We start from the raw sequence: 72,089 nt of genomic DNA, 5'->3' as shown, positions 1-72,089 counted from the left end.
AATTGCGCATTAAGATGAACCAAGACCTGCGTGTAGATTATAGATATATCAAAGCTATGCATTTAAAAATCGGTGATGTTTGATCATCGAAGCTTGACTCCCAGAGCATAACACGAGTGCCATATCGTTCGAGACTCCCAACTTCGAACTGAAATCAGATAAAATACCGAACTAGGTTCACGAGAGCGTGAAATTGAATTACGAACGGGGAGTGCGTGTGTGCTGCTCACGGGTCTCTTCAAACAAACTAAAGACCCTACAATCTTACGGATGAAATGGTGAAGCATTTGGACGAAACTTATTATTCTAAGCAGGTTCATTGTCGATCATATCTAAAATGCATCTGTCGTCTAAATGATCGTTGCTCAATATTACATAGTGCCACAGTGGTATATTACGAGATACAAAAAAGTATGCATAAAGTAACGCATCGACTTTCCTCTTTGAATTCTTGTGGCCTAGTTCGAGGAGAGATCATCTTGCACCCGTGCAGCCTCCGTCAACTATGTATCGCCGTCAAAGGTGCCCAGTCATTTTGAGTAGCTGATAACGACTATTAGTGGACTGCTGGTCCGATGATTGGATATCAAGCAGCCTCAACCGTGACGCACCATTCAGTAGCGGAGATCGGTGTTATGAAATATCCAGTGGATTTCGTTGCTATGATTCTCGTATTTTAAATCGAATTGGTTATAAACTTTGAGAGCAATCAGTGATTGTGAATTTCAAATTAACCAAGCTTATGGACATCTCCGTAGATTGCGAACTCTATCATCTCGATAACCATGTGGAAACACAAACGTATTTAGGGAGAATAGTGTTGGTACAGCTGTATGATTAATACCACGTGTTTAGTTACGCGATGCGTGACTGATTTCATAATTTCTCTATGAAGCGTATAAATCACAGATGTGAGACACGTACAGTGCTCACATACAAACGCGATTATTACAAATATATTTATACTTAGCTGTAACGTTCAATGTAGAAGAAAGACATATATTACACTCAACGACTCGTGTTTTCTTTATTTTCTGCTAAAGTTCCAGGCGGCTATTATTGTACGATTCATCTGCACGCCGAACCTTATACTGCCTACAGTTGAACAAGGAGGAAGCACGCAGCATGGAACGGTAGTAGTGGTTTTAACCAGCAAACGTGATTTTAACATTTTTTCATTAAAAAAAAAAAAAGGAAAGTAATTGACCGCTGTAAAAAGCGTGTAATAGAGTTTTATATATTTCTTGTGTTATACAGAGTGACGCACGTCGTACCCACGTGACCCACGCCGTACTCGATTGGCCAAATCAGACTCCGCCCACAACGGGGATCGGAGGTGACTCGTCCTGTACATCTTGTGCGAAATTACGCTATAATACGATCACGCGAAAGTTTTTGAACCGCAGGTTACAGTTATATTGTCGGTTCTTGTTTGAATGTAATAAAGAAAGAAAGGTATTCATCTCAGCGAACGCGAATCTTTCCGTCGCTTTACTGAACTTTGTGAGGTGTGAATGGCCTCGGGATTAGCTGCTGCATGCGTGACAATATAATGGAGATGAAAAGCAAGACTAATGGTGATAGTACGGTGACCGACTCCGTGGTCTTCGGGTCTCAACGTGACATTAATCAACGTCTCCGTTCGTTGCACGGCTACGTTTAAGTCTCCACCTATAATAGATATATCTTCAACTTTCAGAAGTATGTACGTTCAACGTACGAACGTCCGTCAAACGATCTGCTTCGATTTCCGGTTTTCAAACTAAATCTACGTAACCCTACCTTATACCTACGTCTCGACCATCGAATCGATTCGATGAGTATACTTAACTCAACGACACCCTTTTAATTATACCTTCTTGAAAGTATCTGACGACAAATCCAATCAATCTCTGCGATACGAATGCTCCGATGATCCCATTCGACGAGCTTGTTTACTTTTAACTTTTTTTTTCACTTCATAAGTGAATATGTTTTATTTTTCCTTGAAAAAGTAGTTTACTCCACTTCGTTTTAATTTGTAGATTAAATCTCGATATCGTGAATGACCTGCAGGGATATTGAACAAAATATGAAAGATGTATAAAAAGAAAAATATTGACACAGACACTCGAATGTTATATAAATTAAAATTGAGTGGAAAAAAAATACTAATAGGCTATAGCTGTCGCAGCTCATTGCTCATATACCAGTTGTCGAAGATCTTATAAGAGGCGGCAATTGGTTACTATGCTCGGGGAGGACGACAAATAAGAAAGGAAAAGAAGATTTAATATTGAAATGTTGTCGCATGATAACATAATGGATATAGCTATATTTTGCTCATGTTATGGAAATCGCCCGGACTCTTTTCTTGCATCTTTTTTTCTTGGCCCTATAATTACCACCTATTTCTTTATCATATCTGATTACAGACTAGTCGGAGATCTACACTTTTGCACCACAGAAACTTCGATGTTTGTTGAAGCTATACGGCGCCAGTCTCAAGTCGATTCGATCGAGTCACCGCTCTATCTTGACTAAACGCTGTCCGTTCGACTTTTGGAGTTAATTTAAAACGCGGTAGACCAGTTGAAACGGAAAAAATACCTTTCAGATCATTCGAATTGCAATATTCCTGCGGTATTCAATTTCCGGAGTATTGATAAATAATGTTTACTCGCACGACGGTCTCATATGCCTTTCGACGGATTCGTCATAGTCTAGCTCGTATTAAACGGTGTTCACTTTTCTAAAGCAGGTTATTAATAATCCTCCCTTCGTTTTCAAGTGGCGACAGTCAGCTTTGCTTTGACGTGGACTGGAATCATAGTTACGTAGGTTGAATATATCTCGTGCGAGACACACGTGTGAAGAAAGTTGTAATTCGGAAGTTTTTGTTCGGTGGAACAAAAAAATCGAATACTCGAATGAAAGTGAATGAATGCACGGGCGAATGTGGGCGAAAATAATTTCAACTAAATGACTTAGCGGAAGCTTTGGGAAAAATATCGGAGAATTTTTCACCGACGAGAAAAAAAAGTTCGTTGTAGTCGACTGTAAGATTAAGATTAGAACTACTGCACCGGACGACGCGATAAAGTTTCATGCAAATCGAGCGTACGTACCTAATCGACCAATTTATGACAGTGTTCAAGTTTTCAGGCAACTATAAACGTTAAGCCTTATTAAGAAACCAGTTTTTAGACGCCTAACGCTCCGCGTATATTATATTAAATTATTCATTTTCTACCTAACCACCCTTTGAATACCCTTTAATTGTTGGGTAAATAATTATAAACTTCGTAATTGACGAACATTTTATACGAAGATATGGCGCAGCCGTACAAAGAGAAAATACGACGTTTCCGTCTCTTCATTTCAATTCACAGATCAACGACAGGTGAAATCGAGTCTCATTCGACTACGTTAAGCTATGCGTATAACGCACATACACAATGTATGCACAAGTCTTCGGATATTCCGTTCGTCATTAATTTTCGGAAAGACCTATAGAGAATACTTGCACAGTCCATTATTTGACTATCGAACACGAATTCCGAAGTCTTAGTTACTGGATCCGAGTTATTTGTTATTTCAAGAAATCTGCTGAACACGAAATTTCTGATTATGGTAAAAAGAATTGGCTGGACTCCCTGCGGATGCCCAGCGGCTACTGTTTCAGGTCATCAGCTCACGAGCGTTGACTGCGGTGGTTATTTTTTTTGCTCGCAACTCCCGAAGTTGAGAGAGGTCCATCACAGCTGGCCAGAAAAAATAAATTGTTAAAAGTGTGCGCTCGGCAAGCGGGACTTCATATCGCAAATGTCATCTTCCGCCAGCATGACCGCGCACGACCAGACGATGAGCGGAGAGTCAATCATCTACGTGTTACTATTATCAGATTTTTCGGTATAAGGTAAGTACTACAGTACTTGAAACAAGGTTATCAAAAACTTGAAATGAGTTTTATGAAACTTTTAACGGAACAGTGAAAAATCGCATTCATCTCAACGGTGTAGGTATTATTCCACCGATCCGTTTCCACGATAACATCTTTAGTTTATGATTAACACTCGGACACTCTTAGATCCCACGGCTAGTTAAAGCTGTACAGTGTGAGTTCAAATACTGACTCTGAATTAGGTATGAAATTTTGAGAATTCATTCGAGGTTGTTGACTTTTCCTAAAAAAAATCGGAGATAAGATACGTAGGTATGTAGATTGCTTTACAGGTTTACACTGCGGCACGGTCATCCGAACGGTTTAACGGTCGGAGATGTAATTCACAATAAAAATCAAGGATCATGGATCGGATTTTGGACAATGCGACCGGTATCTGATCTTTGCAGATATGATCCGATGATGGCAATACAGACCAAGAGGTCACAACGGTTATCTATTGTTTTTTGACAAATATCTATGACCTAATCGCAACTCATAAGTGTCAGCCGTTATATTCGATCGCCGATCTTGTATCGTTCGTATGATGTTGTTAATCCTGAATCCAGTTCTGCTTAATAACAGACCACGAGTGAAATTCTCAACAATTTTTTTTTTGAGCTACGCAAATTATGCTCCCAATAATTTGAGTTCGAGATCAGTAACCTCTAACTGTGCCCAAACTTTGCGTGCGGTACGAAGCTCCGTGATCGGCAAATACCAGACCGATAATCAATTTATTAATTGGTTCATCAGCAACGTCATGACGAACGGCAAGTCTAAGATCAAGGTTATCGAACTGCGTATAGTAAGGTTAAAAAAGTACATGTTTTTCCTCATCTGATACCGGTTATCTTCAAATTTCCCCACGTTTGAAGCTATTTTTTCATTCTCTGGTTTAAGTGTCGAGCTTTTTTCCGCAAACGACACGCTTCGACGGGGTATTCAAAACTTTACAAGAGAAAGCCCATAAGACGAAACATGTTCCATGGATGTGTACCGGTCTGAGTCTGAAACAGAATGAAAGTATCGAAGTGTATTGGAAACTTTATAGCTGCACGGTGCGCTCGGTACAGGTAAGAAAGGATTACGAAACTGAATGTATGACGTGTAGTTACTAACGTGATGGCAATAAGCGGCGGTTAGGTACATGCTCGGAAGGTATTTTTGAATCACGCTGCGAAGTCATGTTTTCCTACGCAAAACAGATGCCCCTGCACGACATTCCTTTGTTTTTGCTCCCGAGGTAGAGATGCTATCTCACGATATATCTATCGCTTTATACGCGCCATGGCGAATATGCCATCGGTTATTTTAATTAGCTGTTCATACTTCGTTAGCGAGTTAATTAAAATGTCATTAACCTCGTAACACCTGGATGATTATTCAGAGATTTATTATACACACGCTACCGTATATTATGCACCTAAGTATGCCTGTTCGTCGTAATCTAATGCCCGCAATAATATCGAGTCACGATCATTCAGGCGATTACATTCGGTAACTGAGTTTAAAATGAAACTCGAAAGAAAACACTTTCATCGTCCACTACTTTCGATGGCTACTTTTATGAATCAAACCAAAGCCTCGTGCGCTTGTTCGTTCGTTGAAAAGTAAATCGTGCCCACTTGTAGAAAAAAAAAAAAAAAACAAGGAAAAACAAAATGAAAACGAAAATAAAACTCTGGCGATGACACGATACTTTCGCTGAATTACCTCTCAACACTTACATCACAGGTACAATTTCACTCGTCTTCACGACGTTCTTACACGACTAGGTTTCAAGGAACGCATTCATTCGGGACTTACGCCACTACAGAAACGGAACCCTCATCCCTTGTCCGTATAGCTCTCTTGAGCTACGATTTAACGACCTAAAAGTACACATCTGCGAACAATACCGGTGATATATTATGCAGCAAAGCTTTGTCGTTGGTTTGCCATGAGCTCTCTGACATTCTTAGTGATAGCCTTACGCCAAAGTTCAAGATGAGAATAGCCGAGGGATCAAAAAAGGTGAATTCTCGAGGTCACATAGCCACGAGGCTACAACATCTGCACGGTATAACCAGTCCGGCAATGAAATTGCATGGCTTCAATCATTTCCTAGCTGGGTATGTACTTTCTGCGACACTGAATAATTCTTTGATTCATTTCAGCCAGCTTGATGTCTCTTAATTGTTCGTATAATTTGTCGATTGTGATACCGCTGTGGTTTCCGCTGAATAAATCCCTTCGTGGTTCGCGACAATGATATTTGTAACTGGTATTTGGCCACGATATTTTCTTTTTATTCAAGTCCGTGATGGATTAACCCCGATATTTTTCACCACTGCGACGGCGGTTCTTTATAATCCGTCGATGACGCCCCGGCACCGGTTGAAACGACGATAAGAACTCGAGGACCTAAATAAGCATGAAAAGAAAAGAAAAGAAAATAAAAGAAAAGAGAGCCTAATCCACTCTAGAAGCCGAAAGAAGCGCAGGTATTCTTAGGGGGCTAAAAGTGCCACTCTATCGAGATCTACATAGTTGCATAACTTGCATAGGTATCGATGGTTACAAGAAGCAGCAACAGCGTCGAAGCGGTCGCGGGGACTGGACTGCTGCAGGATGAGGACGGTGCTCCCTGAGATGCCCGATAACAGTCGTCGACGCGACCGACCATGTGACTACCGGACCAGCCCGATACTCGTCGCCGCTTTAGCTTTTGCTGCCGTTGATGCTGATGCTGCAGCTTCTTCTGTACCTACCGCTACTGCCTACGACTATCTCTATACTCCGGTACATCCACTACCGGCTGTTATACGCTCTACTACTGTTACTGACTGCTCCATGGCTACCCACTTGGTTTCGTACCAAGGTGAACCTCGTCGTAAGCGTTGTGCTTGTGCCACGCCAAGCTACGCAGCCTCGCGCTTATGTGGCTGCCCGCGATGTACTCGGAATCGAATGACTACTTCCGAGTATCGATCACTCCTTCCCCGCAACTCGGTTATCGGCTTATACTCATACCTGCATTGCTTTGCCCATCGAAACTGTTCACAATTGCGGTAATTGTGGACAATGTTGATCGGGGGTGATGTCCACTAGGTTTATGGGAGGACGAAATACGGTCGAATTTATAAATAACCGTGCCTACCAGTGTCGTCGTGCTCGTAATCGATGCTGAGATGCACCTGCCCGAAAGTTGAGATGAAAAAGCTGTCTCGACTTGTTAGAAACGAGATTTCACGATCCGTCGTTTATTTTAGGTAGATAAAATGACAACTGTCGGGTGAACTAATGGGGAGTTTTGAAGCACGGAGGAGCCACGTCGCGGAGGTTCGACACGTTGCGTGATACCTGCAATTACATAAAAGATATCATTGCTTTGGTAGATTGTGCTGAATAAGGTTTCGCAGCTGACGATGGGTTCGGTTCAGAGAACTCTCGGAGGTAATATTTGACGAGTGTGCGGAGCCATTTCAAATGACCCAGTTCCGAGTTCTCTTTTGGTAAGTGGCTGTTATTGGCGCTTCTGGCCAGCGATCCATCAACAACGATTGTTCGGCGATATTGAGAACGCGGAAGTTGTGCGGGGTACAGGAATCAGGGAAGTATGCCGCCGGGGCGTGCTTTTCGGCGTCTGCTTTGATGGCCTTCGCCCATCTCCGCGAAACGACCCTTCAAAGTTCAAAAATATCTGATGGACTGCTGGCCATTTGTTATATAACAGATCCGCGGGAGGTCAATGCTCTCGGAGAAGCGGTTCCATTACCTTTTTCTTGTCCGAGAAATAATATCCTTAGGCCGTAACAACGCGCGGAAAATTTTTCCGAAAATTCAAGTTTCCCGAACGAATATTGCTAATGACAATCAATTTGTCCATCGATTTTTCAACCCTTCACTCTTTTTGTCGTACCTTTATTTTTCTGTCCGCGATTGGAGTTCATTCTCAGAGAACTTTGCGTAGGATCGAACCCTTTTAATTTCCGCTCGATGACTTGTGTCCCCGAGTGGTGCGTGGGCAATTCGGTAAAATAAGTTCCAAAGTATTTTATGTGCTATATATACAGACCTTTGGAGAGCACGGACCAGTGTTCTTGGGTCACTCCCGGACTTGTATACCTATAGGTATCCTGCCAGCGTTATAGAGTGTGGACTTATTTGTGTATTGAAGTCGCCGACCGTTTTCTCGACGCGTTTATACATACGTGTACGTACGTCGTACGTATAACGAACTCAGTGAACTCGTCGTTTCGTTCGGAGAAGAATCGTTTTGGTGGCGTCACCTTTAATGACCTTGAGATAAACGTTTTCGACGAGACCTCTCGTTAAAGCGAATGACCGCAAAATACTCAACGACACTGTGTTATACGTCGGAGTCGCTGGTGTGGAATTGAATGCAATTTCGAACGCTTCGTCTGCGCGGAATATTACTGCATCGTTTAAAAATTTAACTATTTCGCCTCGACATGACCCGACTTAACCGCTTGCTATATTGGTAAAAATATATCACAGTCCAGGTACGACAGTTGTCAATCGTGAAAAATCCATGACCGACGGAGTAATTACGCTGCGATATCTCGAGGCTCGTGCGGTGAATTCGTTGCGCAAAGTAAGGAAAGAAGAACAAGAGAGAATCAATGGCCAATAGATCGACTACACGCTCATTACAACGAATAATAGAGTTGTTAATTAGGCAATGGGAGATAAATGGAAATTCATCTGTTCCTCTGAATCGTGCTTCGGCTGCCATATGCATTTTGACGCGTCATAAAATACGATGCGGGGTACGTTATACTCGGGTATAATATAAGGTCGTACAACGATCAGTGTGCAGACTAGACCTTAGGCCTAGGGGAGGTGACTTGGGTTACGTTGTTCCCGTTGTTAAATATAACCAACGCTTTGATAAATCACACGAATATCTCAATGGCAGAGGGGCGGTGGCGCGCGTAGGCCGTCAATGCGTTCACCAGGCGTAAAAACTTGGTAATAACATACTCGCGGCATCGCGGCCGCATCGCTGCACAGCATCTTTACCAGAGGTACATGGCTCGGGTGATCCTTCTTTACCATCCTACGTGCACTTCATTTTTTATTTATAGATTTACGAAAAATTCGACTCCGGTATTGATGCGGTATCGGAATTCGGTATGTTTTTTTTATTTTCAAACGCATTCTGATCTCGATTTTTTCAATTGTCTCAGACAAGAGCGTGGGGTTGAGAGCATGCCGAGTTCGGAGGAGTAAAAAAGATACTCGTTGAATCCCATGAAGAAAATTTCACGCTCCGACTTCCGGGATACGAGCAGTCGAGCGACCGTTGATTATGGGATTGAAATTTGTTTTTTATCCCCCCCCCCCCCCCCCCCCCCCCAGGATTAATGAAAATACTGAAAGCGGAAAAAACGATTTATACTGTTAATAAAAAGACGTTTGAAAGGAAGATTTATGCTGTTATTTGGACAGACGCCACCTCGGGAATATTGTACTCACAACGGTTCCCGTGTTAAAAAAAGACCCGCAAGTCGGGTGTCGGAAAAAGTACATAACCGAGGAGGTACGAGGGCACGGCTTAACCTGACACAATTTGTAGTTATTCAGAAGTTTGCCGAACACAATAATATACAATGCAACGTTACGATCCTTTGATGAACGCCCTACGCAGTAGTATGAAAGCCGGAGGAGTCAAAAGTATATTAATATTTTCTTACCCACTTCTCCCCATCTTCGTGCCACCGTGATTTGTGATCACGGTGCGCAATAACGGAATACAAAAAAATTTCTTTCCGAACAAAAAATATCCCGGGTAATATTCCAATTCCAAGAACGATCGAATGTGATCGCTGAAATCTTGATAAATTTATAGGATACAACATCCACCGATACGGTGTATGATCGGTATAAATTTCCACCATAAATAGCTTCCAACAATGGATGTTATTAGATCGATTACCAGACATAATAGGTTCGGCTAGATTACGTCAGGGTGGCCTGTGATAGGTTAGCTATAATGCGACGGCTTCACTTTTACCCGAGGTCCAGACCCTTCCGGTCGTCTACGATCACTTCTCATCAGTATTCTCCTACTTTGGAGTGGGGGATAATTACAAGTTCAATACCTACATCCTTGCCTTCTCGTCGTCATACGTTGGCAAAATACGTAGTACATTTCAACGTACGCGATTCGATCGTACAAACTGACACCGAGTATCCCGAAGCCCGGTGATCGGCAAACGCCGTAGACAAATACTGTTACTCTCATCGTGTCTATCGTATTACAGTATTTGCATCGATATAGAAACCCGATGTGGGGAGATAGCCGGATGAATAATTAATGAATAATCGATGGCGTATCCGAGGTACAATGCCGGTATGATAATCGCTAGATCGAAGCCTTTTTTTTTCATCTCCCTTCCCCCGTTTTACTTCACCATCTTAAGCGCCGCGACCGATGCCATCGTTGCCCATGGCTGCTGCGCCGAGCGTGTCTTATTGCCTCGGTGAGTCCCGTGTCCGAGTCGAGTCTACCCGTTTCTTTACCAACAACAAGAATAAAACTTTCAAATAAATTGACAAAAATAAAGGACCCGATAGGCCGTCCGTGCGGTGGTTTGGTGCCCCCTGCAATCACGCTGAGCAGCTATATTTACCTGCTTCATTCCCTTCCCCGGCACCTCGCCCTCCGTTTTTTTCCTCTTCGCAATTTCCCTCCTTCTTCATCTGCGATCTGCCCCTTGTATTGCCGCGCTTCAACCCTTCTGCGCTACGTTACGCTATCTCCTCGTTTTTTACGTTCTTTAGCTTTCGCCGTCCGTCCGCTGGTATGAGTGATGCGTTCATTCCTGGTAGCCTTTATACTGATTTATGAATCAGTCTCGCAACCATCGTTCAAAGATACAAAAAATGTTGATAAACGACGGATTAAAAAGAAAAAAACTAAACGGAAAGTTTCATCTTCGAATCCTTTCCCAATCCGTTGAGGCTGAAGAATTTTGAATGCTTGATCTTCTTTGATTTTTTCCTAGCATGTGTTTTCGCTCATGAAAAAGTACAGTGGGTATCATTGTTTCAAATGTCACCTCATTTTCCGAAACCAAAACAGAGTCAAGGTCGATTTGAAATATTGACAAATAAGTAAGAATCGCAAGCACGCGAATGGTTAACGAACATCTCGTGAAAAAAGTTGTAACAAATTGGTAAATCCCACCAGGTTGGTTTTTATGTTACGTTGACGAGATACGGAGTACATCTGAGCATCCTCTGAACTATACCGGTGAAATGGAGAATAAATGAAATAATTTAGCAACAGGTATTCAGGTGCTATGAGATAAATGTGCCAGAAAGAAGATTGAACGAATAAATTTTCGGTCCGATATACTAAATGGTTATATTATTATCGAAGGTACAGAGTAAAAGAGAGATTTCAATTTAGGGTTCATTAAGATCTAGTCGTTACAAGTTTGAAACGCAAACGACGTTGTGTATAACCGGTTTTTAACATCGGACAAACATTTTCCGATACGATCGAGGAACATAGTCATTAACGTCTTGTAAAATGAATCAAGGTGCAACAGATCTAATTAATAACTTCAGTGGATCGGGCTGAGCTCAATGTCTGAACAATTCATAATTCTGCCACTCGAATCGCTTATATTCCGCAAGGCTGACATGTTTACGAGTCATGTTTCTCTTATTATTACCATCATTATTATTTTCATGAGTTTTTTTATTGCACCACGGCGACGATCTTGTTTGTCAGATGGGTATACGAATTCCTGAAGAGTCGGAATGTTCTGAAAATTGAACTTTCACACACGAAACAGAAATTGCTTATTTTCCATTTCTTCGCCAAGATTCGATGATGAAGTTATTCATAAGTTATTCGTTATCTATTATTTAATAATCGTGTAACATGAACCTGGTGACGCTTGGTGATAAATGCGCAAAGATTCTTCAAACCCACGTGAGTTACTAGATTCAATAAGATATATTTGGACACAATTCACAATTTAAATCTTTTGGAATACTGTAGTAAGGCTTATTTTCTCCTTGTGACCAGAGGGATTTTCATAAATTATCTGCAGCGGTCAACCTGTTGACGCAAACCACCCAGATATCGCCACTTTCAGTCGACTTACTTACGAACTGATCCAAGCCAAATCACTCTTAAATCTTGATTCTTATTTTTCCGAATACGAAATGACGTGACACACGGAGACCACCGGAATTTTCGCATTTGGCAAGGTTTTGTTTCGCGTACGGTTCAACGGGAGAAACAACGGAGCAATTTTCTATCTGGCAAGAATGCGGCCAAATATTTTGGACGGATGAATATTTTTTCAACACGCGGGAATCGCATTGCGTGTACCTACACCATGGGCGATGCCGACGAACGATGCAGCTGCACGTAAGCATCGAATCGTGGGTGGAAGTCACAGCGATGACGTTGAAAATAATCTATTATTGTTTTCAATGTCAGTGGCGTGTATTTCGTTCGCCGGTCTTATATCGCCGCTTTATTTGGCTGCGAATTCCCGGATGAAAAATCTATATAGATAGCGAAAGAATGCGGTTGAAGAGACCTGAACGGTGAAAGTTGGAGGTACAGAGTCAACGATAATAAATTTGACAAATACCTTCGAGAAGATATTCAACTGAAGTGGTACGCGATTATAGGCGATTTAGGTCAGGAACGACTTTAAATTATCTTCAGGACATTCCGCGGATTATGACGAATTATCCACCGTATACAAAAAAATCTCCTGGCTCATGGCCCGGTACGAAATAAAATAATAACAAAGAGAAAAAAAATTAAATAACCGTTACAATTCCACTTTTTTCCGTCTAATGAATTTGGAACAGAAATATGAGGAGTTGATTTGTTTCGAATTCCGCCAGTTTGTCAATTAGACAATTGGAATTTGCTCATTGGACCTCTGGTCCATGGAGATTCTCACACCATGATTGGAGTACAGGTAAACGGGCACAAAAAAACAGCAGAACGAGACATTCCTTTTATTTTTACTCCTTTATGGTCGCAGCAATATTCAAAAAGTAAAAGAAGGTGGAACTTGATTGAATAAAAATTTCGTCCGAAGGCGTTCAGCGTCGTTAAGCAACATAATAAAATCAGTCCTCGGAGTGATGATATCTGTGCGCGAGACCGGTAGCTGAGAGGTAGACATACGACGCTCGCAGACATGGTGGGGCTCCTTGATATCTTCGCATAGCTATAATCGGGTTCATATACACATGTATGTACACATATATCAATGGGAAGGTACAAGTTGCATCCGTAGGTGGACCGAAAGTGCGCTTGTATGCACCCGAGAAACGCGTTCGGGAATGGTTAATGGGCTGCCAGAACCGACCAACCCCCAAACCACCATGCCTCACGTAACTCATACAACGACTTACGGAAATCGCGATGCTTCGGAAACGCGGCCGTACAAAAATGAAGAGTAAAAGAAAAGATTCAAAGAATCAAAAGTCTCCCTTGCCTGGGAGAGTCGCGTGTACAGGGTGATTTACTCCAAGTGTCGAAAATGGGCGGGACTTGATATACGTACGAGGCCACGCCCCGTCAGCCAATCGACGACTAGAAGAATTTGGTACCCAATGAAAGCGATTCAAATTGTTGAGCTTCTCTGTCAATGCGAACATCAAGTGCTTATGAGCGTCAAACTAAATGGATACCTAACAGCCTGGTTGAGTAGTTCATATTCCTTGCCCATATCAAGGAATTGTATCAGGTACCGAATTCTTCTGGTTGCCGATTGGCTGAAGGGGCGGAGCCTCGTGCCTATCGAGTCCCGCCCATTCACGACACTTGGATTGACTCACCCTGTATAAGTTTTACCTATGAATATTCGTACGAACACGAGAATTTCGGACTCTTCGGGTGTACCGAGGCTAATCGTCTGCCCTAAAATTGTGTCATTGGAATATGTTTACGATTTTGCAAATCACTCAAGCCAAGCGAAATGCGACATACCAATTGTGTGGATTACTCGAAATCCCTCCAAGTATGCGTAAAATTTTTGCCCCGTTCATGTTCATGGTTAGTTACTAACTCTTTACGTAAAAGAATGTGCTCACCGGGGTCTCTCTGCCTCATAAAATCCGATTGCAATTAAGGAATACTCGTTATATACATCGTAAATTCACGCTGAGACGGGTATATCTCAGCATTCCGAATCCATCGCGTCGCCCAGAGGCCCAGCCGGAATATGGCAATAATTGAGATTAAACATAGAGGAGATAAGGTTGAAAATAGTCCGAGCGTATCGAGCATCTCCAAAATTTTCTTTACAAGCATAAAAAGATTCCGAGGCTTCTCACGCCGTAAAAATTTCTCTGTCGATCTGATCTTGAAATTCATTCCGATGCAGAGCATTATTACAACGAAAAACAAACGTTCGGCGATGCAGATACGTGAGAGGGGAAGGAAGATCGGCATCGCGCATACCTGTATTACGTGGTATGACCAACGTATGCACCTATTCACCGTATAATATTCCTGGAGCAGACTCGATACCAGGCGCGGGGTTATTTGAAGCTTATCTTAGGAAGCTCGTCGAGAGCACATTCTACTCGAATGCTCCATCGAGCTTCTCGTGCCCGGTATCGCTAAAGCGGTTTCGTTCAAGGCCTAAATCCGATCAGTCGACGACCAGTTTCGATAGACGCTCACCCACGCGGTTGGTTTCAACTGATACCTACGGATTAGGGGGCTCGACGTATGCGCCGACCACCTCGTTAGATTTCATTAATTTGCGACAGCGAATGTCGAGGTGGGTAGCTCACTTTATGACCCTTAAATAACAGTGTTGCACCGTACATCGCACGCTACAATCAGCTCACCGACGCTCCGGCGTCGAATGCCTTTGTGTCCGTTATGTATAGGTGTGATGCATGTAAAGCGAAATGTGTGTATGGAAGTAGTGAATCTGATTTTCGGCGCTGACACTTTTGATTTGGTTAAAATATTTTCAAAGATAATTTTGATACCTTCTGGAGTGATCAATCACTCGTCCGAATATCCCCAGTCTCGGAATGACGAGGTATTAATAATCCCAGTAAAAATAGACAAGAAAATATCGTTACGGGTAATAATAATCCGGGGGGATCCGTTTTAGATGATATTTATTTGATCTCTATCCTCGCAGCCGAAACCGACGTCACGAAAAGTCTATAATAATATACTCGAGGGTTATTCCGGTATGAAAGATACTTTAAATAGAAAAGCATAATATCATTTATTTCGAGACTATCGTACGTTTTGGCAAGTTGAACCCCCGCAGGACGAATAACAAACAATTTTAGACGCGAAGCAATAAATAAATAGCGTCCGATCGATACCTTTGAAATGAAATCAACGAAACATTATCGGACTTGGAAGTACCCGAGTCGAAGGAGTTGAAAAATACTTTGATTTTCTCGTTACTCGAATGAGATTTATGATTAGTCCCGCACGTGCTACAGAAAATAACACATTCGCAATTCCCTTACCTGCGGACTGCGTGATTCGATAAAACTTTTACTTTAATCATTTTGCACCGCGTATAGTTCACCTGCAGTGAATCGACGGAATATAGGTAACCTATTCCCTGCAGAGATTCGTCGGAATCCCTCACAACTTATAAAACAATGCCGGCTGTTCTTTACGAACAACCCGCCATTGTCGATCGGAAAGATTCGAGAAAGCATGTCCGGGTAAGTCGAGTACAGGAACAGAATGTATATCTTGAAATGAATCGCCAGAATTTGTCGATGAACCGAAGAAGGTTTCGCTTTTAACATCGACGATCGAAAGTTCGTGTACCGTACAGCTACATCTCATAGTGAAAAGACACGAAATTTTTAAAAGAACTCGAGAACGCTCGCTCGGGGGATAAACTTTCCACTTACATGTACGCGAGCTGGACTAAAGTAGTCTTTACACTTTTGCTACGAGTCGTACAGAGATGTAAAATGCTTCAAATTTCCGAAAAAGTTGAGTGCTCAATCAGCCACTGTTCGCCAGAACTAGGTAAAATAGTTTTGCTTTCCAAGAGTTTCGTACGGAACGTAAGTGTCGTTTCGAAGAACATTCCTCACAAATCACGTCTCCGAAGCGGCAGCGAAGCATCTCCAATGACCCGTTAAGGTATTTGAGTTATAGCAGGAGCGGGTAACAATTAAAACGGTGTTGCGGAAATGAAGGGTACTTAAAAATCGAACTATCGGGCGGTAACACCATATGGTCGTGTGGGTAGATTATTGTACTCTCGGTAAGGATCTAGTAAGTCCCTCGGGGTATACCTATTGTAGTACATGGACCGCAATATATTTTATATCGGAGCAAGTGCCCGATGCGATACCGCAGCTACGCGTATCCGTACGTTCGTGGCATCGGAATTGATTTTTGATAATAATTAAGCTTCGGAGGATCGTTAACGGTGCATCTTCCCACCGGGTAATAAAACGGGGTTGCAATAATCGATATGTGTGTGCATACGCGTTATTAATGTAATTGACCATTGATTCTTGATTGGGTCTCGACTGACGAAAAAATCTAATTATTTTTTTCACATTCGTTTCGCTTCGTCTATAAATTTATGAACGATCAAAGCAATTTCGCGAGGATACAAATTTATATGCTAATAAACAAACGCCAGATTACAGGAGCCGAGATATCGATGCAGCACTTAGATCGCCTCAGTCGAGTTAATCGCGTCGGATTCAATTATGACAGAGCACAATACGGTGTTGTGAAACTTGGGATCTATAGCTGGGCGTGTCAATAATTGTCACATCGGTAAGTCGAGGTGCGGAATACATCACGATAAGATTATGTAGTTTCTAGGTCACTTACCGATCGTGAGCTTGACGTAAAAGGTAACGATATTAAATTTGCTTGGATTTTCTTCGTGACGCCCGACTGCATTCCGCTCTATTAAGTTTTTTAAGACCTTGAAACCCATAGGGGATCGCATGCATGGTGCACACAGCTCACAATGAGAATCGAGTAGTTTTATTTTTTACTCTTTCCGAGCGATCCAACCGAAGTTTTTCGATCGCGGGAACATGAAATCGTGTAGTTATATCAGAGTAGTTATAACAAAGTCTCTTTAGGATATGGAATAAATTTTCTATATGTACGAGAACTTTGCTATTTTCTTGGCTGTTGTATTAGCTGAGGCTTATTTATGACATGGATTTACCGAGCAGTAATAGACCGCTTGTGGTTACGAAGTATATAAGTATATGGCGTTCCAATGTAGATTATCTTGATAAGAGTGGATCACTTTTTATGCTTTATTATTACTCGATAAAATCGGGCACCGTAATAAATTGCGGGCTAGTGAGTATAACACACAACACGATTCGCCTTTCTACTTTAACAGCGAAAATACAACAAACTTGTTTATTCAAGTATATTGCTCAGCTGCTGCTACCTTCTTCGCGTTTGGGATCGCCGAAGAAACGGGTTGCTTGAACCAAAAACGTTTTCATTAGTTAAATCGGTTGAGTAACGGCTGCTTCAATATGTCCGCGGAACAGAAGTGATCTCTCGTACGATTGGAAAAATGGTTAGCGGAAAAAAAAAACGAATTCATTCATTATCCAGCTTTTGTAGTCGAGCTAATTAGTTCTGTGATAAAGAATCGCACAAAGCATCGAATTCATGGATCTCAAGACCCACATCCTCGGTGACAATGGTCCTCTTTTTATCGGAATGAGAAACGGGATATCTCGTGATAAAAGCGCGCTCTATTGTAAATCCGAAAGAACTATGATACGTGAGTGATGATGAGAAATTCATCATTTCCTGCCTCCATTTGTGAGAAGATGGACCCTTAATTACTCTATCACTTTTGAGAATTTTCGAGTTGTAGTAAAAAGATTTGCGAGCGATAGATATGCGTGTAAATATGTACGTACAGATATATCAGAATTCACGTTTCCTGGATAAATCGACTAGCGAGCCTATACCCAGTTGTTACGAAGTAATAAATGGCGGTGTACCTCCTGGGCATACAACTTCCCGTGTAAAGACAATACATCTCTATTTTATTTACCGGATAATGGATAGAGCGGGTTAAACTTCTATCGGTAACAATATAGTCGTGATTCAAGCAGCCGAGCTGCGGTTCGGTCCGTTTAACAATTCTTTTGCATTCGTCAAGAAACAATATGCGGAAACGTTTGAAACTGCGCCGCCACTCCGCCCCTTGCAATGAATATGACGTCACGGTTGAAGGATTTTATGTCTCCATGTGTAACGATCGGCGTCTATCGTTTTCGATACCCTATCGAACAATTCAAAGCAGTCACAATGGTTCGAGAAAATTCTCAACATTCATTTTTTCGTACCGACTTTCATATTCTAGAAATTCGACCTTTGATCAGAAGTCATAATCTTCATCTTCATCCCCAAAACCGCCGATAACTTTACGACGTGGAGATTATTTTGTAGGACAGTTGGCGATAAAATAACGAGCTACGAAGCTTATTCATCCGATTCACTTTATTCGAGACACTTACCGTGATGAATGAAAATTAAGTTTAGGTGAAAGTTTGCCCCGCAGGAGGTACTGCAGGAGGTGGGTACCTCTTCACCTTGTGTTAACACACGCATCCAGCCGTGAACGAACAATGCGAGCCAATTACCAATGCGATACAGTTGACGATGTCAAGTTAGTTTCCCTTTTATTGCACAAGTTGACGCCCCCGCGAACTCGGTACACGCGTTACACTATCGCAGGGTATATCGATAAGGCGACTGCAGATCTTCTCTTACAGCGAACTTTCTACACTTTATCTCCTATATTATACTAATGTTGACAAAATTATACACATATCAGATATACCAACGATTAGATTCTCCGTCTTATATGCCCCTGTATCACGCCTACACCCCTACTATATTATCATGAACTGTTACACAGAAATTCAAGGTAAATGTACAATGAGATTTGGTATACTACATTAGTATCGGAGTCTCGAGAAGTATGTAGTTCTTCTTTATAAATGTATTTATCGTCCTGCGCACGACGCCTGAAAGAATTTGCGCCATTGTACCGCAGCAACGTTCCTTAGCAGCATCGCATACTGTGGGTAAGTACCGAGGAGATGAATCTTGAAGAATGAAATAAAAAGAACAAAATAAAACCAACGGGATACGAGGTCCTGCAGGTGCTAATTAAGTTAACCAACGACTGTACACGCACGTGTTCTATGTTCACGATATGCGACTTTGAACCTTCTTCTTTTTCTTTTGCTTCTGTTTTGTGCTTTTCTACCGATAGCCTCTACCATTACCGCAACGAAACTGTCCGTATAAGCACGTTTTCGAGCAAAGGCAATAAGACGGTGTGAGTGACTCCATGGCATCATCCTAGGAGTACCTTATTCTCATGGCAACCGACAGTTTGCGTCACTGTCATCGGAGACTCTGTTCATCTTTCATCGTTCAAGTTTATCTTTTACACGTGGACGGGTTCGGATTTTTCGTGGATCGATCGATGAAAATTTTTTTCTCGCAATTCATGGTGCGAGCTGAGAGTGTCTAATGAAAATTAATTCCGGGGAAAGAAGAACGCAGTTTTAACTAAACACGAGACACGAGAATAGTTCAATTCTCCGCATTGTACGAGCGGTTATTCGTATAACTGATTTCTAACAATAAATTCCCAGAATCGTTCCACGGTTCAACATACCCACTGACGTATGTTACGTAGTTCAACGAATGTGTGGAAATTTCGAAAGGCACGTGTATCATTGAAGATCCGAAATATTACGTGAATCGAAAATCCGGAACACGAATACTCCTGCTATTTTTATTCGCATCGACTCACGAAGTGCAATATTTGTAAGAAATTCAAACAAAGAGCTCGGACGTTGCGAATATCTTGACATATGTTGAAACGATGACGTATCGAGAAAGATTTGTTTCTCGCGAGAGCTGGTACGACGCTACATGTGTATTCGGCTATTTATGCAGCGTTGGCAAAAAAATGTTCCAAGAATCATGGCGGAATTTCATTTCGTGCATCGAAGAGTTCGCGTCAGTGCAAGGTATAATATGGCTAAACTTCATAACATGGCAAATACGGAGAAGTCGGACTTTTACCGGTAACCATCACTATAGTAGACCCCCGTTAAACGGGAGCGAATTGTGTTTGAAAACAAGTCCATGACTTTATTATCGCGCGCCCATTAGAAATGCTTTATCTGTGCGGACCGGAGTCGCGGGGTATATCGCACCACCGTAGCTGATACGTGATATAGATTGCGTATGTACTACGTATACATGCATTTATGTATCGAGTTCGCGCATATTCACGTACCTATATGCCGTGTACCTCGGAACGTCTCGAACCCACCGGTGTCATCCGTGATAAATTTCCTTTTCCTTTCGACTCATTCCGTACGGCGTAGCTACTTATATCGGTGCATGAGTGTACTTCGAAGCATATTGAAATATTGACATTAGCTCGTGATTAATTAAGAATTGCAAAGCAGGTGTCGCAACTTTTAGCATATCGAACTACTTTTACCTTACCTATACGTACGTAAGCAACCGTCGCATCCATCACGCCACGAACATCCATCTTCTACACGGAGTATCGATTTCCTGAGATTCGCCAGTCGATTAAAATAAACGTCGATAATACCTGATACAAGTATTTCGGAGGGCGAGTAAAAAATCTTATTTCCCAAACTCCGTCTTAATTATTCTTTGTCCTTTCGAACGATAAGTGGCAAGTAGAAATTTTAGGGGCGATTAACTCGTAAGAGTACTATTTTGGTGAAACGCTGGTTCGTCGTGGCGTCTTTGATCTTTCCACACACATCGGAGTAATAATCGGTGTTGGTGAACGTCGAAGATCCTTGCGGCTGCGTTTCACATGCGTACGTGAGACATGATTGCCCGCGGATTTGGTGCGATTGTTTTTATCTGGGTATGAAAGAAACTCTGAATGGACGATGTGAGATAATAATTATAAATTATTGACTAAACAAGAATATAAAGCTGAAAATAGACGTCCTTCTGGAAAAACCCCCTGTGTCAAAATAAGAAACAGATGGTGAATAAATGCCGTAAACGCGGTTTGTGTCCATTGGCAATGCGCGTGTTTTTCTTTCATATCTCGTTAATGACCGGCTTTCCGAACGCCGGTATATTTCAACCGTGGAAATTCAGTTCGCAAAGAAAGCAACACCCCTGCACGTTTAGTTAACCGGACGTGGATACATTTGTGTTGGAGATACAGCGTCTTTTACAAAGCGTAAAGTGTCTCCGACACTTCGTATTCGTACGTCGTACACACAGAGACTCGTTGTCGATAAAATGGAAAGCGCTTGGTCCTCATCATTCACCGTGTAATGTCTTTTCCATGTGATCAGGTGGATTTGTTGGAAGAAGAAAACCTGCGGAGGAACCAGATACGACACAATTAGGGTCGGTCGTTCATTCGATAATCTTACGTCTGGTGCTGCATTCGAGTATGTGAAGAGAATGCCTACATATTGCATGGGTTCTAAGAGAATATCGTATCGTACCACACCGTAGTGGGAGAGCATTCTCCGATACCGTAGGTCTGTACGATATACTTCTAGCGCCAAGAATATTTTATACATGTATATATAGTAGTGGTAGGTCAAGTCTGCCGGAGACGGCCTCGCGCGACATATACGTTGTCGTGAGACATAAGACGTAAGGGACGTGATACACAACGTTCATTTCCTATCCGGTTGAGTCTGCGATTCTATCACTGTCAGGCGGTCACTTCAAGCTTTGTATCATCTTCCGTTCGACGCAAGATATGTTTCCCTCGCTGCAACTTTATTTCCTGCTTTCACGTTGCGCTTCCTAAAACGTCTCTCATTATTTTCGTTTCACGGATGATCCATTCCTCTGCAGGGACATCGTGTCTCTCAAGTTGTAATCCTGTTCAAAAAGCGGAGGAGCTTCGAAACGGTAAAACTCTTCGGAAGTATGAAATTTTCAAAGCTAACATTTGACTCGTAAAAAAATCACGCCCACCCAATACATTTTCGTAATCGTAGAGAATATCTCGATCATCGATTTACGCAAGAAAGTTTAGTGGTAAGAAATTGAATAATTTTCAAATATCAAGTAAAATTTACCACGTAGCAACGTCATTCTAAAATAGCCGAAGGCTATAGTGCTGATCTGACGGTACAGCGTCGACGTAACGACGCCAAGTCTAGTGCTCGTGACATTTAACACACTCACGTCGTAAATCGAAGTAAATCCGCGGTACTCCGGTGTACGTGTGTGAGGGGGTGTCGTCGTCGTCAACGTCGTCTCTACGCATTTCTACCTGTACGCACGTGCCGACTGAAAGTCTGAAACAACAGCAAACCGTCCGTACGTATGTACAACGCCATAATCTCATGTCGCATGGGTTGTATACCTTTCACGCAATGTACGCATATACCTGTCCCTTATATTGCATCGTACACAAACGCGAAGTACCGCGATAACGTGAACATTCATCGCTATTTCTAAGTCTTTTTCCTTTTTTCAAAAGGTAATGTCCAATTGAATATCGGAGCCTGGGGTGAAAACTCGAGATGCCAAATTTACCGGATGATATTTGATTCGTATGCTGATTGGCTGACGTGGTGAACTTTAGCAGTCTCGTTTTTATTTTTCGGGAAAAAAATGGACAGTCTAGGAAGCAATTTGACTCATAACATCCGGAACGCAAGAGCATCATATATTTGATGATATCGTAACGCATTACTCATGGGACTGAACTTCTTTGTATATGTGAATCCAGAATATACTTTATAATGCATCACCCTAACAATAAGTTCTAGGCCAATGATTACTGACAAACTTTTACCACTGCAAATTTTGCTTATCATCTATGTTTTTATAGAAGAAAATTACTACATTGTAGTGGCGCACAATGCGGCGAGATGAAAGAATGCCGCGACGCTGTAGCGGCTGGGTCGCCCGCTCGCTGCCTGTTTTTCAATAATTTCGAAATTTTCCAACGGGATTCTGTTGAGAAATCTTTCAGCAACATCCCTGAATTGTGAATTTTGGAAATGTGTAGAATTTTTCTGATTTTCTGTTCGATAATCCGATTTTTCTGAAATCGTTTCAGCGAATGTTTTCCGAAGTATGCATGACTGATTCCAGGGTACGAGTTAAGACTCAACGAAGTAAGGATGACCGCAGCAGAAAGTAAGGTGAATGAAAATCTTTCAATTCTCATCCCACACGGTTACACATATTTTTCACCGAGCTTCTCGTCCCGATGTCGGAGTAACATATATGCCAAAGTAATGAACAATTTGTTTAATTTCTATCTAAATTATGGAAACTAAGGTCGTTAGTTGTTCCGTAGTCGTATGTACTATTGCCTCAATACTTTATGGTATGGATTGCAGAGTGCGGTTGCAGGACGGCACGTAGAATTTGCATGAATAAAACGCTGCGGTGTGAGCGGAGTGACCTAGGCTAGCTTCACCTGAGTAAACGTAACCCAACCCTACTCTACGATATATTCTACTCTACTCTCCATACCACTCGCTCGGACGATATAGGTATGCTATCGTCGGAGCAAGTTAGCGTTTTGTTTCTAACGTTCGGACGGCAATTATACTTTTACATTTAAAATTAACCGCGAGCAAAAACTCACCCGATAACCGCCCTTCGCCGCCATGCACGTAGAAATCGCTTCGGAAGCTGTTTAATTTTTTTTGCGCGAATAGAAAATTTCCTACACGAGCGTTTTCTAGTTCGCTTCCAAGTTCCAGCGATCGAGATCAAGAACCGCGGAGAGACGAGCTCTGATTTTATTCAGAGAACCGATTGACCCCTCGGTGGATGATGTGAAAAAAAGGATGAAAAAAGAAACTCCGGTATTCGGAGTCGGATGATTAATTCCAGTGCTTCCACCGCCGCGCTAATAGGGTATAAAAGTGTAATATATACCACGTATACGAATATATCTGCCCATGTATCTACCTGACTAAACGAAGCTCGAGTTATATCGTACGGGTTGAGCCGCGGTATTCATTTCGCGATCACCCGGCATTGGCTGTGATTTAGCGATTCAGTGAGTTAGTGATTTAGTAGCAACGCCATGGGGTGCGGAGAGAAAGGGGGAGGGGTGGGGGGACGAGTATTAGTTTAGTTAAGCCCGCACAGTTGAAGAGGAAAGATATATAAGACCGAGAAGTCTGCGGATGTATTAAATTTCAAGACTAGCCTGAGGCTAGACTGAAGAGATGTTGGTTCCTGCGGGAAGATGGTGAACGAAGCGATAGGTGCAAGGTGCACCGCGATGACCTACAACCTCGGCGTCACGACTCTGTTGCTCAAACTGTTGAGAATATTATACCGTTCTTCGTTCACATTTTAGTGCTTTATGCTTATTAAAGCTCTTCCATATTGTATCGGCGCAGGCCAAGGATACGGAACGATTCTTCACGGTTGCTCTCTTCTAGGCACACGACACCCACCTATACGATCCGCGTGAAAGGAATCGTAGAACAAAGCAAACCCCCGCGAATCAACCGCGTCGCACTCGAATGTTTCCATAATTACTTTTCAACTCTTTGAAAATCCCCAAAGAATCGGATGAAAAATAAAAATTCACGCGTTCCTCGGCGTACACGGCTATCTTAGATTTTCTCCGGTCATATAGAGACCATAGAAATGTTCCTCGAGCAATTTAGCTGTGAGATATTCTTACAGATGGAGATTACCGCGCAATAGTTGTTGCGTATCGTACGGCGTATCGCGGCTAAAATTGCGAGCGTATAAAAAGCAAAAACGTAAATGAACGGATAGAAATTTACTATTCATTTTCCAGGGCATTTGTGAGATCCTTAGCCGCGGTCTTGGTCAATTTCTCCTTTGAAAATTTCTACGAATTCTCGTTATTTTACTATCGCGCACGATCGAATGAAACGTATCGCTCGACGCGAATTATATTTACGCTCGTTGTACCCGAGAGGCTTACGCGAAGCGTCACCTTCCTAATTGCTGACTATCATTATCGTCGATAAGAGATTTACCGTCGAATAATCACAGTACTTACACGATCGGAGTGGAGGAAAAATTCTTGCAGGTCTGAGGCGCGGAATACATTTCTACATACCTGCGGTGAAGTGCTACAGAAACGACGCCACCCACGTGAATTCCGTGTGACGGTTCTTCTCCGCAAGGCCTGATTACGGCCGGGTTCGAAATGTTTTCCAAGGCGTTGCAGCTATTCTCGGCGATAAATTGGCGGTTGTGTTTATCGGGGCGTTTGGCTCGCGCGATTTGTCTTCCGCAGGACGAAGGAACGGCGAGTATAAACCAACAGGATGAAGGGAGACCGAGTCATAACGACAGACAGAGAAAGAGGAAGAGAAAGAGTGGAGCGCGAAGCGGGATCCCAGACGTACTTCGAACCGCGATGTCTCGCTCCAGGCTCAGCAGGGGCAAGTCTGTTACTTACATACCTGCAAGCATCGCTTCTTTGACTCAGGATTCTCACATTTAACGCTTCGGTTTACCAGTTTCGCTGAAATATATTATACATGCATATTATATTAGCCACGTCTTACCGATCGCCGCATTTTTAAAAAAGCTTTAAACGATCTGACGCACCAATGTACGTACTTCGGAGCATTCGCCGCAATTCGCAGCAATCGTTTGATGAATTTTCTCTTCGGCGTAACGACGTGTAATATATATCCTGAATTACGAACACCGTGCAGGACGTTTCCAAGGTGCGTACAGATTTCTGTTACACGGTGTGCATGCGGCAATAGGTCTTCTAAAATCAGGACGAAAGTATTACGAAGAGTAACGAAGTGATGCGATTTGCTTCGTTTATTCTCCGGGTTCCTCTGTAACGTGGGTACTCCGTAACGTGGTGGAACCGTTTCGCTCACTCCGGGTCACGTGACCCTTGCGAATACAGTATAACATGCATGTGCAGGCTGCGGCCAATTGCGTACACATGCAACAGTTATACGATAATTTTTGACGAATATCACAAGCGTCACGTTGCCCAGACGTGCGTCATGTTCTTGCTGAATTGTGGCATTCGCAGCGAAACATTTTTCAAATTACCGAAATAGGTACGCGGACCCGATGCCTCGCGAGACCTTCAAGTAGCCGTATTGAATAATCGGGGGTGGATTCAAAATTACATACTTGCTGCGTGAGCGCAATTTGTCGCAGTTATTAAGGAGATCGAGGAAATATATTTTCGAAAGGCACAAGTGCGTGACTCGTGCAGTGTAGCTTTTAAACCTTGGCCCAAATTTTACACCCGACCATTTTACTCGCTGTTCGGGGGGTCGTCGCATCGCTCGTACTCTGTGAGCTTTCGGCTAAACTTTATAATTGATCTCCTGAGACACAAACGTGACAGTTTTCTTCGAAATAAATCATTTGACGAGTAAAAAACAATTTATTTAACGTAAGATTTTTATTTGAAAAAATTTACAATAACAAGTGACTAGCACTTTGAAATACAGGTTTACGCATTGAATTCAATGTTTGATATGTATATAATCTGAATTCGTACATTTGGAATGTATTTATCAACGAATATCATTATTACTTACAGTTAAATTCGCGGTGTGAATTTTCTTTTTCGTTCAACTCTTTTTATTTCGTTTACTTTCTTCATTTTCTTATGGATAATTAATATTTTATCTGAATTATCTCTGGAAGGCACTTAATATTCACAATTTTATCTATGTATAGTATTAGTTCATCTCTATGGTTAACAATTTCTCACGTGTCCACTGTGAAGAAATTTTAAGAGCTAAGGAAACAAAAAAAACAAAAGTATGAGTAAAATTTCACAACGCAACTGACTTCATGGGACATACATGTGGTAATCTCATTTCACATATACACTCGATATTTCATGATGTATCTAAACGGCAAAACATGAGCAAAAATTTTACTATGGAGACGAGTTTGCATTTTGATGACAGAAGAAAAATAAAAGAAATAGAACAGAAGATGTGTTGCATCGTTCGAAAAGAAAAAAAAAATAACGGTAGGTGTACATACACACGATAAGTGACTCTACAATGAAGGCGATCAGAAATTTATGAATATGAATGCGAAATTGTTATACGAATTAAATATAGTAATACATACATAATATATATTACATGTAAGTATATTTATAATACGTATAATGTGTGTTCATACTACACATGATATTTATATTTACGTTTACGCTAGATTAGGAACATTAAGATTCACTAATATTCTAAACAAGTTGGGCTCGTACCGCTAAGTATTAGATACTGTAAAAATAACGTATGTTATGTATATTGGTATACAGGGTGAGTCAATCCAAGTGTCGAGAATAGGCGGGACTCGATAGGCACGAGGCTCCGCCCCTTCAGCCAATCGGCAACCAGAAGAATTCGGTACCTGATACAATTCCTTGATATGGGCAAGGAATATGAACTACTCAACCAGGCTGTTAGGTATCCATTTAGTTTGACGCTCATAAGCACTTGATGTTCGCATTGACAGAAAAGCTCCAACAATTTGAATCGCTTTCATTGGGTACCAAATTCTTCTAGTCGTCGATTGGCTGAAGGGGCGTGGCCTCGTACCCATATCGAGTCCCGCCTATTCTCGACACTTAAAGTGACTCACCCTGTATATCGATTTTAAATTTACATAATACAATTTCAGTCACTTTTACATAATAATTAAGGCCTTGGGGGTGTACAATGACATAATTATGCGATACATACTTATAGATAAATATGTTATGTAATCAAGTTTATCCCATTTTTCACGTATGTATACCTACATAACGCGTTTGTATCAAGGTGGTAGGTACGTAGCGTTTCTCGTATTTGAAACGTAGGTAAGTGACGATGGTACGTGTGTAAGAGGTGGTGGTAAAAAGGGGCCTGCCAGGAAGTTCCGCGGGAGGTGAGAATCCAAAAAATGTTTTGCGAGGAAACAGAAGGCTCTGTACTTGAGCACGAGGTCATTGGGGTCAACCTTTGCGACCTCCGACAAGGCTACCGGCTATACCCTGAGCCGAACACACTCCCATCGACTCGAACTACGTACAGAATCGTAGGCTCTCGTAGAAGTTTACTGCAAGAAACGTGTACGCGGAATTGAAAATACGAAAACCTAGGAAGTTAACCCCGCAGAAGACAAGGATTCTTGTATCAAGGGAGAGTAAACCAGGGGGTATGAAAATTCCGAATGCTTCGTGCGTGTTATTTAAATACAGAGAAAAAAACGAATAATGAAGCTGAAAACAAAAAATGAATAAGTAACTAACGAATGATACCTGGCGCGTGCTGTATTGGATTCCATCTAAGATCTTTTTTGATTATTTCTGTGATTTGGTACGCGCTACCAATTTATGCAATAAAAAAAAAAGAAAAAAGCTACACGCGTACACGTGATTTACGGTTATACATATGTAAACCCTCGAGAGACTTGAACCGTCAATGAGTATGTAAGGCATAGTTTTGTCTGCTATTTCTTTTTTTTCCAATATCCATATTTCCTTCTCACTTACACCGCACTACGTTCGTTCAATTCAAGATCAAGGCACTCCGAATACGGTGGAAAAATAAGTAGAATATCATTCCACGCGAGATATAATTTCGATACTCGGAACAACACACCGAGTATTTAATAATGATAATAACAATAATAGTAACAGTAATAATAATTGTTATTACTATCGTACCATAATTTAATATACGTATACGTCTGTATATAAAGAAGTCTGGCTTATCGTGTATGCTTATGGACGATTATTTTAACACCCTAAGATCACAAGTAGGTAATAACTAATATAATTATAGTAGGTACCTTATGTAATTATTATCTCCATTCAAATCGCGCAATTAATCGGATTGTGCTTCTCGTTAGCCTGGGGCTCATTTTCTCAGACAGTATTAATTTAAGTATCGGTGAAGCCCGTGTAACCTATGTGGTTGACAATATGTATGTATGCGTCATATACGTGCAATGTTTTATTGTTCACGTATACGTAGGACAAACAAACCTTTGGTACACAGCGTAAGGAGTCACGATAAAGGCTATATCGCCTCCTAGTATACCCAATTTAATTGTTTGTCGCCAGCTGATCGCTCGCAAGTTCAGAGCAACTGTCCCGTTATACGTACGATATCAAATAACAGCTAGTTTACACACTGCGATAGTTCAGTGGCCAATCGATGCGTCGGCATGAGGACGAGAACGTGATGAATCTCAGCGAAATAGCTAACTGCGAGATACCTGGAAGCGACATTTTAGAACCCACGAAACCGAGATGAGATTCAATATTCGAGATTTTTTCACACCTACTAAGATCCGGTGAATTGAAATCAGGCGACGTGGTATTCGTCCAAATCCCTTCGTGAAGTGAAAGCGAAATTTTCGTTTCGTTGAAAGTTACTCCGAAAAATTAATGCAGAATGGAAAATAAACGTTGCGTGTAAAATATCAAATTTATATATCGTACCCTTCTACACACGAGCGCATAAGTTTACCTAACTGATGTACGATCACTTAATTGCAACAATCCCACGATGCTTGGCACGTATATTTATTGTAGTTTTTGAAACTATGGCACTAATTCTATCTACTTTTATCTCGTAACATTATACTCCAACCTACATATATGCACGTACGGTAAATTTAAGGTGTAATACTTTTTCGACGAAAGATTCTTTGAGCCTCAATTCCTGAATTTTTTCTATCTTTCCTATTACCAGTTCAAGAATATGGAACGTTCAAACCAATGATCAGGTATAATACTTTTAATATAAAAATCATGTATCATGAACTGAACGATTGTTCATCTCTCTGTTCCAATTGAAGCCTTGATTACGCAGATTGGTAGCTACGGTGCTTGCAAACCGATAACTTGCCAAAAGTTATTCGGAAGTAAATTTTCTACGCCTGTGCAGGAAGAAAAATAACGTAAAAGACGGTTCTCAGTCTCCGGAATTCACCCAACGATCACTCGTGCTGAAAACTCACACTGTACACGCACATGCCGTATGAAATATTAAATATATTTTTTTCAGCTCAGCTGATGAATTTTTTAGATCCTACCAAACTAGGTGCATCATATTTCATGCCAGTTTTTTTTTTCGTTACAATCGTTTCACCGACGTAAGTACGTGTTATTCATAAGAGCGAGAAGGATATTCGTAAATAAATAACGATATCATGTTCCGTGCACGCTGCTGCTCAGCACAACGACGTCCGTCCTATTCCTGGGATCGTCACTTCCTCCGAGGAGAAGCGCGCACAGGATACGTCATATGCTCAAAGATGGCCTTTTCTTTCGGTCTTTGGTAGCATTTTTGCCGAATATTGTCCCGAGTACTCGCGAAACCGAATGAACACCAAGTTTTCGTCGTATAGGCAGAGCACGAAGGAGTTGAACGGAACGTGCCTCCCGTAGGAGAGCTTGAAACGCAAGGGCTGCACCGGCGGGACTTTCGGCAGCGCTGACCTCGTAGAATTGGCAGCCGTGAGCCAACGACAATTGCTGACCCTCGTCTACGCACACCTCTCTGAAACATGAAACAAACGAATTACAATACCCGTCACCTGAGCGAACGCCCTGGACGAGCTCGTGGGTCGAGTAAACCTCGGTTTCACGTGACCACGACGTAGCGCTGACCAGAGCTTTTTTCGGATATTTGGAGCATCGAAACTCGCACGATTATGTCTGGAAACATGAGAACTACATTCGGATACGACTCGAACGGACTTGGGTCTTCGAGATGAATCGAGATTTGCCAAGAGCTTTTTGCATTTGAGGACAAATTTCGTAAGTGGGTACCGTCAAAAGGATTAGCTCTCTCGATCGATTTGGCACCAAGCTCAAAACACCTGCAGACCATAGAGATTGTGCTGCACTTCTTGTCAATCACTCGCGAACATCGAAGAGTCTGATCGTACGACATTACATCGAAGTAACACGGGTTACAGGTGTGAGAACGTTAATTGAAAGTGAAACAAATGTCGGTGATTAAAAGGTAATTGATAGAGCAACGGTATACTTCCGCAAAACAAGACGGGCGGCTAAGCAATTAGCAGATATTGCAGATCAAATTAGAGGATCAAGAGACTGGCATTGGCTGCTCGCCGTGCTCTTTTGTGCGTTTAATTTCCTCGGTGCCGATTTAGAACGGAGATCTTGGTTCGAAGCCAAATCCCGGCACGCTCTGAATAAGAGTAACAAAATGGCAAGGCGACAGCACTGCCACATCGTATTAATTTCACGCACAGAGTAGTAGTCAACGTTATCTCTGCTGGCGTCGTTGATTGCCCGCGTATGGATACCGGTTGGTGTCATTCCCTATTAGCCAAAAATATACAGCTGGCTAGGATATTAGGTGTACCACTCGGTTTCTTGCCTACGAAGTTTAAGTTTGATAAAATTCATCAGCTATGCCGAAACAAGCGTTCGCTCCTCGTCTCGTGTACGTTGACGTTTAGTTCATTCGTACCAAGAAAACATCTGCGGACCATCTGTCATCGCGTTTTCTTATCTATTTTTAACGGAATTCACGCGATACGCCTCACCATTCCATTTGTTTTATGAAATTTGAAATTCATCCGCGAACCGAGGGGAAAAATGGGGACCTTGTTAAAAGCAATGATCGCAATAAATCTCGCGGCATGGTACGTATAGGTATATGCGACAGATGATGAATCTCTACGATGAACGGTACATTTCATAGAAACTTTTGCCAGGAACTTCATAAGCATGTTGAACAAATGTGCGGTAACTAACAGTGGGGCAGGGTAATCGTTGCTTCATTTCTAAATCCCACTCCGGTACGTGGGCATTCTATAAATGTCGAGTGATATCGGAAGGAAGAAAACGGGGGTTTTACGTTATACATAAAATTGAAGTCTAATCGCGATGGTGTCGCGATTTACGTTAGGGAAAACAGTCCGGGGGAATAATTCTAGCAGATGGTAGCACCTTGTGGCAAATACAACAAAGCGAGTACAGGTATATCAGATATCCGTAAAATATAACGAGTCCTTCGAGCGAGTCTTGCCACATGACGTCAATCAGATCAGATGAAATCGGTAACCGAGGGCCACCGAGTCTTGAGATTTAAATGACGTTGCGAATCGACGCACGGTAAACCAGTCACGAGATTGTTTCAGCGTAAACTGTGGTACCTATAGTATATATTATAGCAATAAGAGTCGAAGTGAAATGCCTCTCGGGTACCGCGATGGATCCGGTGAAGCCTTAGCGATCTTAGACTACCCGATTGCTTCCTCTATAATAAAATAATAAAACGAGGAAAAAATAAAACAAGAAACCAAGAAAACAAGAAAACAAGAAAAGAGAAAAGGTCCATGGAACACTGCCCGGGCGATGTTGTGTGATGTATAAAGAGGGAATGGGAGCTGGCCAGTGAAACCACCCACGCGATAGCTCAACACTCCGGACATCACGTGTACCGCAAATTTAATTGCGTTCATAAATATAACTCGATAGTCATTCGAGCATCGGTATAAAATACGCAAGAAGTTCGCCAGTGGTGCGATCCGGTTTATTTTCGATAGAAATAAAGATACAAGATTTCAATGAAGTGGTGCTTCTCCCGTGTGCATTATTACACACATGCATATGCATATTTCATCCTCTTTTGAATACTGATACTGAATATATATTCCAACAGGACAATCCGCAGAAAACATCTCAAACGAATGATTTCTCCTTTCCGTTACACCTTGCACGAGCCTGCGAGAAATTCCCGGGCAGAAATATCGCACCGTTCAGCCTCGCCACGTCTGTATATAATTGGGTAATCAATTAATAACGTAATTATATTTTAAATAGCGTAAATACATTCCTCGTTCGATTCTCTCGCTTCTGTTACAAATACTCAGTTTCACGCGGATACGTACTTTTATACGCAGATGAGGGAACGGTCTTCCGTAATTATATCCCTATTATCTATTACCAGCTCTACTACTTTATAGAGAAAGCACGTGGACCTTGGCTTCGCTCGCAACGTCGGTTCGATAAGACGAAGCAAGTGATACGCTGTCATACCGTATCGACGTCAACCGATTCGGATGCTGACGGTTGTTTCCTTGCACTTTTACATTCCGGCTACACGTATACCCGGAACGACGGGCATCGCGACCCGAACTCAACAAGGAACCGCGTACAACTTTTAACTGGCAGCGTTCATCGATAACTCGATGTTATTAATAATTTTGTTTTCAATCGAAAACTAAATTGGAGAGAAACGTATTTAGACACACGGGATATTCAATTATACAAGAGATTCATTCCTATTTGCAGTTGTAATTTATGCAGACGCGGAAGACGGACTATTAAATGAATGTATAGTATATCAATACCTCTGTATCACCGATGTACTCGTATCAATGTAGGTATATAAATTTCGGTGAATTGACGTTTATAAGCTGTGAGATACGTGCGGATGGTAGTGGCGCATTGGAAAGGCGATACTTGAATAGTTTTTATCCACTCTTTGAAATTGAATTCGGTGTATGAACAAAATAAAACAATAAAAGAATGCAAATAAAACGAACAATGCTTCGATAACGCGAGTTGTTTTGTTCAAATACAACGCGTCGTAGTACGTGAGGTTACAATTTTTCGTCACGTTATATTGTTATTTTCGAAGTGCCAAGGTCTCCTCCAGCATTCTTCCTAAATGGAACCTGATATATTTATTTTTCAGCATCTAATTGCTTCTGTGAGATCGAGACGCGAGGAGAACAATGCCAATTTAACCGTGCGCGATCGTCGTATCAAATGTCCCGTATCAGGCGTTACGTCTTTCCAAAAAATTTTATCCAGTACTTGTCCAACGAAACAGCCATCCGAAAACTCGGAAGTCTGTAGATGTCGCATGTTTTCCTTGGGGGGCTGAATTCATTCTTGTAATACTCGATTGTTAATAGCGTCGATCCGCGGTAACGCCCGCGTGGCGTATAAGCACTGAAAAATCTCACCAGCCATCTACTTTCTCAGCTCGAAGGAAAATACGTTTCAATTTATACCTCCTCCTCCGCCTCCGCATTCCCCTCTTTCTCCTTCGCAGGCTTTATCGAGTGGTAAAAGTTTAGCGGCATAGATATGCTTGGCGTCCTCTTTAATCAAGTAAATTAAATATTTACTATGTGTATCACGATTCCATCGAGCGAGGAACAGCCGCCATTATCGGAATCTATTTCTATTTCTAATTCAATTTTCGTATCGTAGGATTAATGTAACGACAATGAAACGATTAAGAGTTGGAACGAAACGGATCGATTCGCGCGGTATGGGTGTATCGGATCACTGAAACTAAACCGTTGCGTTCGGTTATTTGTTCAGTTTAAATTCCTTTGGAACGGTATTATAAACCTAATTTTGTAAGGTATACAATGTGCGTGCCGGTTTAATTTTCACTCATTCTCAGCAGTCTTTGAAGCGCGGAGATAATATACTACTTGGCAATGTCGTATGGTTTGCTGAAAAAAGTGTCACTTGAGTAATGACATTTCAAGGAAGTCTCTGCAAAGGGAGTTGAATCATCGCATTCCGGAGTCTAGACGGTGTTCAGGAGTCAACCGCTCATTTATCTCAATCTTTATATAAAAACTATATCGACTGCCAATTATATCCATCCAGTTTTTTCTTCTCCTGTCACGTACGTACCTATAACTTAATTCCGTAGTTCACGGTACGTACTTGAGAATATCTTGCTCCGAACCAGCTGAAACAACGCTCGCTTTCAGCAATGAACATCGAACACCGAATCCTATCGAATTTAAGACTGGTCCAAATAAGTTTTTCGTACAAATCTACGAGATGTTCTTTTTTTCTCTCCATCATTAAAATTCCGTGCAAAGTCCGCTGCTGGTCGATTGAAATTTCTAGTAAAATTTTCACCCAAGCATGAATCGACTCAACTCTACGTCCGTGACACGTTCGATCACATCTGTTAACTGCAGTTGATCGAAAGGAGGCAGAAAGAGCGAAGCGTTGAGATCGCGTGAATGGTTTCTAGGTGACCAGGGTCGAAGACTGACCACTACCGGGTGTCTTGTGCGGTGTACTGCTGCGGTGCGGTAGAGAGGGCCGGGGCTATGGACTGGCGCCGCGCTGCACTGCGTCTACTCAGATTTCACATGTTTCAGGGGAATGGCGAACGGCGAAGAAAATCACGCGCAAAATTTCCTCGCACGCATAATCCGCGGTTCTCTTTCCGACGGATATACACACGCACCCGAGGTACCTCACGCGTATGGTACTGGTCCAAGTGATTTAGTGCAGCGTGGATTTGTTTGGTCGTGACGAAGTCCAAACTTGAGCATCGAATATGTGGTAAAATTTTGAAAATGAACGCTCGAAAACTCACCTTGCATGATCGAGATCGCGCTTGTTTCCTAGCAGAAGGGCCGTAAAGTAGGAAGGCAGACGCAAGTCCGCGAGTTGCTTCAGAAGGCCCCTCGCCTCCTGAAAACTGCGCTTGCAGGTCACGCTGTACACCACGACGAAAGCCTCGCCCCATCGTATGTGCGAGTAGAGGCAGCCACTTTCCTGAAAATATAAATTTGAATTTTGTTCGGTTAGAAAGGTGCGAGTGAATTCTGCGGCAAGGTGCAGCACGTGGAAGTTGCGTCTCGTGCCTATGCGGCGGTTCTTAAGTTTCTCGCAAAGTGTACCGTACGGGTCTGACAAGCAAACGTAAGGTAGACGGACGGACGGACAAGCAGAGAGACAGGTGGACGGTTTCACCGTTTCAATTCTGTGCAGAATTCAAGTGGATGGCAGAAGAAAAACAAAATTCTCAAATTATATTTGTAACGTGGAGCGGCAGCGGACGTACGTCACCCGGTTTATCAAATTTGAGAGCGTTAATTTTTCAGCGCGTGGAGAATTCAATCACCGCTCTCCCGGTTTTTTATTCAATTAATAGAAGTTTGATGATGGAAAAAAAAAGAATTTGAAAAGGGTTACTCGAATAATCTCGCCACGAAAGATCCGGTGTCGTGACGGGATCCATTACTATACCGCAATTATAGCGGCGCGTGAAATTTGTTCACTTCAACATAAAATAAAGAAACAACGATAAAACTTGACGATAAACCGAACGCGAGGCAATGTGTAATGACATTTTCGATCGCGTGGTAATAATTGAACATTTCATGATTACGTTCACTGCACAAGAACTCCGGCAAACGTTCGAAGTCTTCCCAAAGTGAAAACTCATCGTTTTCTTTCCAACTCAGCTCAGTCTAACTCGACGAGATGGTAAATACTACGAGTAATAAGATTTACAATTCATTGAGTCCACGACTCTTCCCGCGAATAACGCGCTGCAAAGGATGATTCAATGGGTATTAATAATTTCACCCAATCATCACTATTGTATTAATTAAATCGATTGCGATTATTTAGATGAGTCAAAGATTTTCCGCCTGAAAGGCTCGAGTAACCTGTCTTGTCATTGGACGTTGCCGTAAGATATTAGGAATGCTATCAATGCTTGCTGAGTTGATGTCTGTAAGTTCCATGTGCCGATCGTGAGTTATACGAATGTTGTACCTGCGTTACATATTGGAACAGCCGCATCGTCCAATTAAACTAAGAACATCTTACGATATAATAAGGGCTCATCATGCACGCATATAATTGGCCATAGAACAGTCCCCGAGCCGAGTATTTCTCGAGAAGCATCGCTGCGTCGTAGACAAGCGGACCGAGGATAATTTCGTTTTATTAGTTGGAAACAAGCGAGATCTAGAGCTCGTGCGCAATGCATGCGGTAACGAAATATGATTCTGATGGGAATAAATTATGGTAATGAAAAACTAAATGAAAATAAAAATTCATTAACATATCTGCGAATTTACGTTTTACATCAACCGCACATTATATGTATATTATGATATCCTGCAGTGGCGGATGAAATCAATATGCACGGGGGGGGTTGTTATTTATATACGAAATGTTCTCCGAAAGATTCACCCTTTCCAGTCAAAGTGTTTCTGAAAAAGAAAATAAAAGACAAATGACATCCTCGATGAACGTTGATCTTTATTTTTATCTACGGATACAACAGCAGCATCCGTAGGTATGCGGCGGTGAAGAGTGGTTGGCGGGTATCGGAGGTAATACGAGGAACAAGAAACGGAGGAACAACAGTGGAGAACATCTGCTTCACGGGGTTCGAACGAATACCGTGGAACGTAAACCGACTGATGTGGTAACGCCGTTTAATAGCTCATAAATATTTATTGATCGATTGTATCGAGACAATTGGATGAGATGCCGGTGTGTTTGTGGTTAGATGTACATAGAAGGCACTTGCAATATTACGACTGCCCTGTCCGTAGGCCTAACGCTTGAGCAATCCTTTAAGAACGAACGTACGCATTTATTTAATGGGATGTAAGGTACGCGCACACGCATGATATGCCCGTACCTGTATAACAGTTCGACTGTTACTCGCACGTACACATTTTAGACAAACCATTTGTATAAATTTTTACCTCCCCCAGTCTACGAACGTGCGGGCCAAAATTTCATAACGATCAAATAACTCCCGATACAAATGCACTCCTCGGGTATACCGTTGTTTCAATATTAGCCTCTCATAAGAGGAGAACCTTAAACCCAGCAGACGTCGTTAGGCAGTTATACCAAAGCGGTTGTAAATGATACCGAGTTTCGAGTGCCCACATATCCCGTACCTTCGTTTACCTTTGCCTACGAACTACACACCCGACTTTTTTCACGTGTGTATCGCATAAACAGTTCCAAAGGGTCATGCGTATGGATCAAATTAACCGTAGATTGAAATCTCACGCGTCACGTCTGACTGCCGGATTTTTTGGGACCCTACCGAATAGAAGTTACACTATGAACAGTTGCTTGTGTTTGAACCTCGATATCAAGCCGTGACGGTATATTTTTCATCCTCTCAAATCCCCCAGGGTTCGCATCGCCGTTGTAACGAATGCGCGCACGCGTCTGCAAACATATTTGCTCAGAGCAGACATCTCGCACGTCATTATCTGGGATGAGGTCCTTGCCATCCGAACGGAGGCGTACAGCGGAACCTTTTTCGTTTTCCCATGATCCATCGGCATCCCGTGAAATTTGTTTTTCATTCGATGTCGCGACGTTACGGTCGCGCGGGGCGTTAACACGTTCCGTCTATCCTGGCCCTTGACCAGTGACAACGGCGTAGACGGTTTTAAATGAGGAAGTGGCATTCGGGCGTAAAAGCCGTGAACCAAGAATAATCGGTGGGCGAGGCATGGAGTGTTAGGAGACGCGAAGCTTCGCCACCTACATCGTGTTACGCGCGCGAGAAAATTCGCTTGGCAAATAGGTAGCAAATCAGTCTCCCGCGTATCTTTGTTCGAACTAGCCATTCGCAAGGGCATTACGTTCTCCCCGTGAACAAGAGACTCGGAATAATGGCGAGTACGAGGAGAAGTGTTGGACATCGTCGAGGTATTTTCTTAACATCGCACACCCGTAGCCAGGACGATGTTGGTACGTAGCAAAGAAGCGGAGTGGAGTTTTCTGCTGATGCCAGATTGATAACGATTACGCAACAACGATCCGCAATAGAAGTTCAGCACCACTGTACGGTGGAAGATCTTGGAATAGCTACTTTGTTGCAATATTACCTTCTCGCTTATTTTTTCCTCAGTTTTTGTTCGCTAAGGCCAGGATGGAAAAATCTAAATTCGTCGCCCCGTAATATACGACGTATGCGATTCAATTTTTGCCAGTGAACCATAACGGTGACTGTAACCGAAAAAAGTTCCTCTGCAAGATTGAAATATGAAAGCTTAGAATACGATGGTGCGATCCACGAATGTGCGTGTTTGTTTTTTCATAATTTTTAATATTTTTCACGATGTATCTTCAATATTCATAGGAGGTTTCGTGTGTAATCGCGATGATCTCCGACCCCCTTTTCTCCCGTATGAAACGAGAAACATAAATAACGCACTCCACGAGGACGAGCGATCGCGTAAGTAGACGAGAGAGGTTTGAAATGACGCTGTCAACGGAATCATCGCATCTGGAGTTAGAAACGCCGGGGAACCGAGCCAGAAGTTCCTATCGGACATCGACTACGGTATATCGCTATCCCCCGGCTGACTTGTACCTAACGTAAATTCAAGCTTGTGTAACCGCAGTCACATGTACACGACCTCCAATAGCCACACATGCGCATGAATAGCGTCGGTGCAAACGGGGCCCGGGCAACCGGGTTCTCAGCGTGCCAGCAGTCATCGCCACGGGGAGCTTGTACTCTCCTGATATCGTTTCTGTCCACGTTTCGCCAGGACTCAAAGATGTTGGTAGCGAAAAAAGGACCGAAAAGAAAAAAGAAAAAACCGACAAACAAAACATAAAAAATTATTTCTCGAACCCGCTTAGATTAAGTAATAATGAACAGGTATTCTGTAAATGGTTCTGAACCGGAGTGATATATCGTTTGGGTATCAATATACCAATCGTATACAACCACTCAACTCGGTCAATGGTCACTCTCTCTCCCGGTACTTAATTCCGTGTTTGTTGATCTGTAAAACCTAATCACCGGAAGTATCATTTTGAACTTTTAATCCGATGGGAATTGTAACTGGTTTTAATGTTGCATGCACAATGAGGCGGCGCTAAGGTAATCGACAATACCGTATTCAACCCATGGCGAAGTTGAATTTCCAACATAAAATGCATTTTCTTTTCTTTTTCCGTACAGTCGCGACGTGCGAATGATCGAGAGCTTTCAAGATTTACAACATGCACGTGACGTTGAAGTGCGAAACGAAGGCGATACTTTGAGATTGAAATTCCAATCCCTGACATTAAATTGAGTATGTACCGGAACTCTTCAATTTCTCGTGACAGCATACTTGACTCCGGTGTCGCTACTATTTGTTTGTGTTCCCCCCAAATACCTCTGCTAAAATTCGCACCTTGGGGTTGATGATGCCGGAAACATTTTACCGGGCCGAAGTCAGAAGATTTTGAAGGTAGACGCCGACGACTTCATATCGCACTTCGGTGACTATCCGTGTACATACACATATTCACTTGTCGTTCAAACACGCGTATCGTGCACCCTGAACACGAGTTTCTGCACGTTATAACTGTTGAAGTTTCAGGGTCCGGATCCCACAGAAGTTCTGTTAGGTATTCGCTCTGGTGTAATTAGCAAAAGTATGCGAATGATAATAACGTGGGATACGACCGACTGTTGCAGCGAAGCAAACTGTCGTATAATAAATGAAATTTAACGTAATAATTATATAGCCTGGATCCGTATACAGCTGCATGCAGTTGCAAGGGCAAGACAACTATTAATCTTATCTCCCCACTGCGGCGGCTATGTTACACGCTGCACTGGCGTTGCAGCAAAAGAACTTCTTTTGCTTGCCGCACGAGAGAACACGGAAGAACAATACGAGAATTGGGGAAGTGTGTCGCTGCAGCTAAGAGATTGCGGACGCGGGTTATACAATTGACTCGGAACGGGACGATTCACGATTGGTTCAACGTAGCTGGTACACGATATTATAACTTCTTCGCTCAACGCACAACAAGCCGCACAAAGATTTACGTGACAACAACGATGAATGGACGTGCAATGCAAAGGACAACTTTGGGCGTGAATAATCATAAGTCCGTTTGTGTACGAGTTGATAGCTTAGCTCGTGTGCTTTTTATTCTTTTTATTTTTTATTCATTTAATAATTTATTTAGTTATTTCATTTCCCGTTTTCAAAACAGTTACGACTCCTCGAATAAGATTTACGACTCGCGTATGGCTTCGAGGCTTCATATTTTTCATCTGTCTACGACAGTCGAGTCAAATAACACAAATGAGATGTCGCCGTGTTTGAACCTGTGATTGAAAGATAGCACTGATGAGACATTTAACGAAAAAATCGATAGCCTTATGGCGGAGGTTGAAGCGATTGATTTCAGCGTAAGCTGATTATTTTTGACGACTTCCTATTGCTGTATGCTTCTCAACCGAATGCGTCTCCTTGTCCCATCCGGCCGGTAAATAATCACGGAATGAAATTTAGATATTCACAACGACGTCGTTGCATTCAAGATATTATATAGTTATGGGAAAAACTATAAGGAAGTCGATAGTTGGCTAGTCAACGTTCGGTTATTTTCTACAAGAGCGCAGCGTCAACGAAGCTTTAAGGGTGGGTAGCGTACCTACCTCGCCTATGTTCGTAATGGCGGAGGCGGTGGTGGCGATGCGGTGACGGGTATTCGTAAATTTATCATGTTTAATGTCTGCACGTACGGTTTATTAAGTAGACGTCGAGTCGCAGCATCACGACGGCTGGTTACAAGTTGTTACGGTAGAGCGTAGGAAGGCGATGCACTTATAGGCTGTCGACGTGTCTTTGTATCTTGTGAAATGGATCGATTAAAATACAATAGCTCGGTATCGAGTGCATCGCGATATTTCCCATTACTTCCATATTTACAATCCGGTATATCCTCGAAATTAGCATCCGAAAGGAAACCCTTATGCGCGCTTCGATATCCGCGCATTATACCGCTAATTCACCGGGACGCTCAAACCAACGATAACAGTGAAAATTCTGTCATTCTCCCAATTCCTCAGACCACCGTGTTGGTATTATTCGCAATTTTATCGAACACATCGTCGGCACCTCCGGTGTTCAAAATCTCACGTAACTCAGAGGTGGTAGCGATGCCGCTTCGATAATCTGGTTTGCGCAATTGTCCGCGCGGGAGTTACATTGTATTTATTTCGTAATTGTATTCGCCGTCGCATCGCATCGCATTAGCTTGAGATATAAGGTATACGTACGTCCGACCGGTACGTTTAAAGCTAAGAGAAATTTATTGGGTCGCTATTATATTTTATTAAGGCAACATTGAATTTATGGTCTGGCTCCGACGCAGATGGTTGCGGGGACGTGACGACTGACGACTGACGAGTGACGCGTGTCGCGTGTCTCGAGTCCAGACACTACAGGGGCAGACAGCTCGCTCAACGAAGACGTTTTACCGAGAGTCGCGCATCGTGATTGCCATCGGGATCCTCTTCACTCCCTCCGTCTGGTTACCGACTCGAACCAATTACAACCCCTAACAATATCATTTTTCATTTTTTTTTTTTTCATGAATGCGTTTAAACAATTTTCAGGTTCGCATCATCCGCGTGATTGGCGAAAGGCATTACCGGGCCATCGTAAGAACGATTTCATCCGACCAATCCAGAACCAAAATTCGTAGTCAACTGTTGGACATTGGTCAATAGTATTGGTTCAACCTTGGCCATATTGTTGTGTGCCACATTATGGCACTGTGGTACGTCTTGGAACCGCATAGAAGTGCCTCTATGTACGTACCCTGCGCGCAGAGAAGAATAGCAAACAGTGTACGTTTAGTTTGAAGTTGTGGCAATAAACCAACAAACCTACATTATTTATCTTTAAACATCGGTCTATGAGAGAAAGTATAGTAATGCTGATGATTTCAAAGAATTCGTAGTAACGTCAGAAAATTATAGATGTGACGCGATCGTTCTCGGCAATTGGATATACCTCTTCGGTTTTCAATGGTTATAAAACTTGGCTGAACGTCAGAAATTCGATAACATTTCGAGGATGTAGTTTGATGCACCTCGTGCAAACACGTAGCAGAGGAGTACGAGAAACCGCTTCAGTCGAATGATAACTCCTACTAACGTTTGGATTTTACGAATCTTGTAAAGCACATCATACGAATCGTTGAGAGTTTTATTCAGTCCCTGGTATATTCACAAATCTCAGTTCAGCTGGTGAAGAATGCAAACGATGCCGCATTTCCATTTCCATTCCCATCACTGGATACCAGCACCACCATCTCCAACCGTGGCCTGGCGTGCTGCAGCCATATGTTCGTGTAAGATCGAAGCAGTAAATATCTTGGTAATACTCGCGAATTTCGTCCAATCGCGATACATTAACGATCATTTCAATCGATTTTTCAACCCGACAAACGTAATAACAAGAATGAGGTGTCTTTATGTCGTGTTTCACATGATCGTTTACAGCAATTTTCAGCAAATTTTCGTAAAACGAGGATAATGATAACAATTTTGATTCACACGCACGCAGCCATGACCCATTGCCATTAATAACGAGTAACTAGATCCTATGAACATGAAAACGGGTATTTCGACTAATACCTTCAACTCCTCCTACGGTACTGAAATTCGCTGGATGACGGGGTGTTCCATATAGCGCGGGTAAGAATTTCGTTAAATTACAAGGATTATCGGGTTGCACGAGCCAAAATTGATCACTATTACTGACTCATATCATTTTCATTCCCGACGGTAATTCACGTGCGCGTGAAACGTGTGCACGTTGTTACGAACGCGAACGTGGTAACTCGACGGGTCAGTCGGCCGTCAGCACGGCAATTCACGATAGAACGGTATACTCCATTTGCATAACGCGTAAGGTGATGGAAGCTCGATCAACGCTGACGATTATAACCGGCCTTGATCGTGACACGAATATATTTCACTTCCTATTTCGCCTTTCATCGCTCGGATCGCACGACTACCAACACCGTGCCGCCGCATTTTCCTTTCTCGCGCAACTTGCGGCTGCCCTTCCGCAAATAAAACTGCGAATACCATTTCATTATTCACGCAGGTAATCGATGGATCGAGTGTACGATAACGTGTACCATCGTGCAAATGAACGGATGAATGAAAATAAATACGTTTGCCGGTAAGGCGTGTGCGGAGTGTTATTTCAGAAGAATCCAACACAACTCTCAAAGTATCGGGAGATGTACATACACACGTGTATACGAGCATGGAGATTTGATCGGGATCTGTGCGATCGATATCGATCTGAAACGGTGTGGCGGCGGTGAACGTCCCGTGGATTACCAGGTCTTACTATATTTATGTATGCGATATATTATGCTGCATATAATATGTATACGATCAACGGATTGGCTACAAGTATTCGTACGATCGTATACACATCCAACTATCTTCGGATAATTGTGTATTGTGTATAGGTAGCATAAGATATGTAAGTTGAATATGGGTGTACACGTATACCTATATACATACCTATACATACTGCAGAAAACTTTCAACTAGTACAAATTGCAAACACAATTCCTTGCTCCCTGTTCGCGGTTATTTATTGGAGGTATGGATGAACGGTACCTATTGTATCTTTATATTGCACGCTGCACGCTCGTTTCACAACCAACTATATATCCATACCGACCTATCCGTATTATACGTGGGCATGCGTTTACTGTATAGACGGTATAGGCTACCGTATGTATAATGCTACCGCCGCTGTTGTTCAACCTATAACACGAGTTCAAATGTCGTACATCTGGCTCGAAATGTGAATTCCATTTGCGAATCACAATTCAATATCGGGATACCGCAATTTCTCCGTAAACGTTATACCTCTACGTTAACTTACGTACAACATCGTGATCAGTTTCGCCTCAGGTTGAAAGAGGACGGATAATGTGCATAGGTTGGAAGAGCTATGGAATTGCCGTTTTTCTTACATCTTTTTATCTCCCTTATTTCAAACGAATCCCGATAATTTTTCCAGTACCAGTCCCATAAAGGGAATCAAGTAGAGATAGAATGCGAAAACTTGTTGAATCACTCGCGGACAGAACGATAAGTCTATAATCAACCATCGTATGGTACTCTGGTATGAACAGACGTCGATGTATCTTGACGGAGAAGTCTCTTTCAGTTTTCTCCCAAAAATATCAAATTTTCGTTCGACAAAATGATAATGAGGAAAATAATATGGATGACATCGCTCGAACACCCCTTAGCGTGATAATTAGGAAGGAAAAACACTGACCGACAGAATCGAATCCCATCTAGTACGGATCTTTTTTTGACGCGTGTTTTTAACGGTCGTAGTGTTGATTATTCTTTTTTTTTTGCTCAACTAACGACAGGTGCACGGTTCTTTCCGGCGGCTCGTAAAAAGTTTGTAAAAAATAAAATACTTCCAAGTGCAAAAAATACGAAAACAAAACAATGTAATTACGGGGCACGTAAAACCAGTTTGCTAAAAACAGACTACCTATCTTCGGGCGGTGTGCTACCGAACACGAGTCACAATATACGTATATCGTGCACGGCGCAAGGGCGTTGCTTCGCCGAAGAGGCTCCAGATGAAATTTTGAAAACTCTCGACGTTTCATCATATCCGAGGTTTCCATTCTCGATTCGTCGATAGCTACGAACGGAACCTCGGTATAAGATTTTGGTGTCAAGTCCGAAGGTATCCGTCATCTAGAGCATTTGACGAATGGGTTAATGCCAGAGGCGCCAGATGTAAAACATCTCCATTAAGTTGCACCTCTTCGTCTCTTGGTCACGTTCACGCCCACGCGCATTCTCAACTCTTTCCCGTATAACAGCTCGTTGGTTCGATTATAGCCCCACCGAATGCAGCCTCGAGGAAAAACTGTGATACGCTGGCTACGATAAGCAGTTTATGAAGAACGGATCGTACTCTGTATTCAAAAAATCCTCCCAGAGTTCAAATCGCCATAAAATTAGTAATATTCAGCGGGTATTTTGGTTACCGTATGCTGTAACGTGGATGGACAGCATTTTACCTCTGCGTTACAATGGTGTGATTATGGCATCCTTCGCGAGATACCTGTACAGGTTTCCGTGAAACGATAATCTCGAAGTTTTTTTCTTGCATAATCTTTTTGTACCTGGTAGTCTATTCGTCTCTCGTTTGAAAAGTGGAGGAACTATTTCCGTTGTTCCGATTACTTACCGCGTTATGACCATAGAGATAGTAAAACAACGAGGAATAAAACGTAGCTTGCAGCGTGCTTCTTGCCGCCCATCGACTATACGGTCGGCGTGCCAAGGTCACCCGAGATGAGCAGACAGTTAGACGGACGGTGGTTATATATTCTCGGTTATATGTATAGCATAGGTTCCTTGATGGGTACTCGTGACCCGTGGCTATGTAGTCAATTATAATCAGGAATCGAGCCGATTAGTTTGAGTTGAAAATTTATAAACGGCGCTACACGCTAGACAAAACAGCCGGGTGAATGATACGACACCTCGAACAACGTTATTAAGAAACTGAAAAATTCCATATCTCGCTGCAGGTGAAAAGAAACCAGACACACGAACGAGAAAAACTCAACGGGGACAAAACGGTCGCCGAGTAGATTCAACTATTCGTAGAAAGTGGCATGTGAGTCACGCGTTCTTTCCAATCGGCTTAAACGTTGATTTTCTTTCTTCCTCCTTTCCGTATCACCCCCAAGTGTGAATCGAGTTTGATGTTCGGGTGGTATTATTGGACCCCGTGCGGCGAGGAGAGGATGGAGAATTTGTCGTTAATTCAGCCCTCCGGTACAGTGTAACATCTAATCTTCGCGTAATGCGTATCGCCCTGTGGGAGGTGGTGGTTGCGTAGTTACTCATAGTTTTTTTGTTAGTTTGTCACGCCCTTATACGCATCTTTTGGGTGACTGCGATGTGCGTGTAAGGCGTAACGTATATCGCGTTGGAGTGACTGGCAGCATCGAATGATTGACAGGTTGAAACGGGAGTTTTGTTAGACAGAGCTTTTGTTACTTCGCTGCAGCTTTCTTTGGTACACACGTACGGATGGATATCGTGCCAGCCTTTTGCCAGGGACTCTCTTCGCTGTATGCGCAATGTACTTAAACATGTCCATTTGTAACGCAGATGACTGATTATTGTAGACATTTGTGCGAGTGAATGCGGTTTGTTTTTTTTTTTTTACCAAGTTATATGCAGGTATGTAGTACGTGCACAAGACGATTGACCTTTTGAAGCCTGATATACCCGGTAGATACATACGCACTTTCATTCTTCGATATAATGGCAACTTGACTGAATGCAGAGCTACGACCTTATACGTGTCTGACGAACCCTAATGAAATTAGAAGTGTTTCCAACCTCTCGAAATAGAGGCGGAAACGGTTTGATGCGCCTGTGATCGACGCTATACGGTATACTGTATGAAAAGACCGAGATGTTACACCATCTTTCGACGGGTTGAATTATTTATAAGATTTATGATACGGAAGAGGCGAATCAACTTTGATCAAATGTGAGTATTCGGGGTCACGATATTCGGGCAAAAGTGTGTCTTTGATTTTTCTTTTCATTTCACGACTTTTATGACAAGCAATTTCCATTGTGATCGTTACATCGCAAGAATGTCGGGACATCGACGAATTCAAATGATACGGAAATTCACGAATACGTGCATCATGGGGATATTTGTAAAATTTGACTCCCACAATTCCGCAAACTATACATCACTATGACTCGCGCTCGACTATAATCGTTGGCAAAAGTGTCCCATTTCGAAATTCATTTAAAATGTGTGGCAAGTCCGGGGCTTCTAGGTAACATTTTAATTAACTTCGTAATCAGTTGCTCAACCTACAGAGACTTAAGTAGTTCACAGTCGAAACTCACCAGCGGTAATGATGAGCGCGGACAAACTGTACAATCAACAAATGGATTATCCTGAACTGAAATGAATTTCAACCCGTAACACTTATTCGGCCAGTAAATGTGATTCGATTGATAATACTTTTGGTCTATTTCAGTGTCCTCTCGAAACGTGAAAGCGCATCGGTTTGCAGATACTGAAAACTAGTTTCGGTTGGTGACAATTAATCGTCACTTGTTATCACTAAAGTTTCAAGATTTTGTAAAATGAAAAATCGATGGTGACCTCATCCATGTAAGTCGGCGGCCTTCTTCGTTTAGCAAAATACACGGCGACGACAATAAAAACTTGATTCCAAATTTCCTCTCGTTTCATAAGTATAGGAGATAATAACGACGACTTTCCCACTCCATTCGCTAATTACCATCCGGGGAAAATGATCAAGTTTCTCAGTTGTCTTGTTCGTTTTTGATTTATTCTATTTGGTTTTTTTGTCGGATACTTGACACGCGACTTTACCGCTCTTGATTGTAGATTCAAGTTGGGTCGTATTCATTCGATTACTTACCGCAGTTGACAGACGCTTATTAAAAATTACTTTGAAATGATTAAGAGTTGAATTGCGTTAATGCTTCTACGTTGATAAGCAAAAGAAGCTTTCAACGAGAGTTGATCGTAAGCGGGGAACCTCGTCGTCATTCCTAACACTGTCCGCGTTATACCTACTAATGACTGTGGCGTGTCAAAAACTATGGGTACGTGTATAATACGTCATCTCAAAACCGAGTTAAGTACATGTGAAATAATGAAAAGATTAGCTTTGAAATAGCCGAGAAAATACCTACGACCTACACACGCGCGATACGTAACAGCTAGATTATTTCTGCGGGTAGAAGTCGTTAACGAATTATTACGAATGTATATTTCATTGTCCCGGTGCAACGACCAACTACCTCGATGCTCGTATGTAGAAATGGTATGCATACAACGTAAAACTACTGGTACCGTTAGCAGTTTCAATCGAATAACAATCACGTATGTAGATATTCGAGTATGTGGGTAACTTGGGAAAGAAGTTCTCATAGCAGTAATGCTTATGCAGCGCTCCGACATATATTCTCTGTTATCCCGATATACATATTTAATTTACATTATATAAATCTATGCCTCGATCCATGTGCACATGTAGGAAAGTGAACTCACTCACACGTTGCGTACGTATAATAATACGGGTACGGTATTTCCAATAAAACTTGTATCGAGATTCAAGTTGAACGAGCGTAGTTTTGCATAGAACGGATATTGTTTTCAGTTACATGCCAACAATATAATAAAATGGGCGCGAGTATTGGACTCGTCCCTGAAATAACGTTACGTACGTTAACCTGTGAATGAGTAAATAACGCCACGTGTTCTTTCGTCACAATTCAGTGGAAATCTCCTTGCTTCGGGGACTTCCAACGACGCATGCGACGATGAATGAATTTTCATTCCGAGCGCGGAGGAATCTGGTGAAAATTCGATGATACATAATCCAACTTGACGATGAGATAACTGTACCACTTGTTTCATCCGCAACGTTTATCCCCACTAAATTTTTGTACACTCTAGGAAATTCGATACACATAACGTTGCATATGTATATGAGATAATTTCGGTACATGAATCTACTCCATTAGGTTTGAATTATATAACGGTATAGTGTAGCAAAAACTTTTGTCTGTTTGTTGTACATTTACAGCGGGGTCCGGAGTTCTTATACTATACGCACATCTATGATCTTACATATTCTGTGCATTTAGGTAGATGGAAGCCGCATCGAGCGACCCTTGAAAAAAGTTGAATATAGTGTCGAACGAAACCATTGGATGGGTTTAGAAATTCGTGCGTGTTACAGAAATAGCCATGTAATTTTTTATGGAGAACTCGAGGCAATGCAACGCTGCAGCGCCCCGAGCAGTAAAAAAACGCGTCGTATTATAACTCGACACGCCTCGGGATATAAGATCTTGACTCAAAATAGTAAAAACGTAATACGGCAAGCGAGTCTACAGAAGTAAAAGAAAAAAGACTTGTCCATTGAACCACAACAATGAAAACGGGGATTGTGTTCTGTACGTAAAAAAAGAAAAAAAAAAACTGCAAAAACTCATCCCATATGCAACACCTTATAACATACCACCTACGATGCAATAATGATTTTCGAAACGCTTTGAAATCCGCAATAAATCTGATAATTAAAAACTGGGTCTTTCCTTTGCTGTGGATCGCGGGGGCAAGCTTCATCTTGTTCACTTTGCTGGAGGGCGCTGGACAAGAATCATAAATGATAGTTAATACCGCAAATTCTTCTAACACTCGCCTGCACGGAAGTGAACACCCTTTGTGTACGTGGATACGTACCCATTTCCGTATTCGTTGTACACGTATCATGTTAATGACTTACGAAACACTGTAACCGCGGAGTCATACGCACGATCATCTTATCGAAGTCTCGTGCCCCCGAGCAATTCGGAGTGCATTGTTAATCAGCGTTACCCGATCGGTGTGCTCAACTTATTGTTAGCGAAAATGGCGCTGATAAATCGTCTCGGCTCGTTATTCCCCATTACGACGAGCTATCAGCGAGATAAGTATGTTGCAAGATGTGTATACTGTCTGATCATGAACGTTATCGTTATGGTCATGCACCTATGTAACACTCATTCGTAACACTCAATACAACTACGCGTATATACTGGATGCGCTAGTTTTTTTTAAGGCCATTGCGATGATAAGGTACCGCGAATAAGGTAGTATTACGCGTCGAGTTCACTGAACTTTATCAGAACTACACGATGGCTTCGGTTAGTAACAATGCACAGTAATATCTGTATGAACGGCCCTGACCCTGACCATCGAAATTCCCATCGTCATTACTTCTGACGTCAAAGTTCTCGCCCCAAAAATTTACTTTTTCGTCTGAATAAGGATGAAACAAAATATATAAAATGGTCAGTTTGACAGGGTAACGTATTTGATATTTCGCATGGAATGCATTATAACATGAGCCACTTCAAGCTTCTCCAGAAAGGTTTCAATTTTCAAATAAATAGCAGAAACTTACCTCGCACCTGGAAGTATCTAATATCTCCACCTCGGTGGCTACGTTATCAATCGTAACACTGTGACGGTAGAGAAAATCTGCAACAGAATATCATCAGAGATTAAACAAATGGCTTTGTAGCTTGATTATAGGTAGTTGCATAGAAATGGGATACATCGTTAGATGTTGCTCATCAAAACGTATATGTTTCATCATTTTTCATTAATTATTCAAAACATTTTTTAATCGACACCGCTCCAACGGAATAATGAACACCGTGACGATCGTGTGAAAGAATCGACGACTCGGATAAACCGACTTATGAAGAATCGAAAGAAAAAAAGTGAAATACTCTGGAGAATAGATATAAATAATTCAAGTATTACTCTCGGGGTGTTGCAGTACCCAATTTATTTTTTATACATACATAATGAACCCGTAGAAATGACGTTGCAAGTTTTATTTTTGTTGGTTTTATCGTTTTTTTGTTTAATCCGAAATGAATGGTATGAAAATGTTAATCCTTCAAAATTGGATGTCTTGTGAATTAGGGGAGGCGCTCGGCGATGGAGCTTTAAAAACCTTCGGGTTAATTTTCGACGTTGAAGTTGTTGCGCGCGAGTGGGCGCATGTGGTCATTAACCAAAATTTAGGTCATCCCATTGCAGCCTCTACAATGATAGCCGCAAGGTGACACCATTTTTTCCGTTACACGTTATACGTACGCTCTGCAGCACTGCGAGTCGGCGGCTGGTTTAACCGACGGGTAACGTTAATTACCGCTGCGGCCATTCCGTTTACAGGGGTCATAATGCTCCAGACGATAGGACACGTGACCCGAAATCTGGGATGAAGAATCAATTTCTAATATGCAATTTAGAATTGTAACTAACATCATTTGATTATGCAGTGATTTCTATTTTCATTCGAGTTCAGTTTGAGCGCTACTTTTTAACTCGATCATTTTACACTTTTAGTTTTAATTTTATAGCAATCAAATTCTGCTCTACCGCAAAAAAAACAAAAAAAAAAAATTTGCAGGCGAAGTTCCAAAGTTGGCGTAAAAGTTCGAAGAACGAGAATTGTATTGGAGAACGTATTTAGACGTGGCGTTGAGTCGTAGCGCCGGTTGAAGAAATTAAATAGAGTAAAAACGATCGGGTGGAAATGAGATTGAAAAAGGTGGTTACCATCTGTTGGCGAGAATTCGAATTTAGCAATAATGCCTTATGCATATACGCCGCTCTGTCATTACATTTGATAGCATACATAGTAACAACTTTCGCTGAATGTGCAGTAGTCGGATTTCCGATTGATGATTGATGACCTAGAGCTTGCAGGATTTCAGCGATTTGTAGACTTTTATTATAAACGGATGATTGTATATTTTACAGCGTGCGAAAACGGTTGAGGAATAGGTAAATGTATGTAAGATACCTGCATATCCATTAGCTCGGGAGTTGGAGGTTTGATTTTGAAAAAACGAGGACATAATCCTACCGGGGTAGTTACGGAAATTAGTATCAACAACAACGGACGATTACTAATATAAGCCGCGAGTCGTGAACCTTTCTACGTTTATCTACGGCCAATGTCAAACAGCTTTTCTCATTTCTTAGAAAATTGCTGAGAAACACGCGATTCGTTCTTATACACATACCGAGCTATTCAATTACCAGCAAACATTTCATACTACTCACTACTGAGTTGCTGTAGTCGATCTCAGATAAAATCATTGTGCACGCCATTGATTCAACGACATTTAAAAATCTCATACGAAAACTCGATGATACATTTTTTTTCAATTTTTATCCGTAAACGACAAATGGTTCACGAAATAATCTCACCCTCATCAAAAATGGAACAACTTGAAGAGGTATGTCGATTCGTCTTCGAGGATTTGGTTAGATGATTCGAAAGAAGAACAAGCTGTAAAAAACAAAAATGCGATTCCATTGTATATCATCGATTCCTCTTCGTTTCAATATCCATATGTCTTTTAAGGTGTAGTTTATTCTTGACCAGCGAATCATGTACAAATGTTGCCGGATCTACGAGCCAATGCGTGTATAAATTATCCCGTGGAGAGAAAACTCGTCCGAATGGTGTAACGCATAACTACATATGTTCAAACGTTTATGGCTTTTTGTCGTTAGCAATTGCACGGAGCATACCCAGGCGCGCGGTGCATTACACGCGAAACGTCCATGCGTGACCAGAATTTACTCGATTTATTTTAAACTCTTGCGCGGTCGTGTGGGTGGACAATATGTACGGAAGTAATCCGGATATGCTTAACAAGGCACAAGAAACAAGATCTTCCTCAGTTAGATTAAGATGGCTTCAACTCTTACTGCATCCCAAGCATAAGCAAATATAAAGACGGGTAGTTATGATTATATTATGTTACTACGAGTATTACCCGCGGTGTCAAATATCCACGGTGAATGAATATTATAACGCGCTACGGGGGAACTGCTATCGTTCGACTATAAAAAATAACGAAATAGATGATAAATACGATGGAACGAACGTCGACGAGAAATCAATTGATCGTCGTCTGCACTCGTCGTAACACCGATAGGTTCAAAATTTGCGGGGAGCGACAACGAATATCATTTCTGGTGACTTGGACGATCTTCCAATCTTCCGCCGTAACAGCCGGACAAACGAGATCAACGCGGCCAAATGGAGGGTATCAATAGGATAACATCGTTCGTATCAATGTCCAATCAATAAGCCCTCTCATGACGGGAAATCGAACAAAAAGTCACCATGATTAAGCTAAATAAACCATAATGAACGTCATTCAAATCTCAAGATACCCTACCGAGCGACGGTAGATATCAAATTTCGTAAGTATTTAACGAGACCCGACAGGAATAAAAGAGAAAAGCAGATCTTGCTGTCGGAACTCTGAATTTGCAGGGAAAGTTTGGGTCAGATTTTCATTTCAATATTGTAACGTTAGAGTTAATTCATGGGTATGTCGGAAGCGTGTAAACTACAGCAAAGGGTATAATAGAGGAAGCGTATGGTATATTAGTCTCTATTATTTTTTTTTTTTCATCTTTTACTACACTGACTCGTGCAGCGTCGAATGTGCCGCGTTTCTCGTGGCAACGTCACGAACGATAGCGAACGACAAATTACGTGGGTGGAAGCGAGAGGTTAAGTACTCGTTTCAAGTGTTTGTTAATCATGCAACGCTCGCTATATTTCCGTACAGCACACGAAATATTTCTCCGCTAACAAGGTAGTTTCTCACTTGGTATTACGTCAAAACTTGAGGGAAAAAAATTCAATTTATTTACCCAATACCCATAAGTATCCGTGTATACTATTTTATACGTGTATACACCGTGGAGGGAAATCTATACCTTCTGCAACGATTGAAAGACGTGATCTTGGACCTTGTAAAGTCGTATACCATGCGTTCGACTATACGAGATGCCGGTATATATCCCAGCCAAGGCACGTTTCACATACATGTACGTATGTGGGTATACCTTATAATACATATTCGATCGAGCCAAGGGCGTATAACTGAAGTTCCATAACCGCGATTACACTCGGATGCAAAACGATCTTACGATAAGTGTAATTGGCATGGTATCGGAGCAAAAGCGTACAGGGCATACGTACGTACGTAGGTTGTTCACAATGCCACATGTACGTAGAGAACAGGGGTTAGTATGTATGAGCCAATGTGGATGTACTAAAATCCGGATAGCGAATTATAAGTGAGTTTATATTGCTCTAATAGAGACAACGGAAAGTCAAGTCTAATAATTGGCTGGTTCTTGTCGATCGGAGAATCCGCGGGTTCCCACCGTACACTGGAATATCACAATGCAAACTTCGCTTTCTAAATCATTACCTAGAATTATTCCACGCAATAAGCGGAGATGGGAGAAATTTGCATTGTTAATCGAGATCGAAATAATAATAGATCCTGCCAGGAACAATCTTTATCGATGCGGGGTCTGTGTTGTATATTCGTACGTTGTAAACTGGAGATGAAAAGGTTCGATCGCTCAAAGTTGAAGTAGCTGTAGCGGTAAGCAAAAAATATACACGCTGCTCCTTTCCAATCGGAATACGATCGAATCCTATTATACGCCTTTCGGAAAATTGTTGCGCGAAATGATCAACGAAGTTGCTACAAGTTGTTCGACAATAAGGAATTATTAGTTTTTCGATCGGTGCAACGGTGCAAATATCCCCTTGGCAAACAGGGTCCGTTGCCGTATGTACGATTACATAGGTATATAGGCGGCCGACAATCGATAAGCAGTTTCTCCACACTCCACTGATTTTACCCTCGAGCATATTCTATACACGATATAATTGCTAGGTCAGGAAAATCTGCCTACGCCTGCCTGCACAAAACACGATGGTGCGTTGACAGCGGCTCTTCTTCTGCATACAAGCTATACGTATACATAAGCTATCGTACTCCTTAATCTGCTGTGTCTTATTGTGCTTATGATCGAATATTTTTAAACAAATTACTTCAAAGTCCCGACAAAACACATGCCACGTTCAACGTTGGAAATTGACTGAATCACAAAACGATTATGTCCGCCGACAATTTGAGATTATATCCACTTCCTGGTTTTCATACTATAAATGATGGAACATCCTGGGTTAGGTACAGTCTCAGGCAATTAATTGGACAACCGTTCGCAATAACAGCTGGTTCGAGTCGAATAATGAATCATCATTGCATACAATTTATCGTTATTCGTCAATTCAATTATATCAGCTGATAAAATTATAGAACATGGAATTTAGTGCGTTAAGGTAGGGCGCTGAGTGGTGTAGAGGTTCAGTCACGATGTTTCTTCGCACACCATAGAAATGATTCGATTCAATTTCACAGCCGAGAAAGCGTGAACAAGGTTCATCAAGCGTCTACGTGTCGTTTGATACATTTCAACGAGTGACCGAAAGAAGGGTGTTCACACGCGATCAGCTATTAAAAAGCAATGAATTATTTTTGCATTTCCTCGACACGCCAACGAACGTACGTCTGCGCACATGTCACAAAAAGTGCGATTTGGGGATTCAAACTTGGACGTCAACAGGCGAAATAGCGCGCTGCGCGTGGTCAGGTTAACTAAGAAAGCTTTTTCGGTTGCGAGAAAGTCATCGGAAAGTCTAGCGAGCTGCGCAGTGCGATGGCAGACATAGAAACCAACTCGCGAGCGCTCGAGCGCGCCCGCCGAAGTATGAAATTCTCCGTGAATTTGTGGGTTGATCCCGTAGGATAGTTTACTGTCATATCTTAGGACTGAATGATTGGAATTTGATGAACTCGGGCGAGTTCGACTTTTTCTTATAATTTTTCTTGCCAAGATTTGTTCATGCTCAACTCCTTGTGCGAATTGCGATATAATCTTATTTTTCGGTAGTTGCGATGGACAGGATGAAATGAAAGATCAAAGAACAAAAAAAAAAAAACATTCGGGCAAGATAGTACCAATGAATTTCGTTCTTAATGATAGTTTGATAAGCGAATACTGACAGCCGTCTAGCTTCCGTTAGTAGATGGGATTAGATTTATGTGCCAGCGACGTAAATAACCAGTGAGAAATATTTTGTTAAATCCTTCGAATGGTTGTAAATAAAAAGAACGAAGTGAAAATTAGGTAAAGCTATAATATACTTGAAACAAGCGAACAGTCATGAGTTGGTCCTTAGCTATAAGAATTATACCCGGCTGACATTAACGTCCGATGGCAAGTAGTCACCCACTGACCTACAGGCACAACCTGTTTCTGCGGACAATTGCAATTACAGATTAGCCAATTACTCAGCCTCCTTCTTACGACGAAAAGGTTTTCCGTTCACAGAACCAACACCAATTGTCAGAATAAGTAAATGAGGCTGGACGGGGGGCAGAGGTACTGCAGGCTAACTTAAAGCTTGGAGTTATAAGTATAAAGCTATACCGTCTGACAATGAAATAACTATAGGCTAGTTCCAACCCATCGGTGCTACACAGTATCCGCAGGCGTGAATACTGTGGTCCGATGCTGCGGGAGCAACGGGGACGTCCCAGAGAGACCAAATGCCCGGGTGTGAGTTATGAGAGAGATCTGCATTCTGCGCGGGCTGTTCCTCCTACTTCATTTCTTTCTGCTGAGTCTCTATCTCGAATATTTATTTATTCGTAAACTTATTTTTTATCATATCAACTCTTTCGATCTACGCTTCTTCCTCGGCTTGCCTGCTGCTGCTGCTGCACCTCGAGCCTTTCCGGTGCACCCTATTGTACCATATTCAATAAATTATCACGGCGAGTCAGCTCGTATACAGCACAGCCATAGAAAAATCAAAACGCGATGGCTGGGCTTGTGTCAATAATACAAATGAGCGGAATATATCGAGCTATTCGCAAGTGACAAGTTTATAAATCCCGTCCCTGCGGACGTAAATCGGCATGAAAGTGAAAGAAGACAAGCGTGAATTTTTTACAGGTTCGATTGCACGAATGGCATTTTCACCTGTTATTTGCCTTTTTTTTTCAAGTGACCAATTGACATTCAAATAGTTGAGGCATCGTAGCATTCCGAATCGGTAGCAACAATGTCTCCGTGGTAATGAGCGGAATTGGGCTAGGTTAGTCGTCAGAGATGATAAGAAGACTATCGCAGGCGAAACTTTTCTTGAAAAACACCGCAACTTGCTCAAGTAATCTCGAGACAAGATGCAGTGTGCGGTGGATTTGTCTGGAAGTTCACGACGGGGCTCACACTTTTATGGACATAGAATGAAACAGATCTTGGTTGTAAGGAAACTTGAACCAGTCACGAAGACTAGTTAATTTTATATGGAAGTGGTTGAGCAGCGTTCGAGAGGTATTCCTGGAATAGACAGAACTCGAAGGTATAGGAAATCGGAAGATGTTGGTACCTCATTCTTGTTTATTTTCCGCAGTCTAGTTCTGCGGACAACATTTCGTGTCTTTATATCCTACGAATGTAATATGAATACTTAAACGGTATCGTAAATAAACCTGAATTATAATCAGAGATCAAGTTTCCAAGAGATTCGAGGAGATCGGGATGTTGGCATACCACGCCCCCAAATTCAATCCGTACCCTTAAATTTAAAAGGACCTTGAACGGATATATATCCAACCGGTTAGACGGGAAAATACCCACCGAATAAAAGGTTACTATAAATAATTCTGCTAATTCGAACCATTTTCGATGAGCTAAGAATACATGATCTGTTCCACACTGTCATTTACTTATATTGTTTACGATCATCGACCGAGAGGTCATGCTGTGCAGTGCTAAAGTTTCACCGCTCAACTCACAACGCGTGCCTTGTAAATTGCAGTAGATGCATGTACGGTATCGTTAATAAAAAGGATATTACATGCATTACTAGAGGTGTTGCTATTTCTAATCTCTAGCTTTGCTACTCAAAGATTTATTCATCGACATTGCTGCCTACGGTGATAGACAGAGGAACTGGTATTGACGATAAAATAAGAACTAGGTCCAAGTAGATAAATTCAGAGGAGACCCATTGCTGGAAAATTTATTCATATCCTTTGTTAGAGCAATTTGTGAGTCTATAGGATTCTTCCCTTTGCCTCGAGCAGTGTACGATTTTTCCATTGGATTTTCCGCCGGCGCTATACGATCTTCGAAACAAAATACCTTCACTGGTGAATCACTGAACCTGGCCGATGAAGTAATTTCTGATCAGGTAATTTAGCTTAAAATATTTGACCGACAAATTAATGAACATTTCACAATGTCATATCATAATAAACTACAAAGTATTTAGCTATCCAAATTATCATTCTGATTACACTATCCAATAAAATTCAGCTATCCAAAAAATTTATGTGATTGAATTCGTTTCTTACATCAGATTCATTAACTTCTAGAGAAAATTAATTAGGCGCTGTAATTCTTGGTTACAAATTAATTGCGAATCGAAAATATGAAGAAAAACATCCTTCTATCACAGCAGAGTGAAGATAATGAATTAGCTGTGCAGCGGCGTGAGTCATTCTTAAATCCGCCTCATAAGTTGAGAGTGAAAAGTGTCGCGTCATTCTCACGACTGAATATGTAAAACGATCGGAAATTAAAATCCCAACGGTGATGTTTTTCTCTTTTCACGGCTTTATCGTGATGAAAAAGTTGGTATCAATAGATATTGTGTCGATTATATCGACTAATGAACCTTGAATGGCGTTCTCATCGCTGGAACATGATGCAGAAAATTCTGTTCTCGGATAGTACATACACACGTTAGGTATATGTAAAGTCGCCATGCGTTCAGCGTGCGGTTATAACATCTTTCGAAGCATTGGGGTAGCAGTTTGACGTATCTTGGGTAGGTACACAGGTAATATACGAGTTCTTATGGACAGTCCACGTCGAGTGATTAATTCTAATAGGTTGCATCGACGTTCCACCGTACCAAATGTCAGACTTCTGTAGCTTGATTTAAATTCGTAATTAGAATCGCGACTCATTCATTTTTACTTTGAATTAGTTCAAACCGATTATCTTTGAATGAAACCGGTTCATAACCGCCGTACATACACGATTATACGTACGTATATCCGCACGTATACTGTACCGGTGTGAAGGGGAAGGAATGAAAATTATCGTAGAAGCTAAAATAACTTGAACTCGAAAATACGGACGTTTCAAAAAACCGTATCGTATCCGTCAAACTCCCAACAACGACGTCCGTGCAGCAGTAGTGGGCAGAGAGTAACCGGAACTCTTCGCTATTAGATGTTCACAGATAAGAAAATTAGAAACACAAAAAAAAGAAAACCAACTGAAGAAAACAACATTTCACGCTCGCACCCAACGCCTACGGTCAGCTGAGTTCATTTTATTGTTTCATTAGTGTAAGGAGTCATCAAATGTAAACAATTAGCACCTAGGAACATCGGGGCTAATGGTCACGCCGTCTCAGGGAATCACTTCGTGTTGGAATAATCCAGCATAATCAAGAACTTCTCGATCTACTCGTTAATTAGTACGAGTATAAACCCCATAGAACATATACCTGCATGTTCGGTATACGACCCACGCTGAAATTCTTAGAATTGTTTAGATCGCTGAAGTTTTTATTTCACAAAACGTACAGGGTGGATATACCGAAAAACTCACCGGTTCCACCCTGCAGCGCACCGCAAATTGGCGCATCAAGGTACGGCAATAAATCTATGAAAGAAAAAATGAGAAGAAGCGCGATAATTCTACGTGCCCATCGTTAAAACCAGCTCCTCCTGTAGCCTGTTGCTAACTGTATAAGTAACACCGATGCACAGCTTCCAACATTGAGCCGACAAAGTTTGAGTATACGAATTGAGATGAAAAATAAAAAAACCAACCGAGTGGCCAACACGCCATTTCCAAGTTTATTTTTTACGTCAGGTGAGATGACCTCTATTGTTAAGATCGAAAATGGGTTTTTACTCACCACTGGTAGAACTGTATTCGCCGATGTATCGTCTGGTCAGGTATCGGACAACCACAGCTGAAACAGAAATTGAATATTTTTCACATTTCGTCTTTTTTCGCAAAAGCCAATGCAGAAAGTGAATAGGCAATACATGGTGCAGCGTGGCATTCATACGGTTACGAGACTTTTCGGTGACACGCACATTTTCAGGTCGACGAAAAACAAAAACGAAAGAATTATCAATTCTGGTTCGGAAGACCTGAAATTATAAAACTGACAGGACATCCGGGTAACCCAGTTCTCCGATATTAATTAGGTGTACGTATATAATATACTACATCCCCATTTTAGAGGCTATAAAAATATGTACGTATAGGTATATCTTCGATACCCACTGAACGTTGAGTATTATATACATAGTCTGATTTACTCGATATACCGTAAGAATCTCAGGAAAGTGAACAACATAGGGAACGCATGAGCGCGAGAGAGAGCTTATGGAAGTTCCGTGAGTGCGAGACAGACAGACTGCCTGCCCCTCCGTTGCCTTCGAGTCCCCACTCCGCCAAATTGTAAACAGACCATCGCTAGAGCTGTGATCTAAGTAAGCGCGTTCGGGTTGAGAGTGTTTTTCTCTCACAATTGATAAAACAAAAACCATTAGCATAAATATGATTGACTTTGTTCCTTTAAATATTAAAAAATTTTCAAAGAAGTTCCCAATTCAAAATGAAGGTTTTCTCATGAAAATATAATTTTTTTTTTGTCAATGTAAATGTATTTAAATCTTTGATGATTCTAATTACAATTATTAATACTTATTATTCTTGATATCACAGACTTTTTTTATTGATTTTCTTCAAACAGGCTATCACAGCTCTAGCGATGGTCTGTTTACAATTTGGCGGAGTGGGGACTCAAAGGCAACGGAGGGGCAGGCAGTCTGTCTGTTTCGTACTCACGGAACTTCCATAAGCTCTCTCTCGCGCTCATGCGTTCCCTATGTTGTTCACTTTCCTGAGATTCTTACGGTATACTTCAATAGCCGCTTGACTTCTGTGTTATAACTGTAGTTCTGATTGACGATGCGAAATCTAGATTGATCTGGAACTCAACTAGTTGAATCAGTTTCAGCTTTTATAGCATCCTCCTAGAATTTGACCGTACGCGAATCCGCGCTAAGTATCATATAGAAAGTTGAGTAGTATGCTAGGTTTTTCTCAGCATCGCTGTCTTATTCTAATAAATTGTTCGATTTACCTTCGCAATCAGAGCACAAAAATTTCAAAACGATCAATTTTTGAATTCACTGCAAAATTTATACTCAACTTTTTTTTTTTTTTTACATCATTTCTTCGATTTTCTGATAAAAAACGTGCATATAATACACAGAAACCTACAGATTTAGGTCTAGAAATTGTCTGTAACTAGACTGCTTGAGTTAGATAGTACAACACATTATTTATACACGTATGCAGGAGAATGAATGTTGGACGCGGTTGGGTGTCTGTTGTAAATCGTTAAATGTTAGAACTTCTTGTTCGCGTTACTATCTGGCTTTTGCTGCATCAGAGCTACCTCGTCGAACTCTGCGAGGGGCGTCGCAGTCGCGGGTGAGTGGAAAGTTGTATCTCTTCTATCTCAATTTACCGGTTCACGGAAAGTTTACGACGTCGCAGAAAGAGTTCATTATCTGCCAATCTTACGCCAAGATGAGGAATTAACGAGGCGCAAATGAGTAACCGTTCGTACAAACGAAACTTTTGCCACAGTATGTATCCAAAGTTTCATAGGTGTGCGCATACATCCACATGCTCGCTTTCTAACACCTGCGCAGATTCGCCACGTGAGCGATCAGGTTTCAGCTGTCAAAATGATAATTAACAATCTTCGATCCACGTGATCATATTATTCGAAAGGATCTTGATCGCGTGGCTCCTTAATTGCTCGGGCTTAAAAGTAAATTAAAATTTCGTATACCTCGTACAGACGTTTTCACTCTCAAACTATACCGGCGTCTCTTACGCACGAGTATATGATTTCAGAAGCAACAAAAAGGAATACCAATTATAAAAACAATTCGTGAAAAGTAAATTCCTACCGAAGTAAGTGCACACGGATACGCGCTGTACGGGGGAATGAAGTTTCGTACACAATATGATACATTTTCACCGGTTGAAGCAGCTTCATGTATGCGAGCAAGCGCGTCCGATCTCGGCAACTACTTGCTCCATGATACTTTCAGTTTCAGCCCTACAATTTCCCTCGTTCCTCGCAGGTAGAAAATTGCGTCTCGATGAACCCTTATCGGAAGGTAATTACACGGTGCTACGTGCGGCAATGTAACACCTCAAAAATACCAGATGATTCGCTGTTCCGATGCGCTTGTGCGCGGTTCAAATTCCATACAAAATATACATTGTATACGTGGTGCGGAACGTTACCTATAGTCGCAGGGATCGACTTTAACTTTGTCATACATATCCGTTCCACGTACATTTTGACTGACTAAAGATCTCAATAGCGTTACGCGTACAAAAATCTCTAAGTTTTCGCCCATATGTCTCGAATATACATATATACATGTATGGAATTTTTTTGATACGTTCGGTTCTACACCTGAGAAGATCGTAACGCAAGATTCGGTCACATGAATGGCTTGTGGGTTTTTATTAATCTATGGAGAAAAAAAGAACATCGGAAAAAAAGGTAAAAAAATGATGTGGGTGTTAAGTCTCTTATCTTTAAGCGCTGTCTAAACTGTCAAACATACATAGGTTCGTGCCTTTGCCACTTAAGTTTGACACATACGATACCGTTTACGATGTATACATTTTTTGTTTTTCTACACTTAATTCGTTCCTATGATCAAAGATCGGAAAGTTACATGAGTGTGAATTATAATATTGAGCGGTAAAAAGTGTGCTCGATTGCACAGGGACTTCGATCTACATGTATACGTTGTACAAACAAACGCGAATCGAAAAGTATTCTTGATCCTCGAGCAGCTTTGTTGTAGATTTGATTTCGCTTACGTACCTATATGGTTGTTAATTATCAGCTACCGGTAATGACTTTAGTATGACGCATGGCGCTTGTTAGGCTTGAATGTGCTCTAATTCTATTGTCGGTCTATTCCGCACGTGCTATAATGTCCAGGCACTTTTTTGCGCTCCGTTAGGATCGAAGCGAGGAACAAGAGATCAAGGTAGTGGGGGAGGGGGCGATATTGCGCCGCGTTAAGTTGGGTTCCGAATGACAAAATACGCGTGAAAAAAATATCGCAAGCCTCGCGATGAATGCAGTAACTTGAACGTTGCAACATTGCGACGTGGATAAAGAAAATATCACGCGTACGTTGACGCTCGTACGCGTGAAAATATTATTGACAACTGACAATGAGACGAAGCGAACGGTCGAGGGTAAACCTTTTCGAATTTTCACCGTATTTTTTCATTCTTCGAATGAATCACCGAGAAATTTACCACAGATATACTTGCACGGGGATTAGTCGTGACTGTGGGCACTTTGTGAGAGAAGAAGAGATATCCGTGAAGAAGTGCAGATCGTGCGGTGCAGTGCACCTTTTACCGCTGCACTTTGGACATTGCAATTGAGTGCACCTTGCACGTTGCACTTTGCACTCCGCACTATTACACCGGGGCGGCTTAAGCGAGTCGTGTTTTTGTTATTCATTTTATTTCTTATGCATAAGAGGCATGACGCGAGCAGCGGGTGGAGCACAACCCGAAATTATTGACGAGAATGCGCTCTAGAATGCGGCGATATTTGCAAAATATGAATGATGAGAGGTATATCTACATGGGTGTGTTATAATACTGCACCGTGTCGGGGTTATTTCTCATACGTCTATTTGTTTATCTTTGCCTAACTGGTTATCCGTCGTTGCAGGAGCTCCCCCTATACCTTCATGACAGAATAGACTCGGTGCAATTATTCTCGTCCGCGACAGAAATTCCAACGTGAGTGCCGCAGTAGGCAAATGAGGGTGCAAGTAAATGATCATAAGACCGGTTTATCCTCTACTGGCATCTTAATAATCTGAAATTTAACTTTTATCTATCGTGAGATGAATTTATATTCCATCCTAGACGTAAGGGCTATCTATTTTTACCGTATGAACATTTTTTTTTATGCTCCTACAAACTAATAGTCGCAGATCAGGACGACTCTGAATTTTGTTAAAACGATTTCGCTCATTCCAAGCTGCTGATTGTTTATTCGTTTATTTAGTTTCCGTTCTCACTTAGCGGATGTCAACGATATATCTATCTTCATACGACGCGACGAGCCGCCACTTCCGGGTACCTTGACTCTTATCTAATCGCGATCAACTCTGGTTACTCTAGAAAAAAGTCCAACTTGAGTTTCATCGCAAGAAAAAAATAAGAAACTGCAAAGAAAAAAACACGATCACAAGAAGAGACGAAGTCAATAAACTTTCTGCAATACTTTGTAATCCTGTCAAATGTTATGGAGGAGATGTAATTGTAGCAAATACTTGTTGCCTTTTGATGTTGCCAATTCACGCCGGTTTATAGTCCAGTATAAATATAATATTTGTAATAGTACAATCATAATAATATCAATAACAATTACAAAAACCACGGATCAGTGACATTGATGTTATACATTGACATATGAGTATATTGAATTGGCAAAAACATGATTATTGCTATTGCTATTTGTCTGAGTTAGAACCCATTTACTGCAATTGAGAGGTTGACTGCGAACACGTTAGTATATTATAAATTATTCAAGTATATAACCTAAGCTCTGCGTAACATTAAACGATAATGAATTCTAAGCTTTCGCGCATTTGCACCGTAGGTAATAAGGTACGTATTAAAAATAATTAAATACCAATTCATCTCGTTAATTGTGATAATTATGATTTGCCTGCCTACCTACCATCGAAAGACAAAAACTTGCTACAGTCGCGGTGAAGATATTACGACCTCTTTCGGTCGGACGCGTCGTTTATCTTATCATCTCGTTTTACCGCAAATAATCACGCCAATGTACCGAAGCGCGGAATAATCTTTGCCTACTATTTACATACGCACGTTTGTTGACAGCGAATTGTAGAATCGCAATTTGAGGCTCGGCGGAAGACCGTAGCAAAACCAAACGATAGTCACCATGGGTAGAAATGAGGCTGCTGCTCCTCTTCGGCTCAACGGCATGAGCAGCAGAACTGAGCAAGATGTGGCGCGGTATAATTATTCCGCTAATTAGCGTATTGACAATCTCAACTCGGGCATCAAGGGGTATCGAATACAGGGCACTGGGTTCTGAGGTTGAGACGTGCGATCGTGGATAATTCATTAGGATAATATAATACCGAGGAACGTATTGGTTTTCACGAATACTAGAACAGCCGGTTGCGCTTGACCCTGGATCGTACCGATCCGAATGAAATTATACGTCAACGTGTACTCCTATCCTCAAGATCCTATTCTAAGATAGTTTTTCAAAAAGTAAGAATGGAAGGAAAAGCTTCTGATGGATGTTTCTGTCACAACTAGGATCCTCTCGTACTTTTTTCGCAAAGTTATCTGCAAGAGCGAACCGAGGTTCGTGCAAATTGCGGTAAGGGAGATCGCAGTTTTTAACATTGGGACGTAAGTCAATGTACGGTGAAACTGAAACTCACCATTGGAAAAGGAGAGAGCGAAGAGAGAGGAACGGATATGATGAAAAAAATACAACCGTTCTCCAAATAAGCTACGTGTACACACATAGGCCCTGGGACATGCCACACGGTCAGGGCCAACGTCAGGGTCTGGAAATGTATTTAACGAGAACAGCGAAAGGTGAAAAAGGTTCGGCGGTCCGTTCGGAGATTTCTCAGCTCCCGAGTAGACTAACTAGCAAGCACAAGCCCAATTTGACCACATAGGTAGTATTCTGTACGTGTAAGAGCAGTTGGATGAGTGCGGCGTATAAGGGTGGAGAGATATAACTGAAAACAAGACAAATGCCAGGGATTTTAGGCTCAAGACTTTTGCCCTAATGTGGGTACCAAGACTCCGTACGTATATCAGATGTCTGCATCTTCCTACCTGCCGTTCCAACTTATATCTATCAACGGACTCCCGTTGCGGGTTCAGCCTGCTGTGGCGACATTCGATCGCTCATCCGGAGATCCTAATTTCATGTCAGATTCCTGCCACTTTTAGGGACTCTCGGCTAGTCCTTACGGGGGTCTTGTGTAGGACTTTTAAGGATGGGTTATACGATACATATGGGAACCCCCCAAGTGAGGATTACCGTCCAAATGCGCTTTCAGTCCTTAAGTGGTCGCTAAACTGGAGGCACAGGTATCACCCAAGGTCCAGTTCTCCCTTCATTTATTCAACCTGTGAACTATATCGTACTGATAGTCCAGAGAATTCCTCCTTTGTCCCATCAACGGATTTCCCTAAGTCACGATACTGACTACTGATTCTTCTGGCCCGATTAGAATGTCAATCGACCGAGAGCGACTTCGGAAGTTAATGCGAAGTCTTATCGAGTCTCTCAGTGTCGCTCTCATCGAAACATGTGGCCGATTGTCATACAAGACTTTATAGCTAACGAAACGATTATTGGTCGATTAGTCCCGAGCTAGCTGTTATTCCCACTCATTTCGCACCAGTGTTCGATCGTTCTGCTAGCTCAGAATCCTGCATGTCATAGTTACAATGATGCAAAGCAATGTAGATATCTAAGGTGGTGGTTTGATTGTTAGTTTCTAATGGTGTCATCAAACATAGGTAAAAGATACACGAATACATATTCTCGTAAAACGGTGTATTAATACGGAGCAATGAAATATGAGATTACAGATCCAGCCGGCGGTCCCCTATGTATCACAATTATCACGTATTGTAATAAACGCTACTAAATTTCGGAAGTCTAGGCGAGGTCTTTGCTACAGGTATAAGTTGAAATGGTTTTTCATTCTAAGATAGCAATTAAGACTTTTTTCTATGGCCGTGAACATCCATATTTGTGACCCCGTAATAAAATTCAAGGGTCAATTTAGAATCGGACCCATAATTTCGTCCGAAAATAACAGCTGTCATGGTATATACGGAGAGTGGAGTAATTGAAACCACGTTCACGATAATTTCGCAAAGCTCACATTTGGTGGCCTGGACTGAGCTTCAAATATTATTGCTGACGTATCACGTTTTGGCTTATGCTGTAAGTGTGTGAAATATATGGATGAAAAAAGAAAAGCCATACTAACCAGACTTGCCGACTCTGGGGCCGCCGAGGACGACCACCCTGATCCTATTGACGTTTGTCATCGACTAGCCAAAGTAGGGTTGAGGTCAAGTGTCGTTGGAGTCACGTGGGCGCATTATCGGTAATTATTAATCAATGTCCGTCGAACCGATATGGAGCGAAGATTATTCACCATTAAAGTGGAAAACACTGCGTATTTGAAATAAAATTGAAAAAAAAACAATCAGATCGTCCGTCGCGTATGATGTATTCATCGATCTTTATCGATTACATTATTGCGTCTTCTCGTACGCACTGATCCAGGGCACTGACCTATTTAGAAAGGAAGCGCCGCACCGTACCACGTCGGAGTCGTCCAACACGGGCAATGGACCTCTCGACTGAACAGCTTCTGATACTCCGGACAAACTTATACCGAGTCATAAATGCAAGTTATTATTTTCAACGCAGTGTCGCCAGCAAATTGCAAGTTCCTGGTTCTCGGTATTATTTATACTTCGTCCCCTTTGACGTTGGCTGTCCGCTGTTGCTGTTGCGGCGTCAGCGGAACGCGAAAGTCACGCAAAGTTTGTACCATCGGATATGAGGTACCTGTGTACACCAACGGACGCACCTTGCGAACAGCGAAGTGTTTACGTGTCAGTTGCACGCGGTGTTATTAAGAGCATTTAATAACAAAATAAAGAATCGGAGTAATTGTGTAATCTCTGATTATGTCCGCACAACACCACATTCTCAACTTTTCCATAAAATGATCAACCTGGATCTGATCGTAAAATATATCAACTGCATACACGTCTATAGTCGATAAATGATAGATGAAAACAGAACACAGAACAGAAACCAGGGACAATTTATTTCCGCGATAATTACTGAAAAATTCTGCTACGGCTAAAAACCCTCTTCACTTCACTTCACTTCACTTTACACCGCTTCACTTTCGTTGGTGAAGCTTATCGCGTTACAGATAGTTTGAAATCAATCATAACCCTTCGATTCTTCTGCTCAGAAACGTCAAACAAATTCAGTAGAAGAAAGGATGTTTGTATCTTCAAAGTGTTTTCTTCCAAATAAACCCTACGAATCTGGCGGTTCCCTTTGATCGAATCAGTTCTGATACAGGTGGCCAATATTTGAATCCTTTACCTTTGGACTATCAACTTCTGGTTGATCGTAACGATTTTCTTATCATGGAGCCACGTGAGGTCGACGATGAGACAACAGGATTTGTTCACTCGACGAACCTGCGCATTTTTTTGTATGAAATTAAAAAATTAATAACCGATTGTCATATAGAATGAAACCGTGCTGCAGGATGGAAGATCGAACGTGCGTTTCCCTCGCGAGTCAGAGAGACAGTGTCGAGATAGGTCAGTGTAAATGTCACTTGTTCGATGGTACAGCAACAACAACACAAGGCACAGTTTTGAACTGGTATATAAGTATGAGCGTGTTATCCTATATCTTATAGTTGATCGGTGTAATCCATTCCTGCTTTGTGCTTTCATACGTGACGATTATTAATGGATGATAAGTCTTATCGATTTTAGGGCAGAGTCTAAGAGTCGGATGTCCCGGGATGAAAACGACACGTGCGTTTCGATGGCGATTGACTTGAAATTCGAACTGCCCGTCCCACCTCATAGGTAAAGAAAATTACAGTGAACTACGGACGAACGGATTATTACGGATAACGAGCAACAGGTGATACGAGGATATCAAAAACATTCGTCGGACGATTCGGCTGCAGACGCGGCTGTAACGACGCAATCGCGAACCGTCCCTCTCGCTCGCAGCGCGCGAAGGCGAATGCCTCTTGCGAGGCTGTGCGTGCCGTCTAATATCCAGCACACGCTTCGCTCGCTTAAGGCGCCAGCGCTGAGTCCGCGCTGCACAACTTACGCTCCCGCGCCGCCGCAGTCAGCTTACAGCATTACAGTCTTACGAAGTTACAGCTCACAATCTACAGCTTTACAGACATGTTCCTACTCGTGAGTTTCCACCGCACTCTCTGTGTACTCTGTACTATCTCAAGCCGCGATATTATAAGAAAGAGAGATGCGAAGTTGCGCCCGTCGGTAGGTTTATCTACATGTATGCACTGTGCGCCTCTGCCTGACTGCACGTATACGTATACCGCCTTTGTGCAACAGGTAAAGGCTAAAGAGGAGTGACTATCTCGTCGCCGGTCAGCTGCAAAGGACTCCGCGGCGCAGCGCTCGCGATTCTTAACCGGACGAACGATCGTAGAATTGACGTCGTACTTTAGCCGGTACGCGAGTAAGTGCTCCAGGAATATTTCCGGTCATAGTTAATCGGCTGGTTATTATAGCATGTTGAGCGGCTCGATGATGCTCGAATTATGATACAACTCATAATCTATCTGCATGTTTCACGTTTTTTAATAGGGCCATTTATTTTCATATGATTTTACATTACATACGCGCATGCCCATGTAACTCCACGGAAAGAGGACGTATTGGCGAGCCTCGTTTCTTGTTCTTCCAAGGCTACTTTATCTCTGTGCCCTTCATTTGACTTCAATCTCCAAGATATTTTCGTTTCATCTGATACTCGGAGCATCCTATGGAGGATTTTCATGGAAGACATGCCGTCCATTTCGGAACACCATTTCAGACGTGGTGACATTGCGATGCAGCCCAAACTGAGAATCTTTGAAAATGTTGAGCAAGAATTCCTATCTTAACGAGGTCACATGTAAACGATAATGATTTGCAAACCGTAAGACATAAAATACAGTAAATTTGCAATTGAATTCAATTGATGATTGTCTAAATTATTCAACAATTTGTATACGCCATAGTTCGGAATCGCACCTGTGGATTCTGTTCAGACATCATGATTCATGGTGTAACGTGCTCCATTTTATCAATTCGCAATGAGCCATCTTCCGATAAATTGTGCTTTCCTGATAAGCTTTGAAATTTCCATTTGAGCTTTCGTCGGTAGATACGTCGCTTTCCGTATCTACTACCAATATGGAAGCGCCACTTCCACGAAGGATAAAGCGCGTACTGTCGTACTTCATAACGGACGACGATGCCTTTAGCGCCCACTGGATAGTTAGTTCAAAAACACAGTTCACACTCGGACAGGAGACGCGAGATTTTGAATGACCGCTGAAAGAGACAATAAATGAAAAAATGAATTGAGAAATGAGCTCCGGTCTTGAATAGTTTCGATTTTTGGGCGGAGGGAATGAGCATCCATACTACGCTTTTCACCATCGGATTTTCCGTTTATTTCATTCTGAAGAATTCAAATCTGAAACCTGAATTGATCCACCCGTTGAATTGGAAAGCTTTTATTAGTTTTTTTTTTTTTTTTCATCCAGTTCTCATAAAAATTTCCACGGCCGAAGAACTGACAGTATCTATTTTATTTATGGCAGTGGGTCAATTTGATATACAGAATTCGATGGCTAAGATCAAATTATACGGAAAAGCACGAACGATCCGAAAGAAATGCGATTTTCGCCCTGAAGAATTGAATGAAATCTTGAAATTTTGGTGAGCAATTCCATGGATTTTTGAATTGGTGCAAATTTCGATTCATTATCAACAATCGGAAAATTGAGCAGCGGTTTCTTCGGAAAATCATAACTTCGTAAAAAATGAAGTAAGATTCAATTTTTTTTGTTAGCATTTACGCGGATGAGGCCATAGATTTAGAAAAAATGAATAGGGCCGAAAAAGTTTATTTATCAATTGTCTATTTGACAATGAATTTTTAAATGATTTTTAACACACTAACTGATAGCACCGAAAAATTAGAAAAAAAATGCTGACATATACTTTGAACTATACTACCGCCTATGAATTGATTTCAGAGATGCGTTCGGCTCTATTTTCGAGTAAAAAATCATCAAAGTTGGCAGCGCGCGTAAATTCGAGCTCGTCGGCGCCTATGCGCGTAATGACGCGCGTCGAGCGACAGAGAATACCCTGTCTGCTCTCCATGGTCGCTACTTAGTGAACGCTCCGCAGCGGCATTCACGAGTCATTTTCGCGATGATCGACACCGTTAAAAAATCTGGAAAAAATACCATGGCTCTCTCATGACTCTCCGAAGCGAGGGGGTCAAGTTGCAGAAATGCGTTATTACTCGTTTTGGTGATATTAGGACGCAGTACGACACGCGAAGGATAATTGACTGTGCTCTGTATTAAAAGTCCTCTCGAAATTACTGCCAGACACAGTCCCAAAACTTGCCGCTAGAGGGCCGCTAGACGGTCAGTTCTCCCATAGAAGAAAAACATCCTATAAAAGATAAGGTCCCAGCGCCTTGGGCGCTCCTCGGGGGTGTTCTTATGTTTATAACTGTCCGACATTTCGGCAGTTCGGGTGGTTCGGGGTTGCAGGATTGTGGTGAATTGAAAATTCGAGAAGTTTTTTTCATACTCGCTCGAATACGAGCACGACTGAGTCGTCCTATGACTCCTCAAAAAATCGTCACTGCTACTCCATCAAAATATCTGCCCAAACTAACCTGGCCTCAAACTATTCCTTCCACGTGCACAAAGTTGACACTCATGTGGGAAAAAAAAAAATTCATTTTGAGGGGAGTTCTGACATGCCCGTAACTGAATTTGAGGTTCCTGATGGTTTATCGGAGGAGTTCCGCCAGTTCTAGGGAGGTACAATCCCCTCAAAATGATCTCTATGGTCGGAATCGTTTAAAAATCTGGGAATTCTACCATGGCTTTTCCATGATCCTCAAAACCGCTAAAGTATGGTTCCAAAAATGTGTTGTATCCTGTACCTGAGGTATACGGTCGCAAGTTCGAGGCGTATGTTATTTCTCGTTATTGAGAT

The 72,089-nt window shown here is 41.9% G+C and overlaps 1 protein-coding gene across 1 annotated transcript; it reads right to left on the bottom strand.

Moving 5' to 3' along the window:
• Positions 1 to 29,316: 29,316 nt before the first annotated feature.
• On the bottom strand, positions 29,317 to 69,047 carry LOC105685174 (ras-related and estrogen-regulated growth inhibitor-like). Its single transcript, XM_012399037.3, has 5 exons — positions 67,256 to 69,047; positions 60,016 to 60,072; positions 50,563 to 50,639; positions 35,324 to 35,505; positions 29,317 to 30,481 (listed from the first exon to the last, which is right to left on the bottom strand). The coding sequence occupies exons 1-5, from the start codon at positions 67,314 to 67,316 to the stop codon at positions 30,223 to 30,225; spliced, it is 636 nt and encodes a 211-aa protein (XP_012254460.1). The 5' UTR covers positions 67,317 to 69,047; the 3' UTR covers positions 29,317 to 30,222.
• Positions 69,048 to 72,089: the final 3,042 nt, after the last annotated feature.

Source organism: Athalia rosae, chromosome 2, assembly GCF_917208135.1.
Source record: "Athalia rosae chromosome 2, iyAthRosa1.1, whole genome shotgun sequence".
Classification (NCBI taxonomy): Eukaryota; Metazoa; Arthropoda; class Insecta; order Hymenoptera; family Athaliidae; genus Athalia; species Athalia rosae.
This window is presented reverse-complemented; position numbering and strand designations above follow the sequence as displayed.

Bases quoted from the DNA above. Each gene is read 5' to 3' on its own strand.
- LOC105685174 (XM_012399037.3), bottom strand. From the start codon at position 67,316: ATGACAAACGTCAATAGGATCAGGGTGGTCGTCCTCGGCGGCCCCAGA. The intron at 60,073-67,255 runs GTTAGTATGGCT...TTTCTGTTTCAG, and splicing joins CCCCAGAGTCGGCAAGTCTG to CTGTGGTTGTCCGATACCTG. The intron at 30,482-35,323 runs GTGAGTTTTCGA...TTCATGTTTCAG, and splicing joins CGCGATCTCGATCATGCAAG to AGAGGTGTGCGTAGACGAGG.